General features: G+C 42.8%; 2 protein-coding genes, 1 long non-coding RNA gene and 1 pseudogene across 4 annotated transcripts; 3 read left to right on the forward strand and 1 right to left on the reverse strand.

The window, feature by feature from the left end:
- The first annotated feature begins 684 nt into the window (after positions 1 to 684).
- On the forward strand, positions 685 to 4,059 carry Cbr1 (carbonyl reductase 1). The gene is made up of 3 exons (XM_078044604.1): positions 685 to 1,094; positions 1,783 to 1,890; positions 3,330 to 4,059. The coding sequence occupies exons 1-3, from the start codon at positions 806 to 808 to the stop codon at positions 3,764 to 3,766; spliced, it is 834 nt and encodes a 277-aa protein (XP_077900730.1). The 5' UTR covers positions 685 to 805; the 3' UTR covers positions 3,767 to 4,059.
- Positions 4,060 to 7,891: 3,832 nt separating this feature from the next.
- Positions 7,892 to 14,045, forward strand: LOC144376481 (uncharacterized). Its single transcript, XR_013437010.1, has 2 exons — positions 7,892 to 10,070; positions 11,267 to 14,045. It is a non-coding gene; the product is annotated as an uncharacterized LOC144376481 (long non-coding RNA).
- A 1,524-nt stretch (positions 14,046 to 15,569) lies between these two features.
- LOC101954908 (carbonyl reductase [NADPH] 1) lies at positions 15,570 to 18,952 on the forward strand. Its single transcript, XM_005323498.5, has 3 exons — positions 15,570 to 15,975; positions 16,669 to 16,776; positions 18,229 to 18,952. The coding sequence occupies exons 1-3, from the start codon at positions 15,687 to 15,689 to the stop codon at positions 18,663 to 18,665; spliced, it is 834 nt and encodes a 277-aa protein (XP_005323555.2). The 5' UTR covers positions 15,570 to 15,686; the 3' UTR covers positions 18,666 to 18,952.
- Positions 18,953 to 25,654: 6,702 nt separating this feature from the next.
- LOC110597968 (nucleoside diphosphate kinase 6 pseudogene) lies at positions 25,655 to 34,726 on the reverse strand (annotated as a pseudogene). The gene is made up of 4 exons (XR_013437011.1): positions 33,415 to 34,726; positions 32,737 to 32,820; positions 28,009 to 28,130; positions 25,655 to 27,304 (listed from the first exon to the last, which is right to left on the reverse strand). The product of XR_013437011.1 is annotated as a nucleoside diphosphate kinase 6 pseudogene (transcript).
- Between the last annotated feature and the right edge of the window lie 16,738 nt (positions 34,727 to 51,464).

The raw sequence follows: 51,464 nt of genomic DNA on the forward strand, positions 1-51,464 counted from the left end.
ACAGGCGAGTAGCTTTGCTTTTATAGACTTAGGGTGAAATGAACAGAAATTTGATGCCCTGGACTGTTCTTTCAGTTCATTCCACAACTCTAGTTTGAAAGACTTCAATTGCAGAAATAAAGGGAGGGGAAGTTCATACACAAGCCACATGTCTTTCAAGCACAATTGTGAATAACTGGATACTTGGGGGTACAGAAAGCAAACTTTAGAAGACCAGCCCTGCGAGTCAGTCCAGATGTAGTCACATGACCAATCCCAATGGTTCTTCTCTACCAGGTAGGCACCTGCCAGCACCCACCAGCTCCCACTGGCCTTTCTTCTTGAATCCTGTCCTTTTCCAGGGCTCTGCACACAGTCTGCTTGGCAAACCGCTCCAAAAATCCTTCAGCAGAAAGTCCAAGCCCTCAGCGTGGTTCCAAGGGATGCCAGTGATCTGCCCCAGCCAACCTCCAGGTTCACTCTGACTCCCCCCAAACATTCCTCATGTTCCTCTACAAAAAGCTACTAGGTTTCACTGTTTATTCCTCTAACTGCGAAAGGAAACAAAAAACCAGGAGGCGAGTTTTGCAAAGATTAAATTGTGAAGCACAACTTTAATCTCCACCTCCCAGTCTTTGACCTCCTAAGGCGACTCCAGGGGACTCCAGGCGAGCTACGCCTTGCGTGGGGCGGGGCTGCGCCTGCGCCTGCGTGGTGGGCGGGCGGTCCCGGGCCAGCAACCTGCGGGTGCTCCACTTTTGCGCTCCAGCGGTGCAGAGGTTCTAAGTCTGCTCTCCGCGCAGGTGTTCCACGCAGCCCACCAGCCATGTCGTCCTGTCGCCGCGTGGCTCTCGTCACTGGAGGCAACAAGGGCATTGGCTTTGCCATCGTGCGCGACCTCTGTCGCCAGTTCTCGGGGGACGTGTTGCTCACCGCGCGCAGCGAGGCGCGGGGCCGGGCAGCGGTGCAGAAGCTGCAGGCAGAGGGCCTGAGCCCGCTCTTCCACCAGCTGGACATCGACGACCTGCAGAGCATCCGCGACCTGCGTGACTTCCTGCGCAAGGAGTACGGGGGACTAGATGTGCTGGTCAACAACGCAGGCATCGCCTTTAAGAGTAAGCGGTGGGTCGGGGTGCAAAGCTTGTAGCCCTGGGGAACCACCTTCTGCAAGCGGCTCAGGGGCGGGTGCCCTCTGCTTTGTGGGATCTAGAAAGTCTCCCTAGAAAGAAACAGAACAGCACAGACTGAAGCCATAGGGAAAGCAGAGACCGAGAACTTGCAAGCCAAAGGGACATTGTGTTTGGGCAGCTGGGACTCATTGGGACCTTTCCAGGTTTTCTTTACAAAAAAAAAAAATTTACATTAAACCAGTTGAGTAGACTTTTGACTAGTTTTGAAATAAATAATTGCAAAAAATTAATTACACTAATATAGTAAATAGACATTACCCATGACTCAGACTACCCCAATACTGCCATTCTAGAAAAACAAAGAATGTTATGAAACCAGAAGGTTGACTTTTTTCCGCTTTCAACATTTTTTTTTTTATTGCTGCATTAGAGCTGTACATGATGATGGGATTTCATGCTACATGTTCATATAGAACAATATAATGTGGTCACTATCTGAAACACTTCCCACTCCTTCCCCAACTGCTATACCCGGTTCCCAGGAGATCTCAACAACCCTGCGCTACACAAAAGACTTTACTTGCAGGGTGCCAGATATCCTGTGCACTCTTTTATTTCTGAGAAATTGTACACCATGGCAACTGTTTATTGTTTTCTCTTTTTTTCTTAAAAGTGGCTGATACGACACCCTTTCATATTCAAGCAGAAGTCACAATGAAAACAAACTTTTTTGGTACCCGGGATGTCTGCACAGAGCTACTCCCTCTCATAAAACCACAAGGTGAGTGCGGTGGGTGATCTGGCCCTGCCCTCCTGCAGTCTCATCTCCTTGCCCCTGGCCTCTCCTGCTGCAGCTGTGCCCCTGCCTTGCTGGGCCTCCACCTGCCAGGAGCAGCTCTACTTCCCCAACCCCCTTCTCCAGTGGCTTGCTGCTCTGTGCACTGTTCTTGCCACACCTGGCTCTTTGGTATCCTCAAGTGTCTGTTCAAAGGTCTCCTCAGAGCAGCTCTTTATTTCTTCTTTCCCTCCTACTGACAAAGGCTCTAGATCCCGTTCTGTTCACCCTCATTCAGACTAATGGACTAGGACCACCTCTCAAGACACAGCCTGACTAAACCTGTCACCTACCCAAAACTCCCAGACCAACTCACACATATGGATGTTCCTGATCCTCCATAACTCCTGATAACCCCCAATCTAAACTGACACTTTCAGAGGATGTCCATCCTTCCTCTAAATCTTCCTAGCCACCCACCATCATGGCCACCCTGGTGGTCACGAGGCTCTGCCCCCACATCAGCAATGCCCATGTGCTAAGATTGTGCCCACTGAGCTGGGCATCATGGGACACCCCTGCAATCCCACCAACTCAGGAAGCTGAGGCAAGAGGATTGCAAGTTCAAGGCCCACCTCAGAAAATTACCAAGGCTCTAAGCAATATAGGAAGAACCTGCCTCAAATTTCAAAGAACAGAGCTAGTTACGTGGCTCAGTGTTTAAGCACTTTCTAGAATAAATCCATGGTATAAAAAAATTTAAAGTAAAAGGTTGTGCCCACTGAGAGTCACCCAAATCCCTCATCCCAGCCCTAACCGGGCCCTGAGCTGACCATGCACACACCTGCAAACCCTCCTGAGAGGCCTCCCTTCTTGAGTCATGCCCTTTCCCAGGGCTCTGCACAGTGTCTGCTTCTGCTGAAGCTGTGCCAGGCACTCCCAGACTCCTTCAGGAGACATCCAGGCCCTCAGCATGGTTCACAGTGACGCCGTGATCTGCCTCTGTCCCCCTCCTGGCTCATTTCATGTCCCCATCAAAATGTTTCATGCTGTGCAGGCCTCAGACACTCCTAGTCTTCCACTGAAAACTGCCCTAGCACTCCTCCACTCAGGGAGACCCACCTCTCATTAAGGATACACCAGCAGCCAGCCGCCTTCACAACAACGAGATGTGTGGCTTAGAGTTGTCACTTGAGTGTACAACTTCCTTGCAACTTCTGTGCTCACAGGCACCCTGTGATTCCAGAATATTCATTATGGAAGTTCGTTATGCAACCACCCAACAGTCCATGTCTCTTTCTCCTAAAGCTTATACTGGTAGCGCTCTTTCAAATGACAATTTTATGCTCTAACATCTCAGTATAATTGGTCTTCACTGTTCTTATGTAGATTTTATGTTACATGTTCATACAGATGAATGTATGATGGTTTGGAATGTATTTTAGGGAGAGTGGTGAATGTCTCCAGCATGGTGAGTCTGGCCAGCCTTAAACGCTGCAGCCCAGAGCTGCAGCAGAAGTTTCGAAGTGAGACCATCACAGAGGAGGAGCTGGTGGGGCTCATGAACAAGTTTGTAGAAGACACAAAGAATGGAGTGCACGAAAAAGAAGGCTGGCCCAATTCTGCCTATGGAGTGTCCAAGATTGGCGTCACAGTCCTGTCCAGAATCTATGCCTGGAAACTCAGTGAGCAGCGGAGAGGAGACAAGATCCTGCTGAATGCCTGCTGCCCAGGGTGGGTGAGAACCGACATGGCAGGACCCTCGGCCACCAAGAGTCCAGAAGAAGGAGCCGAGACCCCCGTGTACTTGGCCCTTTTGCCCCCAGAGGCAGAGGGGCCTCATGGGCAGTTTGTTCAGGATAAACAAGTTAGTGAGTGGTGACCTCAACTCACACCTCCACCATGGTCCCCACTTGGTATCCTGCACTGAGGTGACCCAAAGGACATTTATGCTTTCAAAACTATCCTTAGACCAAAAAAAAAAAAAAAAATCTCACAAGGCATCCTTATCAAGTGCTTAGGGGTCACATGTCACAGGTGGAGCAGGGAAATCACTCAGGCACCACTAATTCCCTGAGGTCTTTTCTGATTCTGACACAGGGAGAGAAAAGTGAAATTGCTGAAAATAACTAATGCAAATGAGAAGGTAAATAAAGGATTCTTGATAAATGTCCACTCTGCAGACTGTTTTCATGATGAAGCAAACTCCATGCCAGGAGCTTGGTCACTGTAAAAGCTAGGTCAAGGGGAGGGAGAGTGGAACTCAGGCGTGGTCAGACGTAGAAGGAGCCAGGCCTTAAACACCTTGCTCTGTGGGCTCTGCAGTCAGTTGCAACTACTCGTCCAACAGGAGAGCAGACACACTTAGAAAAACAAGCATCAGAGTTGGATGTGGCCCCTGGACTATAGCTTCCTCCTCCCCCAGGAAAACACACTACCACCAAGGCAAAGGCAGCTCCCCTGGTGTCTTCCCAAAGCCTTGGTCATTGTGTGAAAACAACCAGCAGCTTGAGAAGAGTGAGTGGGTGCTGAGTGCATGGTCACTTATGACTGAGCTGAGAGAAATATTATAGAGACGCCTGGATGTGAGTGTTCCTAAGTAGGAATGAAGTATCCCACAACTGTAACACTCCCATGTGTTCCAAGATACAAAGAAGTAGAAGAGCATAACAAGATGTTTGGAATTGCAGACCATAGATGTATATGTACACATTGATACCATTTTTCCACTTTTTTGTTTATTGTGAGCTTGGAAAACTTGGGGAGGGGGAGGGTGTGGCTCGGTGGTAGAAAACTGGCCTAGCATGGGTGAAGTCATGGGTTCAGGTCCACAGTTCAGTACCACGACAATAAATAAAAATTAGAAATGGAAAAGGAAAGCCCAGGACCTGGCACCTTACTTAGCAGTGGCTCAAGCAGAGTGGCCACACCTTGCTGTGTCTGGGTTTCTTTAACTGTCAACCTCTCATGGGATGACAGGTCAGTGTAAGTGTTGAAAGAGTAATATTGCAGAAAGGGAAACTATGCACAGGGGATTGAGTCAGCACTGGCTTGCAGCTTCGGAGGTCCAGTTGGGTTTGTGATTGGGTTTGTGACTGAGCGCGCAGTCAGCCCCTGTGATTCCCTCCTCCCCAGTGTCTTGCTGCTACTCAGGCTGGGTGTGGTAGTCCACACCTCAACTCTCAGGACTTCTCACTCTGCCCCAGGGGCTGCCATGCCTGGGGACCTGAAGAGGGAGCACCCCTGAGAACCAGCTCTTCTTTTAAAAGGGAGGTTTGGGGGCTGGGCTTGTAGCTCAGTAGTAGATGTTATGCAAACAGCTACATTTGAATTTAAAGAAGAGTCACAAACAGTTTCCAAAGCTGGGAGGGAAGAGGTAGCAAGAAAACGTATTTAGTTTTCATTCACCAAAGTACAGCCAACATAGTTCACATGCTATATACAATCCGCCCTTTATAAAATTCAAAAAACTTTAGTATAATCAGAACTACCATCATAATCTAATTTTAGGAAATATTCATCCCCCCCAAACAAACAAACCCTATACCCATCAGCAATCACTCCCAGTTCCCCTTATTCCTCTCCCCACTGGGGAGATCTCACATCTATTTCTATCTCTAAATATTTGCCTGTTCTTAACATTTATGTAAATGAAATCATATAATAGGTGATTCTGTATCTGGCTTCTTTTGTTTATTTGTTTATTTTAAAATAAATGATAGCAGAATGCATTATATTTCTTGTTACACATATCGAGCTCAATTTTTCATATCTCTGGTGGTAAATAAAGTATGTTCACACCAATTTGTGTCTTCATACATGTACTTTGGATAATAATATCTATCACATTCCACCATCCTTGCTAACCCCCTGCCCCCTCCCTTCCCCTCTGCCCTATCTAGAATTATCAATTTCTCCCATGCTCCCCCTCCCTACCCCACTATGAGTCAGTTACCTTATATCAGAGAAAACATTTGGCATTTGTTTTTTTGGGATTGGCTAACTTAGCATTATCTTCTCCAACTCCATGCAAATGCCATGATTTTATTCTTAATGCCAAGTAATATTCAGTTGTTTATATATGCCACATTTTTAATCCATTCATCTACTGAAGGGAATCTAGGTTGGTTCCACAGTTTAGCTATTGTGAATTGTGCTGCTATAAACATTGATGTGGCTGTGTCCCTGTAGTGTGCTGTTTTTAAGTCCTTTGGGTATAGACCGAGGAGTGGGATAGCTGAGTCAAATGGTGATTCCATTCCCAATTTTCCAAGGAATCTCCATACTGCTTTCCATATTGGCTGCACCAATTTGCAGTTCCACCAGCAGTGTATCAGTGTACCTTTCCCCCCACATCCTCACCAAAACTTACTATTGTTTGTATTCTTTATAGCTGCCTTTCTGACTGGAGTAAGGTGAAATCTTAGAGTAGTTTTGATTTGCATTTCTCTAATTGCTATTGATGATGAATATTTTTTCATATATTGGTTGATTGATTGTATATCATCTTCTGAGAAGTGTTTCTTCAGGTCCTTGGCCCATTTATTGATTAGGTTATTTGTTTTTTTGGTGTTTAGCTTTTTGAGTTCTTTATATACCCTAGAGATTAGTGCTCTATCTGATGTGTGAGGGGTAGAGATTTGCTCCTAAGATGTAGGCTCTCTATTCACCTCACAGATTATTTCTTTTGCTGAGAAGAAACTTTTTAATGAATCCATTAAAGGGATTAATTTTCATGAGAATATATTTCTCAGTTTTTGCTGGTTTTGACTTAGTTTGGAACATCTCATCCATAGATTATAGGCTTTCTGGATTTCTTCCTAATGTTTACATTTTTAAATGATTAGTTCTTTAATCTATCCAGTATTTGTCTTAGAGTATGCTATGAGGGAGGGAAGTGTATCTTAGTTTCTCTTAATAAATATTTAATTTTTGAATACCATTTGTTTAGTGATATGATCCATATCCTTTTCCCAATGAATAGAAGCTCTACACAAATGAAATATGTATATAAGAGTGTTTGTAAACTGTTTACTTTTGTTGACTTGTCTGTTCTGTTCTAACAGCATACTCTTTCATTAATGCAGATTTGAAGCATTTTGATACTCAATGGGAGTTCTCTTTAATTTTTTAAAAATATTTGATTGTTTGACATATTCTTTCTCACTGATGTGGAAGTTAAAAGTTAACTTTCTGGCTCCAAAAAAAAATTTTTTTCGGGTGTTAATTCAGATTGCATTGAATTTATAGAATAATTTGGGAAGAACTTTTAATCTATGATTTTTAATTTTCCCATCCAAAAAGGTTTTATTTGCATCATTAAAAACAACAGGATTATATTTTATAATAGAATTTTAATCCTAGTTGTACATATTAAACACATAGACTCCTCTTGGGAGACTTTGATTTAATTAGTTTTGTAGTGATTTCAATATGTACCCAGGGAATAAAAACATTCGTGTGTGTGTGTATGTGTGTGTGTTTAAAAAAAAATTAGTTTACACACATTTTTATTAGACTTATTACAAGGTCTACTATTATCTATTTATGATTAATTATATTCCTAAAATCTTAGAATCCTTCTTATATCTTAAGAATTATACCATATAAATAAAAAACTAAATAATAGAAAATAAAACTATAAAAGTATTAGAATATAATATGAGAGGTATTCAGTTTGCTATTAGTGGTCAGAAAGCTGTTGACTTTGTATCTGAACTTATTATTTTTAATATCATAAGTAGAGAGATTTGAAACTTTATTGTTTTCATTTATATTTCTTCTTTATTTCTCTTTTTTGTCTTTTTAGATAGAATATATAGAACAGTGGTAGATGGTAATTGTGATAGCCAGTGTGGTTGTCTTGTTCCTAACCTTAACTGTCTAATCTTTTACTATTAAACATGATCTTTTCTGCAAGTTTCCCTATAGGCTATATAATTTCATATCTAATTTCTTAATATAATAATAATTATTATTATAATCTAAAAATCACTCATTTGTTGAGATGGTCAAATTCATTTTTATGTAGTGTTCTTTTCATTTATTTAAAATTCCATATCTAGAACATTTTTTTCTCGTTGTTAGGTTGTTAGTTACTATTTAAAATCAAGCATTTTGACTTCATGCCCCAAACAAAACCAGAAGCTTACCATGTTTTTGCTTCATTTCCATTATCCTTCCAACCCTAACATCTCCCATGTGGAGATCTCCTGGGATTTAAGTTGCAGAATGTTGTTAAAAGACTTTAAATATATTTCCACATTATGTTCCATTGGTTTCTCTGTATACTTTTGATTCCTGGGTCTCTCATGTGCCCTGTTTTGAATTTTTTCTCTTTGTGCTTGTTTAATCTATTGGAGAAGGTCTATGTGGGAAGGGTTAGCATTCAGATTCTTTCAACATCTGAAAATGCCTTAATTTGTTTTTCCTTTTGAGTGCTAATTTGGACAGGATTCAGATTCTCCATTCAAGTATTTCCTTCTCAGAAGATTTAAGGTATTACGCTATTGTCCCTTAGCATCAAGTATTGTCAAGAAGAAATTTGATGCTGGCTAGATTTTTAATTTATTTATTTTAGGTAGTCTGTTTGTCCTTTCATGCAGCAGTTAGGATTTTCTCTTGATCTGTGAACTTTCCAATTTTACAACAGTATGACAGACGGCAGATCTTTTTCAAGTGATAGACTTTTAAAAGTCATATTTTACTTTGGTCCTGGAAAATTTTCTTTTGTTTTCTAATTATTGTTCTTTGCCATGTCTAAACTTTTCTCTTGTCTAGAATTTTTGTTAGATGGATATTGGTAGTGTAAGGGTCTGGCGAAACGTCGGAGGGAGAGACCACCCAAGAGACTGACTCCATGCAATTGGCAAAAGGGGATATTTATTGGGGATCCATTCCAGCGCGCTGGGACTCTGTGCTCACTTAAGAAGGGAGAGCAGCCCAGAGCCCAGAGCAGAGTTCAAGCGGAGCTTAAGTACACTTTTTGGAGAGGGTGGGGGGCTTTGCATACTTCAGAACAAATCATCATGAGGCGCGGGAAAATTGAACAACAACCCTGAGTCAGGATTAGCGCATACATTGGTGGGAACAATCAGGGCAGGAGTGATTGGTGCTCCTAAGTGGGGTACACATTCAAACTGATTGGTTTAGGTCCTGCAATGCCTACGTGCCAAGCAACTCAGAACCCTTAGCTATTAAACAACCAGAAAGTCAGTGGAAATATTTACTGGGCAGTTCCAGTATTGTCCTAACAGCTGCAGGGATTACAGGTTTTGGGGGTAGCAGAGGGACTCTAACAATACCTAGTCTTTTACTTTTTAACCCAATCTCTGCACTTTGGAAACTTTAGGATGCCTGGTCTTTTACACTTTAACTCAGGCTCTGCGACTTAGAATCAGCTTGGAAATTTTACCTTTATAGTAGTTGTGCTTTTTTTTTTTAATAAAAGGTCTTTAATTTTTTTCCTTTTGGTGGCATAATCTTAAATAATCTATTGGCTCAATTTTCCAGATCAATAAATTACTATTTGTGAACTTTTTGCAATTCTATTCATCTAACAGGTGTTCTATTATCTGAATCAGTTTTAAAAAATTCTAAGATCAACCTTTCCTATATCATAGCTGATTCCTAATTTATGGATGCGATAGCTGCTCTCTATTTCCAAAATACATACATCACTTACGTTAATCCTGTTGGCTCTGGGAGTTGTGGTTCCTTTGATACCATTTCTTTTTTGCAGTGGCTTTTGTGCCTCTCTTTCCTTCAATCTTTGATTCTCTGTTGTCTGCTCATTTTGTTTTGTGAGTCTTATTTGCCTCTGTGGGTGCCAGTTCTGATCACAGTTGCTTGCTTTCGTCTTGAGACTGGGGTTGGGCATGCTGAACTTTTGGAAGGAGGTTGCAGCTTTTCTTAGTTTCTCTTCCAGATCCATGCTGCATCCTAACTTACCTTGCTCTAGGCCCAAGAGGCAGATCCCTGCATTGCTGGGTTCTGTGGCCAGCTGCCAAAGGGTGAATCCAGCTGAGTGCAGAGGACAGAAGGAAAGGTTAGAGTGTGGATCCCATCTCTCTCACCTTCCTCTGACTCTGGTTCTGCAGTGGTGGTGTTTTTCAGTCTTTTGTCAGAATTCCTGTTGTCAGAATGCGAGTACTCTCTATAGTGGCTTCTGCTCTCCCTGGTTTCAGGTAACTATCCTCTCCCACTTCAGAGCTGGGGTTGTTGTTTTCCACTGTGCTTAATGTCTGAGAACTTCTCTCAGTCCTATTTTGACCTCTTAAGATAGTCATTTATGAATTTTTCTTTAGCTAGATCTTTGGGCTGGCCATCCATTTCCTTTCAGTACCTTGACTGGGATGATTGGAGATGCTGGGAAGATATTTTCTTGTGTGGTCATATTCTCTTGGGTCATCCTTGGCCATGGTATTAATTGTATAACTCATGTCAACTGTAATAAATAACCCAAGAATCTTAGTAGTTCAATAAAGATTTATTTATTTTTTCTTTCTCAAAGGCCCCTATTTTTTTTCTCCTTCCATTTTGGGACATTGTCCCCATCCAAGGACTCCTTATAGATAGTAGTTGGATCTTTTATTTTTAGAGAGGAAAGAAGAGGAGGATTGTATGGGACACTTACGACCAGGCCTGGAAGGGGTACATTTCCTTGCTAAACATTGGCTAGAAGCTAGTACCTGATCTCAGAACTGCAAGGTAACTGGCAAATGTAGTCTTCTGTGTGCCCAGGAAAGGAAGATGGGCACAATGAGCATCTGACCACTTTCTGCGGTATCTTCAGGTGGAATGATGCCTTTTAGGCCCAAGTATCCCAGCCTCTCAAGTTAGCCTGTTCACTGTGTTGCTGTTGGTCCCCACTTAGTTCAAGAGGGGGAAGGAGGGAGGAGCTAGAAGTGGCTACTTCAAACACAGTGACTAAGTGAATCCCCTGTGGTTTCTGTCCATGCACCCCTTGCTTTTTGGAGCATTGCCTCAGAGCTGGGGCACTGTGTGGCATGCCCTACAGCAGACATCATTGTGCATTTCGCCTGCACTCTGCTCTGACAACTTGATTTACCAGTTTATGTCTTTTTGCTTTCCGTCTCAAAATTTCCAGTTAATATTGGGTGCTACTCTGTGGGGAGCCACTCTGAATCCTGAAGGAGAGGCTTTGACCATCATCACCACATTTCCTAGTGATCTGGGCATTGTCCCAGTTCAGGAAGCTGAGGGCGGGTCTTCAGATGTAGGTGATGCCCCTTGGGTTGAATTGCTCTCACCTGTCCCTTGTAACCCTGCCCCTTCTGGCCTTTTTTGGATGGAACTTTCTAAGAACAAGGGTCCTCCCAATAGAAGCCCACTTCTGAGTGTGCTCGCTGTCTCTCGCCAGCCTCTCGTCACTTTCCCTGTTCTCCCATTTGGGGAGCCTGAGGCCCAGAAAAGAGAAGCCGACCTGCAGCTTGTTTAAAGGTAAAGTGTGTGTCTGTGTTTTACTTGGTGTCCCTGGAAATTCACACGAGCGGGTCAGGGGCTGCACTATTCTTTGTGTGACATAGTTTTATGGCTTCTGTATTTTCAAAACCTTCTCTTCTACCATTTCTAAGAATATGGAGAAGGAGAGGAAGTAAGTGAATATCCCACATTTGCCACTTGAGTCAATGTCTTCTCCTTTTTGTGATCTATGTGGTTGATGGAATGACTGGCATGGAGGAGTTCTAATGTGCTGTGTGAAAGCCTTGCTACAAGAAAGGCTTTTGATGATAGATATGTATTGATACCAAAATGATTTGGAATGATTCTGTACTCTCCTATTATTTGGAACACTATTTCTAGTTATGGATATTGACAAAATGGAGTTTATCAGTTTGAAGACATTTGTGAAGGTGATTATTCTGGCAGAGTCATAGGTAATTATAGAAGCAATCAGGGATATTTTGCATGGAGACTAAAATGTAGAGTGGGAAGGGGGTGTGTGTGTCAAGAGTTCCAGGTTTTACGCTGTTCATTAATTTGCTCTAGATTTTAAGGGACTTGATATTAAGTATTGTGGTCTCTGTTATGAATCACTTGTACCCCTTTTAAATTTGAGGCAATATTTGCCTCTCTCTATTCCTAAACTCTTCTCCTAGTCCCTAGGGTGATCAACAGTGGCCAGTAATCTACTTAGAAGATTTTGTAATACATTCCTCTTCTTGAGTTTTGGAAGTTCTGACCATCAAAATGGTGAAAATGTACTCCTTTTAAAATATCCTTTGAAGTTGCATTGCCATGGGGAAGAGAATGAAAAATTTATAACATGCATATTGTGGAGAAGGTTAGCCTGAGCTATTGAAGAAAATGTAGAAGATAAAGACACTGTCTCTGAACTCTTAGCTAAGTCACAGGTTATGGCTAAAGGTGTGGTATTGGTGATGCCGACTAATGGGTAAGGCAGTGATTATTTCTATTGTGAAGCATTGTCTTTTGTTAAAATAAACAAGATCATATTACTCTCACTTTTTTGTAGCAGTACTTGAAAACACTGGGTGAGCCCCTGTCTTTGCTTTTAAAGGTGAACCAAGAACTCCTATTCCATGGCACTGTTGCCTTTAATGAGGTCAGAATGTCTTAGGACACACATGTTTATGCTTAAAAATACAGGCAAGACCACTGTGAAGGAATTTTAATTGTTGAGAGGAAGAATGCTGAGTTGTTAAGAGTTTAGGTCCAGGACCCAGAATACTTGGATTTGAATATTTGTTCTGCCACTTAAAAGATTTCTTTTTAATATTTATTTGTTTTTAGTTGTAGTTGGACACAATACCTTTATTTCACTTATTTATTTTTTTGTGGTGCTGAGGATCAAACCCAGGGTCTCAGCACATGTGAGGCGAGCGCTCTACTGCTGAGCCACAACCCCTACCCCAATTAAAAGATTTTGAGTAAGAGATTTGACCTCTGTGTCCCTCGGTTATATAGGATACAAAATCATCAAACTATTGTTGGTTTATATTGTTGAGAATTAAGTGAGTTATTATATACAATATTAGTGCAGGCAGAACATAAGTTTTCAGTAACCAATAGCAATTTTTATTGGTAATAAAAATAATCTTTCTTCATAAGTGAAGCCTGAAAATCGTGATCCAGGGCCCTCTCTCAGGCACTGCCTTTTTAATCAGCAGGCACTCTCATGTTCCAAGCATCTATACCACCAGCCATCAGCAAGTGGCCCTCCTACCCAATCTAACTCAACTCACATCCTTAACCCACGTCCTCCTGCACTGGCTCACCACACCTAAGAAGAAAGCAGGAGAGGAGAGGCCACCCAACCACAGACCAACCTACACTCTGGTGAGGGAGAACACACAAAGCCACTTCATTAGCCAAGTGAAAAAGGCAACCCAGAGGGTTACATTTCCTAGGCTTTGTCTGTGTAACAAGTTTCCAACAACAACCTGGAGAAAAGGGGAGCAGATGCCTGATTGACAGGGGATAGACTGGGTTTGGGAGCAACAGCAGAAAGTTTGGTTACACAACAGCAACAACAGACGCCCTTCTGCTCCTGGAAAAGCTGTGTCTTGGGCAGGACCCCTATACAATCTGCACATGTGAAGAAATCATAGAGAAGTAACTGTACACCAATGAGTAAGGACACAAACAGAAGAACTCCAAAAATGACTTGTACATCCTTTTCATGTCAATATATATGTGATATCATACTAGAGTTTGAGACTGAGGGAAACTGGGGGACCCGTAAGATCTCTCTTGTTTTTTTAAAAACTGCTTGTGAATTTACTATTACCTCAATAAAAAATTCTATTGAAAAAAGCAAGGTTCTTCAACTTTTTGAAAATCAACTGCCAGGAAACTCACCTTGAAATGGCAACATAATTAGAATCTCTGTAAAGCAACTTTGTGCACAAGACACTCTTGCAATGATGAAAATATCTTATAGTTGCACTGCTCAATATTGGGGTCACTGATGTGTGAATCTTCAGCATTTCAAATGTAGTGCAGAATACAGTAGACACTAGTATTGCTGTATGTGTGTACGTGGATGTATAACCAATGCGATCCTGCAATCTGTACGTGTGGAAAAAATGAGAATTCATACCCCATTTGAATCAAATGTATGATATGTCAAGATCATTGTATTGTCATGAGCAACTAATTAAAAAAATTTTACTTTTTTTTTTTTTTGTATCGGGGATTGAATTCAGGGGCACTTTACCACTGAGCCATATCCCTAGCCCTGTTTTGTATTTTATTTAGAGACAGGGTCTCACTGAGTTGCTTAGCACCTCGATTTTTGCTGATGTTGGGTTCAAACTCATGATCTTCCTGTCTCAGCATGCCGAGCCACTGGGTTTACAGGCCAGGCACCCAGCTTAAAAAAAAAAAAAAAAAAAAAAGAATTTTTTTAATATTGATTTTTCAGTTATAGATGGACACAATATTTTTATTTTATTTTTATGTGGTGCTGAGGATTGAACCCAGTGCCTCACACATGGTAGGCGAGTGCTCTACCCCTGAGCCACAACCCCAGCCTAAAACATTAATTGTATTAATTGTAATTTGTATTAATTGTACATCAATTTGAATTTAGATTTGAATAGCAACTGCAGATAGTGTTACCTATGGGACAGGAGAGAAATGAAATTTGATCTAGTCCCCTCTTCCCTAGTTGTAAGTTCCAAGGGATGAGGAAAATTCATTCGAATCACTGAACCAACTTAAAACTCTCTCAGCAGAAGTCCATTCCTTCATCTTAAAATGGGGAAAGAAAGGTACATCCTGACATGTGATTTGTGTGTGTGTGTGTGTGTGTGTGTGTGTGTGTAAAGGGCTGTGATGTGCCCAGACACCTGTACACTGCAGCTCTCAGAGCCAGGTAGGATGGTATTTTTGCAAATACAAAGTGAAGTAACAGCTGATTTAGTAAATACTTCTCCATTCTCAAAAAGGACAGGCGAGTAGCTTTGCTTTTATATACTTAGGGTGAAATGAACAGAAATTTGATGCCCTGGACTGTTCTTTCAGTTCATTCCACAACTCTAGTTTAAAAGACTTCAATTGCAGAAATAAAGGGAGGGGAAGTTCATACACAAGCCACATGTCTTTCAAGCACAATTGTGAATAACTGGATACTTGGGGGTACAGAAAGCAAACCTTAGAAGACCAGCCCTGCGAGTCAGTCCAGATGTAGTCACATGACCAATCCCAATGGTTCTTCTCTACCAGGTAGGCACCTGCCAGCACCCACCAGCTCCCACTGGCCTTTCTTCTTGAATCCTGTCCTTTTCCAGGGCTCTGCACACAGTCTGCTTGGCAAACCGCTCCAAAAATCCTTCAGCAGAAAGTCCAAGCCCTCAGCGTGGTTCCAAGGGATGCCGGTGATCTGCCCCAGCCAACCTCCAGGTTCACTCTGACTCCCCCCAAAAATTCCTCATGTTCCTCTACAAAAAGCTACTCGATTTCACTGTTTATTCCTCTAACTGTGAAAGGAAACAACAGTTGAACAATTCATTAAGTACACACCAATAAAACCAGGAAGCGAGTTTTGCAAAGATTAAATTGCGAAGCACAACTTTATAATCTCCAGCTCGCAGTCTTTGACACCCCACCCAGGGGACTCCAGGCAACTCTGGGCAACTCCAAGCAACTCCAGACAGCTTCAGGCGAGCCACGCCCTGCACAGGGCGGGGCTGCGCCTGCGTGGTGGGCGGGCGGTCCCGGGCCAGCAACCTGCGGGTGCTCCACTTTTGCGCTCCAGCGGTGCAGGGGTTCTGAACTCCACTCTCCGCACAGGTGTTCCACGCTGCCCATCAGCTATGTCGTCCTGTCGCCGCGTGGCGCTGGTAACTGGAGGCAACAAGGGCATTGGCTTTGCCATCGTGCGCGACCTCTGTCGCCTGTTCTCAGGGGACGTGGTGCTCACCGCGCGCAGCGAGGCGCGGGGCCAGGTAGCAGTGCAGCAGCTGCAGGCAGAGGGCCTGAGCCCGCTCTTTCACCACCTGGACATCGATGACCAGCAGAGCATCCGCGACCTGCGTGACTTCCTGCGAAAGGAGTACAGGGGACTAGATGTGCTGGTCAACAACGCAGGCATCGCCTTTAAGAGTAAGCTGTCAGTCAGGGTGCAAAGCTTGTAGCCCTGGGGGACCACCTTCTGCAAGTAGCTCTGGGGCAGGTGCCCTCTGCTTTGTGGGATCCAGAAAGTCTCCCTAGAAAGAAACAGAACAGCGCAGACTGAAGCCATAGGGAAAGCAGAGACCTGGAAGGTGCAAGCCAAAGGGACATTGGTTTGGGTGACTGGGATTCATTCGGATCTTTCTAGGTTTTCTTTACAAAAGTGTACATTGAAGTAGTTGAGTAGACTTTTGACTAGTTTTGAAATAAATAATTGCAAAAAATTGATTACACCAACATAGCAAATAGACAGTACCCATGACTCAGACTACCCCAATACTGCCATTCTACAAAAACAAAGAATGTTATGAAACCAGGAGGTTGACGTTTTTTCGATTTCCACATTTTTTTTTTACTGCTGCATTACAGCTGTACATGATGATGGGATTTCATGCTACGTGTTCATATAGAAGAAAATATAACAATATACTTTGGTCACTATCACTCTGCAACACTTCCCACTCCTTCCCCAACAGCTATACCCATTTCCCAGGAGATCTCAAGTGTGAACAACCCTGCACTAGGCACAAGACTTTACTTGGAGAGATATCCTGTGCACTATTTTATTTCTGAGAAATTGTACCCCATGGCAACTGTTTACTGTTTTCTCTTTTTTCTTAAAAGCGGCTGATCCAACACCCTTTCATGTTCAAGCAGAACTCACAATGAAAACAAACTTTTTTGGTACCCGGGATGTCTGCACAGAGCTACTCCCTCTCATAAAACCACAAGGTGAGTGGGGTGGGTGATCTGGCCCTGCCCTCCTGCAGTCTCATCTCCTTGCCCCTGGCCTCTCCTGCTGCAGCTGTGCCCCTGCCTTGCTGGGCCTCCACCTGCCAGGAGCAGCTCTACTTCCCCAACCCACTTCTTCCAGTGGCTTGCTGCTCTGTGCACTGTTCTTCCCACACCTGGCTCTTTGGTATCCTCAAGTGTCTGTTCAAAGGTCTCCTCAGAGCAGCTCTTTATTTCTTCTTTCCATCCTACTGACAAAGGCCCTAGGATTCCATTCTGTTCACCCTTATTCAGACTCATTAATCTCCAGGTGGACTAGGACCACCTCACTAGACACAGCCCCACTAAACCTGTCACCTACCCAAAACTCCCAGACCAGCTCACACATATGGATGTTCCTGATCCTCCATAACTCCTGATAACCCCCAGTCTAAACTGACACTTTCAGAGGATGTCCATCCTTCTTCTAAATCTTCCTGGCCTCCCACCATCATGGCCACCCTGGTGGTCACGAGGCTCTGCTCCCACATCAGCAATGCCCATGTACTAAGATTGTGCCCACTGAGCTGGGCATCATGGCACACCCCTGCAATCCCACCAACTCAGGAAGCTGAGGCAAGAGGATGGCAAGTTCAAGGCCCACCTCAGAAAATTACCAAGGCTCTAAGCAATATAGGAAGAACCTGCCTCAAATTTCAAAGAACTAGATGGGGATGTGGCTCAGTTAAGCACCTTTAGGTTCAATTGCTGAAATGAAAAAAAAATTAAAATTAAAAAGGTTGTGCCCACTGAGAGTCACCCAAATCCCTCATCCCAGCCCTAAAGGGGCCCTGAGCTGACCATGCACACACCTGCAAACCCTCCTGAGAGGCCTCCCTTCTTGAGTCATGCCCTTTCCCAGGGCTCTGCACAGTGTCTGCTTCAGCTGAAGCTGTGCCAGGCACTCCCAGACTCCTTCAGGAGACATCCAGGCCCTCAGCATGGTTCACAGTGACTCCATGATCTGCCCCTGTCTCCCTCCTGGCTCATTTCATCTCCCCATCAAAGTGTTTTATGCTGTGCACACCTCAGACGCTCCTAGTCTTCCACTGAAAACTGCCCTAGCACTCCTCCACTCAGGGAGACCCACCTCTCATTAAGGATACACCAGCAGCCAGCCGCCTTCACAACAACGAGATGTGTGGCTTAGAGTTGTCACTTGAGTGTACAGCTTCCTTGCAACTTCTGTGCTCACAGGCACCCTGTGATCCCAGGAGGTTCTTTATGGAAGTTCATTATGCAGCCACCCAAGGGTCCATGTCTGTTTCTCCTAAAGCTCATACTGGTAGCGCTCTTTCAAATGACAATTTTCTGCTCTAACATCTCAGTAAATTTGGTCTTCACTGTTCTCGTGTAGATTTTATGTTACATGTTCATAGAGATGAATGTATGATGGTTTGGAATGTATTTTAGGCAGAGTGGTAAATGTCTCCAGCGTGCTGAGTCTGGTCTACCTTAAACGCTGCAGCCCAGAGCTGCAGCAGAAGTTTCGAAGTGAGACCATCACAGAGGAGGAGCTGGTGGGGCTCATGAACAAGTTTGTAGAAGACACAAAGAATGGAGTGCACGAAAAAGAAGGCTGGCCCAATTCTGCCTATGGAGTGTCCAAGATTGGCGTCACAGTCCTGTCCAGAATCTATGCCTGGAAACTCAGTGAGCAGCGGAGAGGAGACAAGATCCTGCTGAATGCCTGCTGCCCAGGGTGGGTGAGAACCGACATGACAGGACCCTCGGCCACCAAGAGTCCGGAAGAAGGAGCCGAGACTCCCGTGTACTTGGCCCTTTTGCCCCCAGAGGCAGAGGGGCCTCATGGGCAGTTTGTTCAGGATAAACAAGTTAGTGAGTGGTGAGCTGAACTCACACCTCCACCATGGTCCCCACTTGGTATCCTGCACTGAGGTGACCCAAAGGACATTTATGCTTTCAAAACTATCCTTAGACAAAAAAAAAAAAAAAATCCCACAAGGCATCCTTATCAAGTGCTTAGGTGTCACATGTCACAGGTGGAGCAGGGAAATCACTCAGGCACCACTAATTCCCTAAGGTCTTTTCTTCAACACAGGGAGAGAAAAGTGAAATTCCTGAAAATAACTAATGCAAATGAGAAGGTGAATAAAGGATTCTTGATAAATGTCCACTCTGCAGACTGTTTTCATGATGAAGCAAACTCCATGCCAGGAGCTTGGTCACTGTAAAAGCTAGGTCAAGGGGAGGGAGAGTGGAACTCAGGCGTGGTCAGACCTAGAAGGAGCCAGGCCTTAAACACCTTACTCTGTGGGCTCTGCAGTCAGTTGCAACTACTCGTCCAACAGGAGAGCAGACACACTTAGAAAAACAAGCATCAGAGTTGGATGTGGCCCCTGGACTATGGCTTTCCCCTCCACCAGGAAAACACACTACCACCAAGGCAAAGGCAGCTGCCCTGGTGGCTTCCCAAAGCCTTGGTCATTGTGTGAAAACCACCAGCAGCTTGAGAAGAGTGAGTGGGTGCTGAGTGCATGGTCACTTATGACTGAGCTGAGAGAAGTATTATAGAGTCACCTGGATGTGAGTGTTCTGAAGTAGGAATGAAGTATCCCACAACTGTAACACTCCCATGTGTTCCAAGATACAAAGAAGTAGAAGAGCATAACAGGATGTTTGGAATTGCAGACCATAGATGTATATATAGACATTGATTACCATTTTTCCACTTTTTTGTTTATTGTGAGCTTGGAAAACTTGGGGAGGGGGAGGGTGTGGCTCGGTGGTAGAACACTGGCCTAGCATGGGTGAAGTCATGGGTTCAGGTCCACAGTTCAGTACCTCGACAATAAATAAAAATTGTAAATGGAAAAGGGAAGCCCAGGACCTGGCACCTTACTTAGCAGTGGCTCAAGCAGAGTGGCCACACCTTGCTGTGTCTGGGTTTCTTTAACTGTCAACCTCTCATGGGATGACACGTCAGTGTAAGTGTTGAAAACGGTGCCTGGCACATGTACCACAAGGCATGAGCTTTTGTCACACCTGGGATCAGAGCAATGTCACCCCTGGTGGCAGAAAGGAGCCCTTGTTCACTGCCCATTGCCCAGCTGACTCCAGAGGGCATCAGGAAGTGTCCACTGTCCCTTTCCTCCCACAGCCTGGCTCCATGCTGTCCACGCCTCTACTCTCAGGACTTCTCACTCTGCCCCAGGGGCTGCCATGCCTGGGGACCTGAAGAGGGAGCACCCCTGAGAACCAGCTCTTCTTTTAAAAGGGAGATTTGAGGGCTGGGCTTGTAGCTCAGTGATAGAGCGCTTACCTCCCATGCTTAAGGCCCTGGGTTCTGCCCCCAGCACCACATAAAAATAAGCAAATAAAATAAAGATATTGTGTCCATCAACAACTAAAAAAAAAATACTAAAAAAATAAGAGGAAGGGTTGGTTTCCAGGTTTGAACCCTCAACAGGGTTGTTCATTTCCTCCTAGTTATTTTGTTTTTGTAAGCAGACAGCAACACATACACAATGTCTAGGTCAAGACTATAGTGATTCAAGTGCTGGCTTAGAAATGTACATTGAAATGCAAAGATAAGTCTCCTTAACACCTTAATGACATCCAGCTTCTTCAAGAGCTCTAAAGAAATCATCATCCCATATTCAGGTGCCTGGGTAGCTCTGCGGTGTGGGAAAGGACATTCTATCCTACTGCTAAGATCTGTTTTTCAACCTGAAGAGTAAGGTACACACTGCTAAAATAAAATTTTCAGAAAATGTAAAATTAGATAGAAAAATAGCATTTCTGAGAGGAGTGTGCGGTGGTGCACACCTGTTGTGCCGCTGCTTAGGATGCTTGTGCAGGTTCAAAGCTGGAATCTAAGAGTTCAAGACCACATGGGAGCTCGTAAGACCCATTCACAGGGAAAAAGAAAAAGAAAATCAGAAGAGAAAGAGAAACTGAGTCTCATATTGAATATAGGATATGAAGGATCAGGCAGGTGTTACAACCAGCTCACCTGAAAAGCTAAAGGGGCTCAGATTTAAGTGGAATAAGGGAAGTTGAGATGAACTGCAAAAGGAGACCAAACTGGGGTTGGCACCCTGGAGAGGAAGCTGATTATATCTGCTAGACAACGCTGGCAGCACACACACCCCCACTGCAGACAGTTACTAACATGCCCCATATCTCAGAGCGGGCAGAGGGCGCCTGGGGCTCCAACTCTTCCCTCCTTATCCTACACTCTTGATAAGCCCAGAAAACACCAACCCTCCAAAGGAAGCACCACACCCAGCCTGACTGGCAGCAAGACACTGGGGAGGAGGGAATCACAGGGGCTGACTGGGCGCTCTTGACATTTACAATCACAAACCCCACTGGACCTCTGAAGCTGCTAGCCAGTGCTGACTCAATCCCCTGTGCATAGTTTCCCTTTCTGCAATATAACTCTTCTTTTCTCAGGTCTCCCAAAGTAATAGAGGTACATAAACATTCCCTCCCTCATGGGAGCTTTCTGGGAGTTAGTCCTACCTGTAAACACACAAAATTACAAGACATTTTTTAAATATTTGTTTTTTAGCTAAAGGTGGACACAATATCTTTATTTTCATCTACATGTGGACTGAGGATTTATATGTGGCACTGTGGTACAAACCCAGTACCTCACACATGGTAGGTGAGTACTCTACCTCTGAGCCACAACCCAGCCCCACAAGACCTTAGTTGTCTTTTGTTTCCGATTATAGAATAAGGCAGCACTTCATGCCATAAAAAAGAATGAGGGATCCCATGAGCTGAGCAAGGCAGGGTGGTTTTATAAGAATAAAAGCATTGAGGAGAGTGAAATTGGTCTTTTCAAACTCTTTTCTCTTTTTGTTCTTTTAAGATATACACGACAGGAGACTGTACTTTGACGTATTACATATACATGGATCATATCTCCGCATTGTGTAGAACCACAGAACGGGGAGGCTACACTCAAAGCCAGTTTTCTTACTCTGGTTCAGGCACAGAGGAGCTTCTTTTGCTTCAAGCACACAAATTGAGGTGGAGCAACTCCATTCTGGTCTGATCATTTGGCATTTCCAGTCCCAACAAGTCACTGATGTCCTCGTGATCACAGGTTTGGAGAGCTTCCATGATTCTCGCTGAAGAAAATCAACTTCCCGTCAGGACATGGCTCCATGTGGATATTTCATACTTTTTCAGAGGACACAGTGTACCAGGCAGACAACTGTGACTATCAGAGGATCATACCATGAGTTTAAAATCCAGCCATTAGCCAGGGTCTCCCTGAGCAAAATCAAAGAATGAGCCCAATGAGGGTCAAGGCATTTCAACCAAGTCACTGGCTCAACAACTTCTGGCACCTGAGGCTACACAATACCCAGAGGTATTATTCCATGTGCCACAAGGAGTCCCAGCACCTACCCAGGCTCCTCCCTTCTCGGCCAGTAAGTAGCAATTCTGTTATCTGGGATCCTATCACTGGGTTCCTTTAAAACAAGGAGAGAGAACAAACCCGTCTAGGAGGCTGTCTATGGAAGGGTCCTCTTCACCACTGGAACACAGTGGCAGAAGGGCTGTCGTGAAAGCTAGCCACCAGCTGGACTAACAGATCACTTACATCATGTCAAGCTTTTTTGACATCCCCAGGTCCCCTCTGTCAAGTGACCCGAAGAAGCCACTGAAGTGAAAAGCTAATGACAGCATCTTCCTGCCAAGCGAAAGACGTAGGCATAAGCAAGGAGAGATGAAGAGGCTCACAAAGGGGAGTCTTCTCTGGCCGTCTTGGGGAGAGCTGTACACAGCCTCAGGGAGTCAGCCTCCAGCGGGGTCTGCAGTCCAGTGACTCTGCTCAAGGTGGCATCAGGGTTTTTGTGGAGCTCTCTGTGTGGTTCGCACACCCACCGTGAGACGTGCCCCTGTGCTCCATGTTGCATTGGCCAGCCTCAGCTCCTTGGCCTTCTGTGACAGGGAAGCTCTTCTTCTTAGGGACTCTGTGGGAGAAATCTGTATCGGATGAACCCCAAGAATTCAGGACCCAGTCCAGTCAACAGGCAGATAACAGACTCAAACACAATGAGCAGAGCTAGGGTCTATGACAGGTAGCCTTTCTCTAAACATCCTCCAGGCTAAGTTGCTTGCAAAATAAATACGGTTTCATTAAACATGTCCTTATTCCTTCCATAATGCAGCAAGAATAGAGGTGTAACTACCACATTTGATCGTTAAATTTTCTTTTTTTTTTTTTTTAAGAGACAGTAAGAGAGGAGAGAGAGAGAGAATTTTTAATATTTATTTTTTAGTTCTCGGCGGACACAACATCTTTTGTGTGTGGTGCTGAGGATCGAACCCGGGCCACATGCATGCCAGGCGAGCGCGCTACCGCTTGAGCCACATCCCCAGCCCTCTTTAAATTTTCTTTGCTGGAACTTCTGAAGGAATCGCAGATTTGGTTTTTTTTTCAAAAGTCTTTCAAGGCTACGAAGCCAAAACAAAATTCCAAGTATATCCCATTACAAATGCACCATTTTTATTAATGTTATGCAAACAACTACATAGCAATTAAAAGAATAGTCAAAAACAGTTTCCAAAGCTGGAAGGGAAGAAGTAGCAAGAACACGTATTTATTTTTCATTCACAAAAGTACAGCCAATATAGTTCATAGGCTATATACAATCTGCCCTTTATAAAATTCAAAATTTTTAGTATCATCAGAACTACCATCATAATCTAATTTTAGGAAATTTTCATCCCCCCAAACAAACAAACATACCCCATACCCATTCGCAATCACTCCAACTCCCTTATCCCCCCCACCCCATCCCACCCCCTAGGGAGACCACACATCTATTTCTGTCTCTATAGATTTGCCTATTTATGTAAATGAAATCATCATATATTAAGTGATTCTTGTGTCTGGCTTCTTTTACATAACAATTTTTTCCTAAGTTATCCCACATGTATTAAAATGTTTCTAACCAGGTATAGTAGTGACAGAAATAAAGACAATTTTAAGAGTTTATTATTTAACATTCCCAAGAAGAAAGGACACACCCTCATGGGGAGGGAAGTATCAGGGTCATTCTGGAGCCTCAAAGAGGAAAATATGGCCCAGAGCCTTTGTTGTGAGTTCTGCTGAAAGGAATGTGTGAGGCAGGTATGCAAGTTTTGATGCTTTGATTTGATTTGATTTGATGCTTTGAACAGTTTCAGTGAGCTGTGAGATACAGAGGATTATCAAGTTGTCCAGTACCTGGCTCTGGGGTGACTGAGGGCAGAACACTCACTTAGTGTGTGAGAGTATGTTAAGGAAGATATATAGGGGTATGAGCTCTGGATTGGTTAAAACATCAAAGATGAGCTCATGGAAATATATTTGCAATCTCTAGGAATTAGCAAACTCTACGAAGGCCTGCCTAACTGTTGGGAGCCAGGGACCGCACCCTGAATATGGCGCTGGTCTCTGCGGTTAGAGTTGTTAGAAGTAAACAACTCCTTGTAAGGCTGTGGGGCTGGGCTCTGGCCTGCTTCCGCTGCGCTGTACCTATTAGACTTTTCCATGTGGTGCTAGTTCATTGGCGGGGCTGGGTACTTAAGCTAGGGCAGACTGACCGCTTGCTCTCTTGTTCCTGTTTTCTCATCATGATTCAAAGGTCCTGAGTAAACTGCTGAAAGAAGAATCCTGTGTCGTGTTTCCCTTGCTGGCGAGGGGTCGCGACACCTAACCAAGCCCCCAAGGTGGCAAAACATCTTAAAATACAGAAAAATTAAAACGTGATTAACACACTACATTGGCCCTGGCCTACAGCTCAGTGGAAGATCTCAAACTGAGCCTGCTCAAGAGCCCTAGGTTAAATCCCTAATCCCTAACTTCCCCACAAAAACCTAGCTTATTTTAGCATCCAATAGTACTACTTTATATTGCTAAATATCTCAGTGTATGGATATATCACAATGTTTTAGCTACCATTTGGTGGACATTTGTCCTAATTTGGGGTTATTATGAATAATGCTACAATTGTTAACAAGGAAAACCTAAATAAATTCTCCACTTTCACTTGCTCTTAATTGAAGTAAAAATCACTAATTTTGGAGGGCTCAGAGCTGGGCAACACATTATCAGATTTCCACTTGTATTTCCCTCTGTGATGTGTGGGTTACGAATATAACAACTACTACATTACCCATTGGGTAACTGTGCTAAAAACGGCACCTCTTAAGAAGAACAGGAACAGGATGCACAGGTCTGGCATCTCCACCTTCGTATTGAGTCTATCTCCTTTGCTACTTAACCTTTGGGTCAGATTCTATTCAACTCTGCATGTTGACATGTTGATCAATTGAAAAACATTTTGTCCAAAACTTTAATACAGGGGTTAAGTGGACCCAGCCTTGCCTACTCTGTCTTCTCAACTGAAGGCTTAAGACACCTACCAGATGTCACAGTGGGAAATTCCAGAGCATGAAAGGATTGCAAAGAAGTGGCCCAACAATTTCCTGGATATTCTCTACCTATTCAAAGACATGCATGTCCTTCCCTTCATTAGCCTGTCCCTCTCACTTATTATTCCTGGTCTATGTCTCTAACCCCTCAATGTGCATGCAGTTCAGAAGCTGATTTTGAACAAAGCTCTCGCTCTCTTTCTTTCTGTGGCCACTGGATAAAGCTTTGCTTCCTTCCCAATACTTGTCTCTCGGGACACTGGTTTTTCCATGGAACGAGGCTCCAAACCTGGGTTCAATAAATCCTATCTGCATTCACAAAAAAGATTCTATGTGAACACATATTCATTTCTATTGGACATACTCAATGAGTGGAAATACATTATTTTATCACAACTCTATGCCTAACTATTTGAGAGGCTGTGAGTGGCTTCATTATAAATTGCTACCAGTGGCCAGGCATGGTGGTACATGCCTGTATCTCAGCATCTTGGCAGACTGAGGCAGGAGGATGGTGAGTTCAAAGCGAGCCTCAGCAAAAGCAAGGCACTAAGCAACCCAGTGAGACCCTGTCTCTAAATAAAATACAGAATAGGGCTGGGGATGTGGATCAGTGGTTGAGTGCCCCTGAGTTCAATCCCCAATACCCAAAAAAATAAAAATCCCCACCAGCAATAGATGAATGTTCCAATTAGACCATATCCTCAATAGCACTTCTAATGTCTATGCAGTATATCACTGCCATTGTGATTTGCTTTTTCCCAACGACTAATGATATTGACCATAATATCGTGTACTGATTGGCCATTTAGATATCTTTTCTAGAGAAATGCTAATTCAAGTCTATCCATATTTAAATTGGGTTATCTATTTTATTATTGAGTTGCTTATTAAGAGTTCTCTAGGGCTGGGGATGTGGCTCAAGCGGTAGCGCACTCGCCTGGCATGCGTGCGGTCCAGGTTCGATCCTCAGCACCACATACCAACAAAGATGTTGTGTCTGCCGAGAACTAAAAAATAAAATATTAAAAATTCTCTCTCTCTCTCTCCTCTCTCACTCTCTCTTAAAAAAAAAAAAGGAGTTCTCTATAGGGATTTATTTATTTATTTGAGAATTCAGAACACTGACTTTTATTAAGAAAAGCTAAATACTATTTACATAGTCACTGTATTTTCCAGGCAGGTCAATTGGGCAACCTCTTCCTTGAAGAGAGATGAATACTTCTCAGTCAAAAAAAAAAGAATCACTTTTTTAAAAAAAAATAAACCATGAACATTCTAGGGAAGAGTTAGATAGCTAGATTCTGGAGGCTGTGCAGTGATGACCTAGGCCCTCTAGCAAGTAGTGATGCCAAGTAGAAATAACACCATGAGCCCAGGCTTCCCTGGTCCCATGAGAATGTTCTGGACCAGAGATCTAGGAGAAAAGTCTGGGCCTTGCTACCAATCTTCATCGTTTGATAGGCCCTCTTTGGGCTGGTCCTGGGCCTCCTGTTCAAGCTACACAGTGGATGCCTCCCTCTGTGTAGCACACAGGACCACAGCACAACTGGGGCTCTTCCTCCTCATACCAGCACTTTCACTGAAGTCAGGAAAGAAGGCTGCAATCTCTCTGCTGGCTAAAACCACAGAGTCTGAGCCATGGGTGGTGTTGCGCGTGTCTGAGGTGCCAAAACTCCTACGAATTGAATCTGGGGACATATGGCATGCTTGAAACACTCTGGTGGGCCCCATCAGTGTCCTCCAAAGCTGGATGGCATCCTCGTGAGCAAGGATATAAGCTCGGATTGGTCCACCGGCCATGAACTCCACCAGTCGCTGATAGAAAAAATGCTCTTCATGTTCCTTGTAAAACTTCTGGCAATCTTCCTTTCTCCATAGTAGTTCTCTCATTCGTACAATAAGGAACTTGTTGCTCAGAATCTGCTGATGAACAGCCTCCAGAATCAATGGGTGAGCAACTACATCAGGCTTGATCAGGGCTAGAGTAAGCTGCAGAGCCTTAGGGCTTCACAAAATTGAGGTCATCTCACTCCCAGCCAGGTCAACGTTCACCTGATCCTCCAGCAGCAAAACTAAGCCTCTATAGGGTTTTAAAACATGAAAAGTTGAAGAAGTATACTAATTAAGAAAAAACTACTCCAAAACACTTTGGACTAATTAGAAAGTTTATTCTTACATATGCTTAAAGGGAAGGCAGGTAATGAGGCTCCTGCCAACTCAGCAGGTGCCTGGCTATATCCCAGGGCCCACAAAGAATGCAGAATCCGGGCCCTTTCTCAGAGCCTGAGTCCACCTACATTTAACACATTCCACAGGTGGTTAGTGTGAGAAATAAAGACTGAGCAGTGCTGGCCCAGGCAGGTGTGTGGTCTACACACAGGTGGTCAAGGATTCTGGGTGCACAAGGGAGCTCTGCAGTCCTCCACAGAGAGCCCCCAAGGTTGAGCACACTGCTGTAGCCTCAAGTGTTGCCCTGTCCAGGCCACAGTACAGGACAGAGGGATGCCCACCCTCACAGGCAGCTTTCTCTTAGATGAGGCAGTTCAGAGGGACCTCACATCACTACCACTCAAATGCCCTTGGTTCCAGACAAATCACATGACCATAGCCAACAACAGAAGGCTAGGAAATGTCACCCAGAGTGGGCAGACCCACACACCAAAACCTCCAGTGGCTCTGGGTGAAGGAACCCATGCTCACTGCTCCCCGAGGGAGGCCACCAGGAGTCCCTGCCAGTTGCCAGCAGCAACTCAGAGTCAGACTCTCTGGGGCAGGCCCACTCACCAGGCCTTCACATCAGCATGTAGCTCCTGGCAGTTCAGAGCCCATAAGGGATTCCACAAGGTACAGCCCTGCCCCGCACACTCTGGCTGCAATAATGGAACCAAAACAGACACAGCCAATCCCTGTGGTGCCAAGGCCAATGTCTCGGCTTGGCACCAGAATCACGAGGCACTCACAGCTTTGTAGGTTCAAACAGCAATTCTTTATTCCAGCTCTCACACCACCTCCACACAGGTCCAGGGGCAATGGCGTTCTCCTGTCTCCCGCACAAACCACCTACTCCACGAGGCTCCCTCCAAATCCCATTTTTATCTCACGAGAACTCAATGGGAACAAGCAGCAGGAACACCCTAATCCCAGCAATAATCTTCAACTTCCAACTTCCTTAAAACCCATTATCTTAAACTGGCAACGCCTTAAACTCAAGGAGCCGGTTACTTCCTCAAACCTGATCAGCTCTAAACCTGGATCTGCCTTGGTCCTTGAGCAAGGTCACCTCATTAAAGCATGCATGCAATGTCCCATCAAATGTCCTCTAAGCAGCATGGGGTACGCTTGGCAAGGAAATTTCGATGCGTCATTCCTACTTGGTAGTGGCCCTCAGCATCTCCCCCCTTCTGATTAATTAAACAACAAGCAATGTGGCTTAGGACCGTGCCTGGTAGGTTGTCCAATTCAACATATGGTTCTTACCCGTCATCGGATGAACTGACCTCTAGGCGTCAGTCCCCTGTCTTAGGTTGAATCCACTGCAATCAGATCAACCCGTCGCTGACTACCGGTCCAGCATTCAGCCATGCTTGTGGATAGGCCTAAGCACCAGTGGGGGGGTGAGGTTCTTGCCTCACCTCTGTTGGCCCCCAAATTTAACCTTGGTGCCAGTGGGGGGGTGAGGTTCTTGCCTCACCTCTGTTGGCCCCCAAATTTTAGACCATCACTAGTAGAAGGGAGGAAGATACAGAAATGCCGCGACACCAAGCCAATTGACGGCTCCTTTGGAAAAATTGCATCACTGGTGACACCATCAGCAAAGATGTCAGCATTACCACAATTAACATGGGGTGCGCTGGCAAGGAAATTGCATCACTGGTGACACCATCAGCAAAAATATGCCAGCAGTACCACAATTCGCTGCACCAGACGATAGTTCACAATGCATGCAACTGATATATAGTCCAGGCAAGTTCTGCAGGCAGTTCAAATCGGAGGAGTCTATCAATATGTCCATTTCCTCCCAAAGTAAATCAAGTCCTTGATTGAGCATTACTTGTTGAGTTATATTCATTGATGCATCAGTTTATACAGTTTACTGTGGTAGCTATCATAGAAGCTGTAGTTTGGTTTTCTTTGTCTTCACCGGCACTGGGATGGAGATGGGAATTCTGGCAATGATGTTAAAGAGACATTATCCTGAACAGAATTATTAAATATGATGAAAAGGAAAAGTGAAAGTAAACAAACAGATCTGTTAATCACCTTTAAAAACAATAGTAAGCAAACAGATCTGTTAATCACCTTTGAAAGCAATCATTAACAGCTGTTTAACTAATTTAAATTAAACCACTTAAATCACGTGAATAAAAAAAAATTTGGATCCATTTTTTCATGAGCGCTCCTCATATAAAAATATGGACATACACACATACTGACATGCAACACAAAACAGTGCAGACATAACATACAACACATAAGACAATAATAACGGCCTTGTAGCTTTACCTAGGTAAAATCTCCATTGCAATGTTTAAAAACTCCACAGTCAAAAAATAAAAAACAGTCAAAAAACAAAACTGATCAGAAAAACATTAACCTAGGTTTGTATGAGCTCAAAAAATAAAATAGAACTTTATGATGTGGGAAAAAGCAATAATAAAATAGATATTGAAAAAAAGGTACCGTGGTTAATCACTGTCGCAGATGTAAGAATAGCCAAGCTGGAGCTCTGGATTTCAGCTGTTATGGATTTCAGTCAAATCATCTTCTTTTTCTGTAGAAATTGTTTTGGTTAACCTCTCTGGAATCCAAATCGGCTGCTGTTCTCCCTGTAGAAACGCAAAAACAGAACCCCGACTCCAGACAAACACTGGGTCAGAAGCTTTCCATTGTCCTGTTAGAATATCTTTCCAAAGTACCTTAGGCTTATGTACATTTTTCGGATACATACGTCTTTCCGCAGCACTAAGTCCTGATGAATCCAAATTTAGAAAGTTTAGAGTAAAAAGGGTTATTTTAAGTTTATCTTTGGGGGATAAATACCCCTTTAAGATCCTTTTAAATTTAAGTCTTTCAAAAGCATTCTGCCTTACTTTTTAGAATTATTTTAGTCCTTATAATTTTTAGATGTGGTTTTAAACCATAGTTGTCTTAGCCTTTTGCATTTTCTATCTGAAATACCTTTACTTGACATTTTCAACCATTTTTTTATCTTATTTCTATCTTCTACTTTTCTTCTAAGGTTTTTATATTTACCCTTAGTTGCCTTATTCTCTCCTAGTTTTCTTTTGTTTCCTATTTTGTGGGCTAAAAATTCTTGTTTTTCTACATCTTTTTTATCTTCCTATATCTTTTTTATCTTTCTACATCTTCTCTCTCTCTCTTTTTTTACCTTCCTGTACTTCTGTTTTTGAAGTTTTCCACTTCAAATTTTTAATCTTCTTTATCTAAATCTTTTATTATCTTCCCATTTTCATGGGTTATATATTTTTTTTCTCCGTCATGAAGGCATCTTAACCACCTTCAATTTGACCTTTTAAACCCTTTTGCAACTTATTTAGACATTTTACAACTTTTTACTTTACCACACAAAGATTATCTCATCTCCCTCTTTTTAGTTTAATAAGTATATTTTAATAGTTAATAGTTTGATGAGTAAAGCAATCTTTCCCGCCATGAAGGTATCTCAACAACCTTCAATTTAACTTTTTAAAGCATTTCATATATCATCTATACTGTACTTTTAAATGTACTTTTTCACCACCTACAGCTTCACTCTTTTAAACGAGGCTTAGATTTTGTTTAAATCGCTTAATATTAGTTTACATGGCTGCCCTTCAACCAAAGGCTCTTTTTTACTCCATTAAGAAGCTTTGTCTCAATCTGCCATGTACAAATATCTTTTTTCTTCTTTCTTCCTTTCTCAAGCTTTTAAAGTAAGTTTAGTTTCCTCAAAATCTTTTTAAATGGCATTTACAAATTTTTAATTTACCACACAGAGATTATCTCATCTAGAAACATTTATTTAACCTTTAACCTTTTATATTAAAATATATTTCCACATCTTGAACCTTTTTATATCCCTTTTTTAACCGTTAACCCTTTTATAAATTCACATTCTGAAACAACCCTTATACAATTTTTGAATTTAGACAAATTACTCCACTTTAATAAGATGAAATATTTTTATGTTTTCTAAGGTACTATTATACTGTAATTGAAACCCAACTGAAACTTCTTATACTCTTTGTATATAAATTACACATGATAGAATCTTAACACTTAGTAACCTTGTTTAGCAAAGACACAGACCAAAGCAATATTAAACTTTTTTTCCATTCATCAATTTATGAAAACACACATAATGTTTAAATATATTACCTTATGGAACTTAATAAGTAAAGAGTACTTGATTTCATATCTAGTGGTTGATATTTTAACACTTTAGCTTTGTAAATTAATCAGATGTCTGTAAAAACCAAGATCTTAGACAAGTATAGTAAACAGAACTAGCCATCTCTTTCTTGTTGAAGAAAAATCCTTCTACAGGATACCATGATGGTCCCATTGATATACTTAATAACCCATCTTTAAAAAGCCATGGGCTACATATTTGTATAGTATCAACATATGCCCTAGCTGTTCTTGGTCTTACTGGGGTGCCTCCTTCCTCTAACAATTTCTCTTCCTCAGAGGCGAACAAATTCAAACCTTGAGTCAACCATTTTCCCCAGTTTGCCTGAGAAAGTTCTAGGAACAGGCAACTTGAAATAAAAACAAAATAAATCAAAACCAGAACACATTGTTTTTTGAAATGGTCACCCATTTTTTTTTCTTTTTTTTGCTCTCCTTCAGGAGCGAGCAAATTCACTTACCCCCAAGCTTCAGACATCCCACGTACAGGCCACCAAAATGCCAAGGCCAATGTCTCGGCTTGGCACCAGAATCACGAGGCACTCACAGCTTTGTAGGTTCAAACAGCAATTCTTTATTCCAGCTCTCACACCACCTCCACACAGGTCCAGGGGCAATGGCGTTCTCCTGTCTCCCGCACAAACCACCTACTCCACGAGGCTCCCTCCAAATCCCATTTTTATCTCACGAGAACTCAATGGGAACAAGCAGCAGGAACACCCTAATCCCAGCAATAATCTTCAACTTCCAACTTCCTTAAAACCCATTATCTTAAACTGGCAACGCCTTAAACTCAAGGAGCCGGTTACTTCCTCAAACCTGATCAGCTCTAAACCCGGATCTGCCTTGGTCCTTGAGCAAGGTCACCTCATTAAAGCATGCATGCAATGTCCCATCAAATGTCCTCTAAGCAGCATGGGGTACGCTTGGCAAGGAAATTTCGATGCGTCATTCCTACTTGGTAGTGGCCCTCAGCACTGTGGGAAAGAAGGAAAGCCACTGTGCAGAAGCCACCAAGGGGCCCTAGTGATAGAAAAACTCTTTGGGGCAGACACTGGGAGGACGGTCTGCCCTGACAATGAGGCAGGCTTCCTGACTCACCTCCAGTTCTGCACCACGAGAAGCTCTTTGGTTCCTTGTTATCCTCCACGGCCACAGCTGAAGTTGGTGAGGCTCCTGGTTTTCCTAAAGATACAGGTCCTTCAGAACTTTGCTGATTTGCACACAACAGGTATGGCCCCCTAAGGCCACACCTGTTCTGAAGAAAACAGATCAGTAAAAGAATATTGCAGAAGAAAATGACAACCTAACCTCCACAATAAGCTCTTCAATTCCCATATCAGAAGTTGAACTGCCTCAGCTCAGGTAACTGTGGAGCCTTTAGCACTGATCAACTGGCTACCCCTCAGCTCCTCCTCCAAAACACAGAGCTGCACAGCTGACAGCCAGCCAAGGGACTGAGGCACCTCCAGGAGGCACACCACCCAAGAGAACAAGCATCTTAAATGGCTGGCTGAACCCTCCCTTGCCTAAAGAAAATTACACCATGGCAGGGATAATCCCATCAACCTGCATACTTGGAAAAATTCCATGAAACTACCACAGGCAAGGTGACAAGGGTCACAGGTTATAATAGTCTTTCCTATGATGCCCAGCCAGATATTCCCCACAGGTCAGGTCCAGGAACACCTGCACTTCCACTGAATAGACAACTAGGTTTAATGCAAAGGAGACCCACATCATGGCACTGGGCCTGTCAATTTAAGAAACATTACTTACCAAGCATTTCTGCCTCCTGACCTGGCTTGTTCTCCCTCTTTCCCTCTGCATACTAAATTGGAGTTTCTGTGTAGGTGCCCAACCTAAAATACAAAGCCGGTCTTTGTCTTACTTTCCAGCTGGATGACAATCACCACCCTTGCACTGCTGAATATGCAAACATACATTTGGGTAAGCTGTTTCTCTAATGTGCTTTTTGTTCAGGAAATGTTTGTGCCATGAGCTAAATCAAGATCTCTTCCATAAAGGAGACCCCATCATATGGGTCCCTCTGAAACAGTTTCAGCTTGAGGCCTTAGTGAATGCTGATTAATGACAGAAAACTTCATAACTGATTTCACAAATGAGTGCTTTGGTGACTTGCCCATCGCAATCCTAACCAACATTCTAAAAGCACCGATTTAAGTTACCCATACTTAGAATATGTATTGGTATGGGGTTGTGGCTCAGCAGTGGAGCGCTGGCCTAGCACATGCAAGACCCTGGGTTTGATCTTCAGCACCACATAAAAATTAATAAAAACAAAGGTATTGTGTACAACTAAAAGAGAATAAATTTAAAAAAAAAGGAATATGTGGAGCTATAAAATCCCTGTTCCATAAAGAGTCTGACAAAGGAACAACAAAATAAGGCTTTCAGGGACTGGGGTTGTAACTGAGTGGTAGAGAGCTTACCTAACACACACGAGGCACTGGGTTCGATCCTCAGCACCACATACAAAAAAAATTAACAAAAGTATTGTGTTCACCCCCCCAAAAAATTTTTAAAGACTTTCAGGGTTAACAGTGATTTCTCTTAGATACCAGAATCTTGAAATAAATACTTTAAACCGGTGATTGCAGTAGATTAAGGGAAAGATGAGAGCCAAAAAAAAACAAAAAAACAAAAAAAAAACACAAACCAAAGGTCATCATAGGATGAAAAATGGCTATTTGCGTTCTACATGCTGCTTCATAGACGCATAAAAAACGAAATCACTGATCACTCTAGCAGCGTGCCATTTATAGGAACTAGTATCAGCAATTAACGGCCACCAATATCAAAGATTCAAGGCATGCTAAGTAAAAAGTAAAGTTGCAGGGCTGGGGTTGGGTTCAGTGATGGAACGCTTGTCTAGTATGTGTGATGCACTGAGTTCAATTCTCAGCACCGCAGATAAATAAATGAATAAAATAAAGATCCAACAACAACTAAAATATATATTTAAAAAAATAAAGTTGCAGAACATCAGAAATGACATGAACCTTTTGCTCTGGAGCACTCTATAAGCGTTTATATGCCAAGGGAACTAGTACTATCCTTGTCTGCTCCTACTGTGGCGCACGTACGAGGACACACGTGACCACTTTTCTATACTTTAACCAGGAGACGGAGGTTTGGCTGTCTCCTAATTAAACACCCAGCACGCACTGATGAGAACCGCGGGGCGCTGGCGGGTCACCACCAGGTGGCGACTCTACCCAGAGCAAGGCGTCTGCACGCTCCCAGCGCCCGGCGGGCCACTGAACGCGGCGCGGGCCTCAGGCGCGACGGCCGGTCCCCGCCGCGCTGCTCCTCTGCGCCGCCTGCCGGGGACACCCACCGCCAGCGACCGAAACGCACGCCCCAGGGAACAGACCGCGCGTGCGCACGGCTGGGCCGGGGCTGGCGGCGGTCACGCACGCGCGTCTCCGCCTACGCCCAACTCAAGAGAGAAGCTCCTGCCAGCCCCAGCGGCCGCCACCCGGGCCACGAGGGTCTCTGACAGGAAGTCCCCGGCCCACCCGCTCGCCAAGGCCTCTGACGTGACGCGGGCCGAGGAAGGCCCAACCCTCACAGTCAGAGGCAGAGCGCCGACACGCCAGCAACCTTCCTCGACCACCCAGACGTCAGTCACACGCGGAGCCCCGCCCCTTCGAGGCGCCTCTGCGCGCGCATGCGCAGCTCCCTCGACTGCGGCCAACCTTGACCCCTGCATGGGTCCTTGGGGTCACGCGGGCGGCCATGGCCCTCAGAGGAGCCGAGCTGCCTGGGCTTCCCCTGTGCTCCGCTACGACGCAGCTCCCAGGGCGCCCCTAGCCGCCAGACCGTGTCCCGCCCCCGTTCTCTGCCCAGCTCCAGACCCGCCTTGCAGGAGGATTCCAAATAACCCACGTGGATACCAATTCCAGCTCCATGTCTACCCACCACTTGGATGTGGGCTGTGCTTAGTAAATGGATTCCTGAAAGTACAACGTGGAACAAGGTCTGGGTGGGAACTAACCTGGCAAATACCGCCTTGGCCCGGTGGTCAAGGCGACAGCATCCTGAATAAGTCACATAGACAGCATTTCCCTCCTGTATTCCTCCCCAAACCCATAACTGGCGTTCTTCCTTGGAAAAAAAGAAAAAAACAACCCCAGGGTTCCTAAAATATCTTTTCTGTCATGAAAACCAACTCTGACAAGCTGTCAAAAAACAAGATAAAACCAGAGAGACATGACCATTAAATGCAGTGTGGTATCCTGGATGGGATCCTGGAATAGAAAGGGGATATTAGGAGAAAAATGAGTGAAATCTAACAAGGCGCGGAGCTCAGTTATTGCAGCTGCTTCAATGTTGGTTTCTTATTTCTTACAAATAATCCATACTGGTAAGATATTAATAGGAGAAACTAATACAAAGCATATGGTAATAATCTGTACTACACTTGCAACTTTACACTAAAACAAATTGTTCTAAAAAACTTCATTTAAAAAAAAAAGACAAGTGGGCTGGAAATTGATGTTTCTAGATTGGAACTCCTTAAAAATAAACAGTGACATTAAATATTTAAGAGTTTATTTAATAAGGGATTTACAAATGAGGCAGTTTTAAGCCAGAAGTGTTTAAGCCTGTCCTGGAATGGACAGGCTTTTGTCTATGAGTGTGAAAGCCAACCAATGAAATTGATTTCAAACAAAAAAGATTAAGTAATTGCCTTGGTCGAACACTTCCCATGGGACATTCCAGAAAATGTATGTTCTTTTCACCTATGACCAGCTGAGCTTATTTTCCTTCTTTCTTTTTCTTTTTCTTTTCTTTTTTTTTTTTTTTTTTTGGTGCTGGTGCTAGAAATCTATCCCATGACCTTGCATTCACATGCTATCTTGTACTGATGGACATCACCAACCCTCATTTTTCTTGTAAATCTGAGTTAGGTTTTGGTTTACTTACAGGATCCCAAGGCATTAGAGCTACTTCAGTCTAATGCCTTGTATGTCTTGTGTATATTCACTTTTGTTTGTTGGCCTGTTTTAATCCAATAAATCATAAAGATGCCAATTTATTCCTAGTTATATTTTAATTGACTCAAGATTCAGTGATGTTATCAAAGGTCAACCTTTTGGTGTTCATCAGAATCGTTTCCATATTACCATCCTTAGGGAGTTGGCTACTCAACAACATTTAGGGTTATTTCCTCATGGTCTTGAAAAATCACCTTAGCTCTGGACATCACATTCTTATACACCTGCATTCTAGATATTGTGAAAAGGGTCAGTGAAATGAGGACTTTCGTTTAATGAAGGAGAATTAAGCATGATTCTATTTACCATATGGATATGAATAATGATTCTTGACAGAACTCTAGCCAGATCGCTCTAAGCAAAAACTTGTCCTATACAAACTATAGACCCTCAGCACAAATGATTTTCTCCACTCATTTCCCAAATCAAACAACACATTAAACAACTATGTTAGTGTTTCTAACAGCCCAAGCCTACATCACTGGGTTGAGCCACCCCACCCCCACTTTAAGCATCTTCTTGTCCATGTTCTACTTAACTTCTGATACCAGGCCCCTGACCAACTGCCGAAGTCTGGCTGGGCAGAAATCACAAGCCACTCAAGCAGGAACAAACTTTATTTCCAAACTCCCATGAATACCACCCATGAGGCCTTCTCCTGGACACACCACACACCAACCAACGCAAACTCTCCAGGAATCCCCAGGAGAGCTCAATTTCGAACTCTCCAGAAATTCCTGCAAGAGCTCAACCAGAACTCAACGGGAACTCCGCGAGAACTCAAAAGTACTGGCAAAATGCTAGGCACCATCCCAACTCGGCTATGGCTCTCAACATCTCCCCCCTTCTGTTTAATTAAATAATAAGCAATGTGGCTTAGGGACCGGGCTTGTCTTAGATTGTCCAATACTATATATGGTTCTTACCTGTCATCAGATGAGCTGACCTTAAGGCGTCAGCCTCCTGTCTTACATTGGTACCATTGCAATTGGATCTTACCCGCCATTGAATACCGGTCCAGCATACAGCCATACTTGTGGATAGGCCTTTGCACCAGTGTGGGGGGGTGAGGTTCTTTGTCTCACCTCTCTTGGCCCCAAATATTAGACCATCACAAGCAGAAGGGAGGAGGATGCAAAATGCCACAACACCAAGCCAAATGACGGCTCTTTTTGGAAAAATTGTACCACCAATGATACCATCAGCAAAGATGCCCCAGCACTACCACAATTCGCTGCACCAACAGATAGTTCACAATACATACAAGTGATACATAGTCCAGGCAAGTTCTGCAAGCAATTCAAAGCAGAGGAATCCATCAATATGTCCATTTCCTCCCAAAGTAAATCGATTCCTTGATTGAGCATCACTTGTTGAGTTATTATTCATTGATGCATCAGGTTATAGAGTTTGTTGTGATAGCTACCGAAGATGCTGTAGTTTGGTTTTATCTTTGTCTTCACAGGCACTGGGATGAAAATAGGAATTCTGGCAATGACGCTAAAAAAAAATTATGTAACATTCTAGCAGGCACTAAAATAAATAATTTTCTAAATAATTTACATTATCCTGAACAGAATTATTAAATATAATGAAAAGGAAAGGTGAAAGTAAACAAACAGATCTGTTAACCTCCTTTTTTGTTCACATTTTAAAACAATCCTCAACAGCTGTTTACCTAATTTAAATTAAACCATTTAAATCACGTGAATAAAAAAATATTTGGATCCATTTTTTCATGAGCACTCCTTATATATGTTATATGGACATACGCACATACAGACATACAACACAAAACACAAGTGTGCACACATAACATACAACACATAAGACAATAGTAAAGGCCTTATGGCTTTACACAGGTGAAATCTCCATTGCAATGTTTAAAAACTCCACAGTCAAAAAATAGAACTGATCATAAAAACATTAACCTAGGTCTGTATGAGCTCAAAAAATAAAATAGAACTTCATGATGTGGGAAAAGGCAATAATAAAATAGATATTGAAAAAAGCATCCTAGGTTCATTAGCCTCCAGGTGTGGGAGAACCACTGTCGCAGATGTAAGGATAGCCAAACTGGAGTTCTGGATATCAACTGTTATGGATTTGAGCCATCTTCTTTTTGGTATGTAGAAATCGCTTTAGTTAATCTCTCTGGAATCCACTCGGCTGCTGTTCTTCCTGTGGAAACACACAAACAGACCCCCGACTCCAGACAATCACTGAGTCAGAACATTTCCATTGTCCTGTTAGAATATCCTACCAAAGTACCTTGGGCTTATGTACATTTTTTGGACACATATGCCTTTCCGCAGCAGTGAGCCCTGATGAATCCAAATTTTAAAAGTTTAGAGTAAAAAGGGTTATTTTAAGTTTATCTTTGGGGGATATATACCCCTTCCCAATTCCCTCTTTTTCCTTTAATAAGTACATTTTAATAGTTTGATGAGCTCTTTCAACTATGCCTTGTCCCTGTAGATTGTATGGGATTCCTGTTATATGAGTAATGCCAAATGATGAGCAAAATTGTTTAAAAGAGGTAGAAGTATAACCAGGGGCATTATCTGTTTTTAACTGTTTTGGAATGCCCACAGTGGCAAAATTTTGTAAGCAATGAGCTATCAGACTCTGTACAAAAGGGGAATTTGGACCATACGTCTCACATGCACTTTTGAGTTCTTTAATAGTGTTAAATGGGATTACAGCATGACTCTAACTCTCTGATCTTGCTCATTAGCTTGCTCAAAAACTGGAAAGAGGTGAAAACCACTAGTATCCTCTCCCATTTCTTGAGCCATTTTAATACCTCGCTGGACTGGGGTAAAAAAAGTCATTTTTAATTCAGCACACCTGTTAAATTTGGTCCTTCTAGCAGGTTCTGGCGGAATTTGAATAGCTTGGACAGGCAGTGTTAAACGCAGCCTATTAAAATTTCTCTCTAAGTCCTGAATTTCAATGTCTGATTCTTCTTCCTCAGACTGTGAGCCACGGTCGGACTCTGAACTATCGCCATTTTGAATTTGGGTTTCTAAACCACGTGGTTGAGAAGAACCCTGAGCCCCTCTAGGAATCTCTTCCGTATTTTCCTCTCCAGCAAGATCATCTACCTCTTCTGGAGGGCTCTCTGGGATTTCGGAGGTTTCTCCTCTATGATGCTGCTCTGTACAATCCGCCTGAAAGATAGCCTGATCTTGGGAGTTTAAGTTCACATTTTTAAACTTTGGCTTGGCCCCTAGTGCCTTTGTTTTTAAATGGCTTAAGGGAAAGGGAATTAACTTAGCCTCAGGATGATTTTCCATTTGAATAGACTTAACAGCTCCTTGAATGCCTTTTAAAAGGTCCTCAGTGGGCCACGAACTCTGGCCCATATATTCAAAAAGACAAACTTCTAGAGACGTCCAAGTTTTCTGTATATTTTCTATGCCTCCATGTAGTTCATTAGAAAGGCAGACTCTCTGTAACTTTTTTCCTAATTTGTCCCAAGTAAGTAAATTTGGAGACTCCTGTTCACAAAACCAAGGACAATATTCACCTACAATCTTTAAAAATTGTAATAACTGAGATTTCTTTATCTGTTTTCCTTTCTAATTAATTATACTGTCTAAAATAGTCAGGTACATTTCCTTATCCGTAGAAGTTGAATTTCCCATTTTAATTAATTTAACGTCTCTTTCCTTCAATAACTCCAGGTACTTTTGTGACCCAAACTGTCACCTCTTCCTTTATCTTTATTTTCTTCCTTATCTTTATAGCGTGCTCCCACTCAATCTAACTAATCTAGAATGCTCCCCTCGTGGGCACCAATTCCACCACGCGGCATGCGCAATGGTTTCCTTAATGAGGTTCTAGGCATAAAGTTAGTTAGAAGAGATCGAAATAAAACACACAGACTCAGTTACCTTATTTCTATTGCTAGGTCCGAGACGGCTCCCCTCTCTTGTTCGCTCCTCTAAGCGCCCAGCAGGGCAGCAAGGATTACTCAGGGCTAGCAGGAGAGAGAGAGAGAGTTTGAACATGTCTGGAGTAGCCTTTTATTGGGGAACAAGAGATGCAGGGGAGAAGTCCATCCAATGAAGGTTGAGGGGGGCTGCACTCCAAGGTCAGGGTCAGTGATTGGGTCCCTGGGGTCAGTGGTAAGGCACACCCCCACACAGATGGGCTCTCTCATCAGGAAAGGGCCAGGAAAGCTTCGACACAGCTAAAGAGCCTCAGACCCTTAACGGGAGTCACCCAATCACGTGTCAGAATGGCTTCCCACACGCTAGATTATAATTTTTTAATAAGTTTGTAAGTGTGGCATAACATTCCAGCAACGTGTTTGTATCTTTGTGTGCCAATAATACATCATCCATATAGTGAAATATTTGTAGTTCAGGATTTTGATTTCTAAGTGGCTGGATTGCTTTGTTAACATAAATTTGACACATAGTTGGGCTGTTAGCCATCCCTTGAGGGAGTATTTTCCATTCATATATCTGATCAGGACCTTCATGATTTGGTGCAAGGATAGTAAATGCAAAAGGTGGACTATCCTCAGGATGAATTGGAATTGAAAAAAAACACAATCTTTAATATCTATAGCTAAAACATACCACGTTTTTGGCAAAGCAGACAATTGAGGAATCCCCAATTGAGCAGGTTCCATAACAACCATCTCATTATTAATGGCTCTTAAATCTTGCAATAATCTCCATTTACCAGATTTCTTTTTAATGACAAAAAAATGGGAGTATTATGGGGAGATACAGAAGGTTGTATATGTCCCTCCGCTAATTGTTGTTTGACCAGGTCATGGGCTACTTGTATCTTTTCTTTAGTCAGGGGCCACTGAGGAACTCATACTGGCCTTTCTGATTTCCAAGTAATTTTTATTGCCTCAGTGACCCCTCCTGAAAACCCAATCCATATCTGTCTGTTCCTTGATCTATTTGTATTTGGTGCTGCTATACCTTGTTCTTGTTCTCCTTAGTGCCGCAGTCTGGCTGGTCACAATTCAGGAGCCACTTGTCAAAAGAAACTAACTTTGTTTTTAGAACCACACACGACAAACAAAACAGCTCCTCAGGAAAAACACTCAGAGCCCAACTGCCATCACCGGCTTCCACAAGCCTCTCACCCACACAAACCTCACCACCTCCCACAATCCTCCTGCTCTTGAGGCCTATTGGCTGGGTCGTGTGGGCGGAGCCAAAAAATTCCCCCAATGAGCAGCTCCATGGTCTGAAAGGAAAGGGAAACAGCCCAATGAGCATCACCGCCTAGGATCCGATCAGCTAGATGTTGCTGGGGCCTCTGTGAGCCAATCATCAGCCGGCAGCTGGAAGTTTGCTGGCAGCTGGACGTTTGCTGGGGCCCCTTTGGCTATGGCTCTCAAAATCTCCCCCTCTCTGTTTAAATAACAAGCATGTGGTCTTGGGACCCTGCCTGCCTTAGGTTGTCCAATACTACATATGGTCATTACCCATCTTCGGATGAGCTGACCTCAGGGCGTCAGCCTCCTGTCTTAGGTTGGTACCATTGTAAATGGATCCTACCCGTCACTGACTACCAGTCCAGTATACAGCCACACCTGTGGAGAGGTCTTTGTACCAGTGGGGGGGTGAGGTTCTTTGCCTCACCTCTGTTAGCCCCCAAATTTTAGCTGAACGATCATGACAAGCAGAAGGGAGGAAGATACACCAAGCCAATTGATGGCTCCTTTTGGAAAAATTGTACCACCAATGACATCATCAGCAAAAATACCCCAACACTACCACAAGTCACTGCACCAACAGATAGTTCACAGTGCATACAGGTGAGTTCACAATGCATACAAGTGATACATAGTCCAGGCAAGTTCTGCAAGCAGTTCAGTGATGGCTATTGCAGAAGCTGTAGATTGGTTTTATCTTTGTCTTTATCAACACCGGGATGAAGATAAGAATTCTGGCAATAATGGCTAAAGAAAAAATTATGTAACATTCCAGAAGGCACTAAAAGAAAACAATTTTCTTAACAATTTACATTATCTTGAAGAGAATTATTAAATATAATGAAAAGGAAAGGTGAAAGTAACAAACAGATCTGTTAACCTCCTTTTTTGTTCACATATTAAAAAAATCCTCAACAGTTGTTTACCCAATTTTAATTAAACCATTTAAATCATGAGAATAAAAAAAATATTTGGATCCATTTTTTCATGAGCGCTCATCATATAGGATATATGGACATACGTACATTCAAACATATAACACAAAACACAAGTGTGCACACATAATACATACAACACATAACATAATATTAAAGGCCTTATAACTTTTTACAGGTGAAATCTCCATTGCAATGTTTAAAAACTCTATAGTCAAAAAATAGAACTGATCAGCAAAACATTAACCCAGGTCTGTATGAGCTCAAAAAACAAAATAGAACTTCATGATGTGGGAAAGGGCAATAATAAAATAGATATTGAAAAAAGCATCCTGGTTCTGTCACAGATGTAAGGATAGCCAAACTGGAGTTTTGGATATCAGCTGTTATGGATTTGAGCCAAATCATCTTCTTTTTGGTCTGTAGAAATCGCTTTAGTTAATCTCTCTGGAATCCAAATCGGCTGCTGTCCTCCCTGTGGAAACACACAAACAGACCTCCGACTCCAGACAATTACTGAGTCAGGACCTTTCCATTGTCCTGTTAGAATATCCTTCCAAAGTACCTTGGGCTTATGCACATTTTGTGGACACATATGCCTTTCCTGATGAATCCAAATTTTAAAAGTTTAGAGTAAAAAGGGTTATTTTAAGTTTATCTTTGGGGAATATATACCCCTTCCCAATTCCCTCTTTTTCCTTTAATAAGTACATTTTAATAGTTTGATGAGCTCTTTCAACTATGCCTTTTCCCTGTGGATTGTATGGGATTCCTGTTATATGAGTAATGCCAAATGATGAGCAAAATTGTTTAAAAGAGGTAGAAGTATAACCAGGGGCATTATCTGTTTTTAACTGTTTTGGAACGCCCACAGTGGCAAAATTTTGTAAGCAATGAGCTATAACATCTTTAGTTTTTTCTCCAGCATGAAGGGAGCCCATCAAAAATCCAGAAGAAGTATCAACTGTAACATGCAAATATTTTAATTTTCCAAATTCTGGCAAGTGTGTGACATCCATCTGCCAAATATGGTTTGGTATCAGTCCTCTAGGATTGACTCCAAGATTAACTTGTGGTAAAAAGGTCACACAATTTTGACATTGTTTTATTATTTGTCTGGCGTGTTCCTTAGTTATTTTAAAATGCTTTTGTAAAGTATTAGCATTGACATGGAACATTTTATGAAAATTTGTAGCTTCTTCTATTGTAGAGAAAATATGTATGTCATGTGTAGTTTTATCTGCTAAATAATTGCCCAAACTAAGGGCTCCAGGAAATCCTGTATGTGCCCTGATATGTCCTATAAAGAACGAATCTTTTCTGTCCCAGATTAGACTTTGTATAGTGGAAAGCAAAGAGAAAACAGTAGAGGAAGGGGAAATCCTACCAGCGTCTTCAAGGGATATCATAGCATTAACTATATACTGACTATCAGAAAATAAATTAAATACAGAATCTTTAAACATCACAAAAGCTTGTAATACTGCATCAAGCTCTACCTTTTGAGCTGATTGTTTGGGTACTAAAAATGTAAAAGTTTGATCAGGTGTAACTATTGCTGCTGTACCATTATTTGACCCATCAGTGAATACATTTGGAGCATTCATGATAGGGGTTTTTTCTTGTCATTTTTGGAAAAACTTCAGGATGCGAAGACCAAAAAGACAACAAAGGATTAGATGGTAAGTGATTATCAAATGAAACATTAGATTTACACATGATTATTGCCCAAGTATTTAACACATTAGCTAACTTATCCATTTGATCCATTGCATATGGAGTAATAATTTTATTGGGAGAAATTCCAAACACTCCCTTTGCTGCTTTTATTCCTTTGATTCCTTTATTCCTTTTATTCCTTTGTATTAATTGTCCTACAGCCTCAGGATACCTAGTAAGAATAGTGTTAGGAGAATAAGATAAATGTATCCACAATAATGGACCTTCTTGCCAAAATACTCCTGTAGGAATATTTTTTGTTGGTAGTACAATAAATAATAAAGGCGAACTTATATAAATTCTATCCAAATGCATATATTCCATATATGTTTCAATGATTTTTAATGCCTTTCTTGCTTCAGGCGTTAACATGCGGGGTGACTTTGGATCTGATGGACCTTTTAGGATATCAAATAAAGGTCCCAACTCTCCTTTTGGTATGCCTAGATAAGGCCTTATCCAATTTATGTCTCCTAATAACTTTTGAAAGTCGTTAAGTGATTTGAGTTGATCTACTTGTATTTGAATTTTTGGTTGAGGATAATAGTACTCCTAAATAATTAATTGGAAAATTTAATTGTACTTTATCTATTGCTATCTCTAGATTATAATTTTTTAATAAGTTTGTACGTGTGGCATAACATTCTAGCAATGTGTTTTTATCTTTGTGTGCTAATAATACATCATCCATATAGTGAAATATTTCTAGTTCAAGATTTTGATTTCTAAGTGGCTGGAGTACTTTGTTAACATAAATTTGACGCATAGTTGGGCTGTTAGCCATCCCTTGAGAAAGTGCTTTCTACTCATATCTCTGATCAAGACCTTCATGATTCAGTGCAGGGATAGTAAATGCAAAACGTGGACTGATCTTTTTTCTTTCCTAAAACCTTGTCTAGCCATAATAGTGGGCGCATTTGAATTGATGTTATTTGTTAATGTCAAACCTAATTGATCTAGGACATCTCGACCCCACAAATTTATAGGAAGATGTTCCAATACATAGGGCTGTATAGTTCCTTCACATCCTTCAGGATCCTTCCAATCTAATACCATTGCACTTCTATGGAGATTAGTCACCACTCCTAGGCCTCAAAGCATTTGAGTGGCTTGTTGTAACGGCCAATGTTTTGGCCATTCTTGACGAGAGATGATGCTAAGGTCTGTACCTGTATCCAGTAGCCCATTAAATTCATGTCCTTGAATATTTAGTTTTAGCAAGGGGCAAGAATCTAAATTTAAAGAAAGCATAGCCCAATCTACTCCTGTGGAGCCTAATCCCCTGGAACCTCTTTCTATAGTACGGCTGGAAAATTTATCATGTAGGCTGCGTATTATTAATAACTGTGCTATTCTATCTCCTGGTGAAAGTACTGATATACCCCTTGTAGAACTGGCTATAATTTTTATTTCACCTTCATAATCGGGATCAATCACCCCAGGACTTATCATAAGTTCTTTTAGAGTAGAAGAACTGCGTCCCAATAATAAGCCTAGTGTTCCTTGGGGAAGAGGTCCTTTTACCCCTGTGGGAATGATTTGAACTCCCATCTCTGGAGTTAGTACTGCTCTGGCGGAGGCGCAGATGTCCAATCCTGTGCTCCCTCTGGTTTGTCTGATGAGGGATCTGATGGACAATGTGTCTTGGGCCCTGATGGTGTTGCTGGGTTCCTCCAGTGCCCCTTATATTTGTGGTCATGGGCCCCGGAGCCCTGGGCCCCCCTTTCCATTTTTTGGCGATGGAGCCCGATGCTTTTCTCCGTGATATTGTGGGTAAACACCTGTTCTTTGTCCGTTTTTTAGTAATGGAGTACCCTCTATGGTGGTTTGAGAACGGCATTCATTAGCCCAATGTCTCCCTCTATGGCATCGTGGGCAAATACCCGGTATTCTACCCCTTGGATACCTAGTTTTGTTAAACCCTCCTCCTATGGGGCAATTCCTTTTAAAATGTCCTGTTTGTTCACAATTGTAGCATGTTTTTGGCCTGGCATCTAAAGCCTGTTGTACTGCAGCTGCCAAGACTTGACCTTGTTCATTAATGTCTCTACATAATTTAATATATGTGTTTAAATCTTCATGTTTCCATGGTCTAATGGCTTCCTTGAACCATCGATTTACTTGCTCAAAGGCTAGCTGTTTAATTAATGGCATTGCTTGTTCTGTATCCCCAAAACTCTGGTAGCTATTTGAATAAGCCTATCTACAAATTCAGTGTAAGGTTCATTAGTTCCTTGTATTACCTTAGATAATTGACCTTGTAAATCTTCATGTCCTTGTAAAGTCTTCCATGCCCTAACCGCATCTGCAACGATCTGTGAGAATATGGCAGGATCATGTCCAATTCGTTGCTGCTGACCCTCATAAGGTCCCTTTCCTAACAACATATCTAGATTTCTCTGAGGATAACTGGCTGCTGCATTTCGCCTAGCTGTCTCCATGCAAAATTCCTCATTGGCAACCTTCCATAACAGGTATTGTCCTCAATTTAACACAGCTTTACACATACTAGTCCAATCTGCTGGCGTCATGTTCAAGTTGGTAATGGATTCGACCATGCTTACAGTGAAGGGTGCTTGAGGACCATAGATTGTTACAGCCTCTTTTAGCTGCTTCACTGTTTTGAAATCTCAAGCATGGTGAATTTGCTGCTCTCCTGCCATCTCAGATACAGGGCATGCTAATCTTTGAGGTCCTATCTCAGGATCCCATCTATCAACTACAGGGGTTGAGGGCCACTCGGCATATGTTGTCTCCATAGGTGGGGCTGTTAGTTGGACACTTATGCCCTCTGGTGATAGAAAGGTGTTAGTAGCAGCCTCCTGTTGTAACTTTTCCCCTGATGGCTTTTTTTGCTCTAAACTTTCTTCCCCTTTCTGACTATCTCGAGAGGCCTCCTCTTTTTCCTGATCTAATATGTCTTCTCCCATAATCTGAACTGAAGGCTTTGGACTAGGCAAACAAAACCGTATCATCATCCACAATGGCAATGTGCCAACTGGCAGAGTTCCTGGGTTTTTCTTTTCCCTGTCCCTTAAATCTTCACCATGATGGTCCCATTGTGATATATTCAACAACTCCTCCTTAAAAAGCCATGGGCTACATTTTTTAATTCTATCAACGTATACCCTAACTGCTCTTGGTTTTACTGGGGTGCCTCCTTCCTCTAGCATATTACTTAACACTCTTTTAGTTCGTTTTTTTACTAATTTCTAATCCCATATTTGTGCTACAAGGATAACACAACCCAACAAGATAACACAAAAGAAAACTGAAAGAGAGTGAAATAAAAACGGAACAAAAAAATCATTGTATCAATTTTCCTATTTTCTTGAAATGTATATTTGTGGTCGATCTCTGTCTCTTCCTCAGGGGCAAACCACTTCAAACCTTGAGCCAACCATTTTCCCCAGTTTGCCTGAGAAATTTCTAGGGACAGGCAGCTTGAAACAGAAACAAAACAAATCAAAACGAGAACACATTGTTTTGAAATGGTCACCCATTCTCTCGCCTTTCCTCAGGGGCAAGCAATTTTACTTACCCCCAAGCTTCAGGCGTCCCCTGCATGGGCCACCAAATGCCGCAGTCTGGCTGGGCACAAATCACAAGCCACTCAAGCAGGAACAAACTTTATTTCCAAACTCCCATGAACGCCACCCACACGGCCTTCTCCGGGACACACCACACACCAACCAACGCGAACTCTCCAGGAATCCCCGCGAGAGCTTAACCACGGACTCTCCAGAAATTCCCGCAAGAAGTCAACCGGAACTCAACGGGAACTCGGTAAGAACTCAAAAGTACTGGCAAAATGCTAGGCGCCATCCCAACTCGGCTGTGGCTCTCAACAACCAACCTTCCTCAAAGCACTCACAAAACCTTACTGCTGCCAATGCTTCCTCTGACCCTGAGATGTACATGTATGTCCCACAGCTTCCCAAGGCTTGCGTTGTGTATGGGGAACTTAGATTTCCAGAGTGTGAGCTGAAGAATTGCCTGCTCTGCTGCCATAGAAAGGGAAGTTTCTCAGGTTGACAGTGCTCATAGAGGGAGAACAGTGAGAATGAACCCCTCAGGGAATACACTTGGTAGACAAGGTACACATCAGCCACACAGTGAGGTCCTGCGAGGATGGCCTGAGGCCTGAACCTAAGCAACTTCATTTTAAAAACTTCAGTTTGAAACCTGCAGTCTCACCAGGCGTGCCTAATGGAGCCCTCCAGTGTGGCCCTCAGACATAAATAAGTCACTTCCCCGCACCCTGGTAAACAGAGAGAAGCCTCTGGCAGGCTGTCCTCGCCTGATAGGAGGGAAAGGCGAGAAGACCAGATGTTTTAACCCCAAAGTGATGATGTCCAGTGGTAACTGATAAGGATTGAAAGGGGGTCAAAAAGCCCCAAAAGTTAGAGCAAGTGAACAGACATTCAGCCAGGTGAAACAGGGATGCACTAGAGCTAGAGAACTTGATGAGGACCTGGACTAACATCCCATCACTTGTCATCGTTTGCCTGACCCTCTGAATGATCCTCACCACTCTCAAACTCTACCGGCTCATCTGGACCCTGGTGAGAGCCGCAACTTCTCCCCACGACCCTCTCCTCAACTGGCCGTCCACTCCACGCCAGGAGAAGCCTACCTTATTTCTGGACCTGGTCGCCACGGTCTGAGTGAGTGTGCATCTGCTGGATTTAAAGCATAAGGCTTGAGGCTTTTGAACTTAGCACACAGAGGCAATGTCTGTCATTAGTCTGTCATGATTAAGTGTGTTTGCAGTGCTTAGCATTAATCTAGAGTGGTTTGCTGTGAGTTGATTATGTCTATTGCAGTGTCTAGCATTAAGAATTGTCATTTTCTTGATTAAGAACCTATAGAGTGAAATCGTGTTGAGTGATTTGAGTGAATAAAGCATTGGAAAAAGGAAGAAGCACGTAGACATTCTTTACTTCTCCCCCTCGACTGCATACATTGCAACTTTGCCCTCGAGAGTTACACAATTATTGAACTTCAAATGCACAGCTGGGACAAAGCAGGCCCTATAGAAAGGAAAATCTAAAGTATGAGGTGCACCATTATTCAGGTAGAAGGAGGGATGATGCTGGCATGATGACCACAGTGCAGAGCCTCCATGACACACAAGATCCTTATGTGATGTGGGATGGGGGTCTCTGTTGCCTGGCAAAGCTTCAGATCTCCAAGGTTATCAGGGTGTCATGATGTCACAGGTGGGCTCTTCTCTGGCAGACAATCATAGAACAAGGTACAGTCATCAACGGACACCAGCTAAGCTCTCAAAAGCGCATGTCAGACTCTTGGGTTAATATGTATTTTGAAATCCAGAAGCAGAGGTGAGTAACTCACATGTGAGCGGGGTCTGATACTGCTTGAGGTCACATTCCTGAGACAAGGGAAGGTTCACAAGAGGTTCTCAACTAGGAGTCTGCTACGATGAAGGCCACACCCCTGAAGAAAGGGGAGTTCACTGCAAGTTGTTCATATGGGGGTCTGAACAAATGTCCCACTCTCAAAGGAAGGGGCAAACACACTCTGAAACATCATGTGGCAAACTATGTGAATCATTTCGGAGCTACAAAAGGGACCTGAAAACCGTTTCTGTGAAATGTAGCCATTAGAGATGAAAGTGCATTATGTCTTTCAGTCTTTTGAATGAGAGGAGAGGATCTTAATTTTCACAATTGCTGGTTAGCAGACACAGCTAGACTAACAGGCATTTACGCTGAGTACATTTCTGTGATGTTTACTTTCCCTGACTGTTCAAGGCACTGTTACCCTGATCTCAGCCCTCACTGTCACTTGAATATGCACAGTCATCTTGGTAAAATGAAAGTGGAGTTAGGTTAACACTGGACCTTTTCTCTAGTATGATAACTCATTATAATTGGAACTTTCCTTATTACTTTGTCCAGCTTTGTTTATCTTCAGCAGATTTAAGTAAGTGCCTTAGGGTTTCAAGATTACTAAGGTGTCTTGGCAGCTTAGGAATCAAGGTCATGCTATATTCTTTTAACAAGGTATATTGAACCTACTAAGCAAGTATAACATGCCAGAAGGCAGTTCTGTAAGGCTCAATCATCATGGCAAGGAAAGACCCTGAGAACTTCAAAATGTGTAATTTAACAACAGATTTTTCCTACATCTTTTTATGGACACCAAGGAAGTATGTTTTGGGGGGTTTTGGGGGGGGTGTTAGTTGTAGATGGACACAATATCTTTAGTTAGTTTATTTATTTTTATGTGGTGCTGAGGATCAAACCAAGTGCCTCATGTGTGCTAGGCAAGCTCTCTACCACTGAGCCACAACCACAGCCCCAAAAGTGTGTTCTTTAAAAAAAATAAAATACCTGTTTTAAACCAAGAGACAGTAAAGATGTCAATTAATGCCTATGCTTATAAGGTCCTTCACCCAAATGGAAATTATAGATATTATTTTTTATAGTATGTTTTTATAGTTGTTTTGTACTTGCATTTATAAGTCGATTTTCTTCTCTGTCTTTGGAAGTTATGGACTGCCTCTTGTCAGGTGTTAATTTCTATTTCCAATCGTGACTCCCTTTCTGAACTACCAATTTAGGAATAATTCTTTCTTTCCCCAATTGATAGTTAATATAACCTTTTTCATATGCTGATGAGACTGAGTGGAACCACAATAAATCCTCTAGCTGCACTTGATTTTAGTTACTTCCTTTCAGTTAAACATCACTCATTTTGGAGGTCACAGTGCTGAGCAATATGGTATTACTCTCCCACTACCCTTGCTATAGGTAAACCTCTGACAAATATGATAAGGGTTGCTGAGGATTCCTTTATAGGACGAGAAGGTCACTTTTGTCAAAAACGCTGTCTGACAGGCATGTTTGGACATCAAAAGGCCCCAAAACTGCACCTTCTTCTCATGCTAACAACCATTTGAACATATAACCCATGAGGAGACATAATTATGAT

The sequence above is a fragment of the Ictidomys tridecemlineatus genome, chromosome 3, assembly GCF_052094955.1.
Source record: "Ictidomys tridecemlineatus isolate mIctTri1 chromosome 3, mIctTri1.hap1, whole genome shotgun sequence".
In the NCBI taxonomy this organism is placed as follows: domain Eukaryota; kingdom Metazoa; phylum Chordata; class Mammalia; order Rodentia; family Sciuridae; genus Ictidomys; species Ictidomys tridecemlineatus.

Excerpts from the sequence above, each read along its gene's own strand:
- Cbr1 (XM_078044604.1), top strand. The coding sequence starts at position 806 with ATGTCGTCCTGTCGCCGCGTGGCTCTCGTCACTGGAGGCAACAAGGGC. Across the intron at positions 1,095-1,782 it reads CGCAGGCATCGCCTTTAAGA|TGGCTGATACGACACCCTTT; the intron begins GTAAGCGGTGGG and ends TTTTCTTAAAAG. Across the intron at positions 1,891-3,329 it reads CCCTCTCATAAAACCACAAG|GGAGAGTGGTGAATGTCTCC; the intron begins GTGAGTGCGGTG and ends AATGTATTTTAG.
- LOC101954908 (XM_005323498.5), top strand. The coding sequence starts at position 15,687 with ATGTCGTCCTGTCGCCGCGTGGCGCTGGTAACTGGAGGCAACAAGGGC. Across the intron at positions 15,976-16,668 it reads CGCAGGCATCGCCTTTAAGA|CGGCTGATCCAACACCCTTT; the intron begins GTAAGCTGTCAG and ends TTTTCTTAAAAG. Across the intron at positions 16,777-18,228 it reads CCCTCTCATAAAACCACAAG|GCAGAGTGGTAAATGTCTCC; the intron begins GTGAGTGGGGTG and ends AATGTATTTTAG.